The 67930-nt window shown below is 50.9% G+C and overlaps 5 protein-coding genes across 10 annotated transcripts; 4 read left to right on the top strand and 1 right to left on the bottom strand.

Moving 5' to 3' along the window:
• Positions 1-14369: 14369 nt before the first annotated feature.
• Sp6 (Sp6 transcription factor) lies at positions 14370-20024 on the top strand. The gene is made up of 2 exons (XM_034506992.2): positions 14370-14607; positions 16718-20024. Exon 2 carries the CDS (start codon positions 16775-16777, stop codon positions 17906-17908), a length of 1134 nt encoding a protein of 377 aa, XP_034362883.1. The 5' UTR covers positions 14370-14607; positions 16718-16774; the 3' UTR covers positions 17909-20024.
• A 5255-nt stretch (positions 20025-25279) lies between these two features.
• On the top strand, positions 25280-29231 carry Scrn2 (secernin 2). 3 transcript variants are annotated; one of them, XM_034506995.2, is made up of 8 exons: positions 25280-25437; positions 25794-25967; positions 26276-26457; positions 27363-27562; positions 28026-28241; positions 28336-28501; positions 28583-28763; positions 28945-29231. In XM_034506995.2, the coding sequence occupies exons 2-8, from the start codon at positions 25794-25796 to the stop codon at positions 29101-29103; spliced, it is 1278 nt and encodes a 425-aa protein (XP_034362886.1). In that variant the 5' UTR covers positions 25280-25437; the 3' UTR covers positions 29104-29231. The 3 variants fall into 3 exon arrangements, with proteins under 3 accessions (XP_034362886.1, XP_034362887.1, XP_076792005.1); XM_076935890.1 differs by lacking the exon at positions 25280-25437 and adding an exon at positions 25504-25709; XM_034506996.2 differs by lacking the exons at positions 28336-28501; positions 28583-28763; positions 28945-29231 and having other exon boundaries at positions 27363-27614; positions 28026-28164.
• Positions 29232-29810: 579 nt separating this feature from the next.
• Lrrc46 (leucine rich repeat containing 46) lies at positions 29811-35597 on the bottom strand. Its single transcript, XM_034506994.2, has 8 exons — positions 35215-35597; positions 35025-35130; positions 33187-33295; positions 31653-31699; positions 31307-31416; positions 31076-31145; positions 30689-30834; positions 29811-30236 (listed from the first exon to the last, which is right to left on the bottom strand). Exons 1-8 carry the CDS (start codon positions 35234-35236, stop codon positions 29875-29877), a joined length of 972 nt encoding a protein of 323 aa, XP_034362885.1. The 5' UTR covers positions 35237-35597; the 3' UTR covers positions 29811-29874.
• A 2-nt stretch (positions 35598-35599) lies between these two features.
• Mrpl10 (mitochondrial ribosomal protein L10) lies at positions 35600-43224 on the top strand. Of its 2 annotated transcripts, XM_034506997.2 has the most exons (5): positions 35600-35726; positions 38749-38918; positions 41052-41216; positions 41450-41594; positions 42341-43224. In XM_034506997.2, the coding sequence occupies exons 1-5, from the start codon at positions 35675-35677 to the stop codon at positions 42595-42597; spliced, it is 789 nt and encodes a 262-aa protein (XP_034362888.1). In that variant the 5' UTR covers positions 35600-35674; the 3' UTR covers positions 42598-43224. The 2 variants fall into 2 exon arrangements, with proteins under 2 accessions (XP_034362888.1, XP_076792006.1); XM_076935891.1 differs by lacking the exon at positions 38749-38918 and having other exon boundaries at positions 35640-35726.
• A 1821-nt stretch (positions 43225-45045) lies between these two features.
• Positions 45046-63294, top strand: Osbpl7 (oxysterol binding protein like 7). Of its 3 annotated transcripts, XM_076935888.1 has the most exons (24): positions 45132-45224; positions 45845-45958; positions 46491-46641; positions 46748-46873; positions 47031-47084; positions 48565-48678; positions 49012-49107; positions 49211-49328; positions 49938-50041; positions 50251-50343; positions 50427-50559; positions 50647-50741; positions 50922-51017; positions 52370-52507; positions 52965-53058; positions 53894-54141; positions 54311-54448; positions 60028-60091; positions 60216-60294; positions 61338-61482; positions 61613-61757; positions 61842-61968; positions 62085-62207; positions 62337-62599. In XM_076935888.1, the coding sequence occupies exons 3-24, from the start codon at positions 46567-46569 to the stop codon at positions 62443-62445; spliced, it is 2514 nt and encodes an 837-aa protein (XP_076792003.1). In that variant the 5' UTR covers positions 45132-45224; positions 45845-45958; positions 46491-46566; the 3' UTR covers positions 62446-62599. The 3 variants fall into 3 exon arrangements, 2 of the variants coding, with proteins under 2 accessions (XP_034362881.2, XP_076792003.1); XM_034506990.2 differs by lacking the exon at positions 45845-45958 and having other exon boundaries at positions 45046-45224; positions 62337-63294; XR_013111060.1 differs by lacking the exons at positions 45845-45958; positions 62337-62599 and having other exon boundaries at positions 45055-45224; positions 61825-61968.
• Positions 63295-67930: the final 4636 nt, after the last annotated feature.

Raw genomic sequence — 67930 nt, 5'->3', positions numbered from 1 at the left:
TAGAGAGCTCACTGTTGGCCCCTTCCCAGCAAACATCTGCTAATTCTCTCCTGGGGGATGGCAGAGACCAGTCTTGCTTAGGTGAGCCAGCTATTCTCTATGGATGGTCTGCCTCTTCCCCCACCCCAGTCAGAGACTCCCCAAGGGCAGAAACTTTGACATTTCCCTCCGATGCCCAGGATGCCCACGGGACCATGGCATGTGATCAGTGAGCAGAGACTCAAGGCACTCAACAGAGGATGACAAAGGGTGGGGTGAGAGATGTGTCCCCTGAGTTCTGCCCTTGGGGATCAGAGTAGAGAAGATGAGCTGTAAGAGTTTCCTGGGGTGGGGAAGAACAGAAAGAGGAGCCAGTGGGAGATTCATCAGAGAAGCAGAGCAGAGCCAAGGCCTGGAGAGGTGACACTCCCCCTTGCAAGGGCAGATGGTTAGAAATGGAGGGAGCCTGGACCACTGGGCTTCACTTTCTGGACCCCTGCTTTCCTAGCAGCAGGGTTTGGATTTATTGACACGCAAGCCATGCAGAGTCATGAGCATGCCAGCAGAACTCCCCAGGCATCCTCCAGTCTCAGCCTGGAAGAGAACCCATTGGGCTCTAATCCTTTCATTAATTACTTTGCTGAGTGATATTTGGCATGATCCTCCATTTCTCCTGTTTCTGTCCCCACGTCTCCACACTGTGAACAGGTGCCTGAGGTAGAAGGATGGACCAGAGGACCACCTGGAATCCCATCCATCCATCTGCTGTTGGTGGTCAGGTCCAGAGGTGCCTTCTTGGACCTTTGCCTTGGTCAGTGGAGGAGGAGGAGAAGGGGGGAAACACTGTGACTTTAGTATGACTCCTGAGTGAAGGCCACACCCTTCTCCTACCTCCATGCAGGGGCTTCCCAACATCCCCTCTCATACCCAGCCTGCTTCCCAGATTTCTCCACATCCGCCCGCACATCTTCAGCCCTGTACAGTAGCAGGAGAAACTCTCAGAGGGAAAGAGGAGCCCAGTGCTCCTGAGGAGCAATAATTTGTTTTATGACAGAAAAGGAAATTGTCTTCAGTTTCACAAGAGCGAAACGAATTCGTTTGAAGTAGTCTGCCCTGAGGCAGGCAGGAGAAGGTTTCTCTCTGGAGCTTGCTTTCCTTCTCCTTCTCTCCCCCTCTCTCCCCTTCTAATTACTGCAGCTTCCAAGCTGTTGGCATGAATGGATGCCAGGCTGTCAGATGCCAACTGCCCTGGGATCTCGCCTCTTGGGTGTGGATGAGGGGATGGAGCCACAGGAACAAGGTGGGGTGGCTCTCGGTTCAGCCTCTGCCGTGCCTGAAGCCCTACCTGGCACCATCAGGAAGGCAGAGGGAGGCAGCATGCCAGGGCCAGGATAGCAGCTTGCTCCAGGGTTTTGGGGGACGCTAGTGTTTTAACACCTTGAAGGAGCTTCCCTATGTAGCCTACCCACAGCAAATGGTTGGTCTCCTTCCTCATCCTCTGAGGCAGCAATCCCAAACTTAAGTCCCTGGGAGCCTCTGGGCAAGAGACTGGGTCACGGACACTGACTGGTTTCAAGGATGGGACTTGGATCAAACTCAGTTGATAGAGTGGTTGTTTAGCAAGTGTGAAATCTTGCATTAGAGCCCAGCACTGCATAAAACTGGATATGGTGGTCATGCTTATAGCCCCAGCATTTGGGAAGTGAAAGAGGATCAGAAGTTCAAAGCTAACTTTAGCTATTTATAAAACTCAAGGAAGCCTGGGCTACATGAGATCCTGTCTCAGTTTTTTTTTTTTGTTTTGTTTTTTTTTTGTTTTTTTTTTATGTATGTATGTATGTTTGTTTGTTTGATTATTTGTTCATTTGTTTTTGTTTTTAATAAAAAAAGAAGAGCCAGACTTGATAACTCAGACACTCAGCATAATAATAATTCTGGCACTCAGGAGGCAGAGACAGACAGATCTTCCGAAAGTTCTTTGGTTTACATAATGAGTTACAGGACAGCCAGAGCTATATAAAGAGACTATATCAAAACACCAAAAGAAGAAGGAGGGAGAGGAGGAAGAGGAAGAAAAAAGAAGAAAAGGAAGGAAGGAAAGAAGGAAGACTCGAATATGCATTTGTGGGGCTGGTGATGCAGCTCAGTGCTCACTGGTAGCATACTTGCCTAGTATATGCAAGGCCCTGGGTTCAGTCCTTAGAATTGAAAAAAAAATAGTTTGGAGGTAGGAAGGGTGGTGAGGACCCACTCATGGAACATCTGTGCACTAAGTAAGAGATCCAGAGCAGCCAGGCAGTGACAGTGCACACCTCTGATCCCAGCACTTGGGAGGCAGAGGCGGGCAGATCTCTGAGTTTGAGGCCAACCTGGTCTATAATGTGAGTTCTAGGACAGCCAGATATATACAGAGAAACCCTGTCTCAAAAAAATAAAGGAAAGAAAGAAAGAAAGAAAGAAAGAAAGAAAGAAAGAAAGAAAGAAAAGAAGGAAGGAAGGAAAGGCAGACAGAGCTGTCTGGGCATGGTAGCACAGGCCTTTAATCTAGTACTCAAGAGACAGAGGCTGACAGATCTAAGTTCAAGATCAACCTGGTCTACCTAAAGAGAGTCAGGCTAGTCAGGGTTGAGTAAAAAAGAAAAAAAAAATGAAGTAAGAAGTCCAAAGGCTAGAGAGATGGCTTAGTGTTTAAGAGCACTGGCTCTTCTTCCAAACGACCTGGATTCCATTCCTAGAACCCACATGGTAGCTTGTAACCCTCCAGTCTTGCTACTAAGTATTTTAACTCCAATCCTAAGGGATCTAATGTCCTCTCCTGGCCTTCTTGGCCATCACACAGACTAGCATGAGAGTAAAACCCACAAACACATGAAATTTACAAGAGGAAGAAGGTGGAGGAGAAGGAGAAAAGGAGAAGGAGAAGGAAGTCGGCTGGGACTCAGTGTCAGAGCATCCTTCTAGCAGGTATATTGTGTACCAAGCCTGATGTTTAATCTCCAGTATCTCTCTCTCTTACACACACACGTACACACACGTACACACACACTCACACACACAGTGGGTATACATCTATAATCTCAACACTCAGAAGGTCTAGGTGCTGAGTTCCAGGGCAGCCTGGAGGTGTGTAGAACTGTCTCAAAACTAAATAAATTGATTAAAAATAAAAAGGTTCAATGGCCCAGAAAATTAAGAGGACCCTCTTCTGCCTAGCCTTCCTCTTAGAGAGTGCAGCCCCTGTTTGGAGTCCGGTGAGCAGAGCCATGAGCAGATGCTGCCTGTGTACAATTTACCTCCTTCAGAACTTGTTTGCTGACCACAGGGAAGGGGCTGTGCCCAGCGCATGCCTGGAACAGAGAGCATTTAATAAGATTTGTGGTATGAATGACTAAATGTCCTTCTGAATCAGAAGGGATACCATGACTGATGGGAGAAAAGAATCACTTGTTTAACCCCTTCCTGGTGTGTCTCCCATACCCTGTCTCTACCCTCGGTGGTTCTCCAGGCACAGTCTGGCTACAAGGTGTGCAGGGCAGATTAATGTGGCAGAGCGGGGGCAGGTACCAGGCTCCAAGACTGCCAACCTGGCACCATGGCTTGGCTCAGAGCACCTTCTAAAACAACAAACCTGTGTCTCTAATTCAGCACTTCCTGTCTGTCCTGATAGCATCACCCCTCATTGGAGCCCCAGGTCCAGGGGTTGAGCAGAACTCTGAAGCTCTGGGGACTGAGAGATAAGGGTGTTCTCTGCAAAAGGTTTCTAGCTGCATTGAGGTAAAGGCTGATGCTTCAGGAAAAACGATGAGGGGCCTGAGTTTCTCTGACACTGCCCCAAAGGAAATTCCTAGATGGTTTTTAGTTGTTCTAGGTCCCTAGATTCACAGCTTTTCCTGTAACTTTTTTTTTTTTTTTTTTTTTTTTTTTTTTTTTTTTTTTTGTGACTCAGTTTTCTGGAGACTGAAGAATACGACTGACTCTGGATAGGAACCATCAAGGCTCCATTTCCTATTACGTCTGGGAGGTTCTTCAGTTTGTCTAACTTCAGAATGTTTTAGTAGTTTTTGAGGAATGGCTTGTACTTTGGGGGTACTTTATGGCCCAATTCTCATCTGGCTCCAATTCCTGACTCAATTCTGTAGCTTAAGTTTCTATACTGAGGACCCATTGAAAGAGCTCTGAGACGGTGTGAATGTGTCCACCGTGGCAGACATTAAGATGGCTGCCCCGTGGGTGGTAGGACCCGGGCAGATTCCAGACAGGCCCCCACCCCGGCCAGAGGGGCAGCCTGTGCCACCCCCAGAGCTCCAGGTAATAACCTAGGGGCCACGCCAGGCTCGCCAGCACCTGAGCCACCGGCAGCAGATAATGACGGGGGAGCTGGGCAGGCAGAGCCAACCCCTCAATCAGGAAGCAGATTAAAAAGGGGAGGAATCTCCCAGACAGACCACAACAATGAGGCCGGCCCCTTTGCAGGGCACTGCCCGCTCTCCCCTCCCTGGCCCACTCTGCTTGCCAGCTCCTGATACCCAACTCTCCTTTAATTGATTGTGCTTGGGATCCATCTCAGGGGTCTCTGAGTGAACCCTGGATGCAGGTTGGCTCTGCCTTGCTGGTTAGGACTTCTTATGAAGTGTTGGGACTGTCTTGGGATTGGGTACAACATAGGGTGTGACTGTGGTGTATTAACTGGAAGCAAAGCCCCTACGGGTGGCTGTCACAAAAAGATTCAGAGAAAGCCCACAACCTCTGACTCGGCGGTCCCTGGTGCTCTATAAAGGGAGCCGTTCAGTTCAAACCAGCTCACAGCTATTACGTATGAACCCAGTATCAGTCACCGAGAAGCTAGCAAGATCCAAATGCTAGCAGAGAAAACTCCTGTCACTCAGTTAGCTCAACTTCTGTCAGGTCAGCCATCAGACAGCTCTGGATTTTTGGCTGAGAGCCTAGGAAAAGGCTTCACAGAAGCGGGGTACAGGGATGTGGAAAGACACAGGAATGGGGGACACACACAATGACATGAGTTTCAAAGCCCCTATGCAGGCTCACCCAACAGAGCCCTAATGAAAAACAGGGAAGCAAATTTCATCTAAGGGACACTGTAGGGTGCAGAAGCTTATAGTCAATGGGCCATGCGCTCCTGTGGCTGAACAGTGGAGAGGCAGAAGGAATATGGTTAGAAAATAGCCTGAGGGCAGATGAGGAAATGGCACTTAAATCCTAGGCCAAAGAGTAAATTTCTCTTGTCGTTAATAGGGAGATAGTGACTGTTTCGAGCTTCATCATGACATGATCAAGATTTGTCCCCCATTAGGAGAAGAATTTTGACTTATTCAGAAAGGGAAATGATTTGACATCTTGGCTGCTACCCAGCCAGCCCTTTGTCCCAGATCTTACTAACTCAGCTTTGGCTGTAATAAGACTAACATGGAGGGTTTCAGCCTCCAACGCTCAACCAACCAGGTCTGTCCTTGGTAGCCTCTGGGTCCTTCCGCCTTTGTCATGTGATGTTAGCCCACTAAGGGAGACCAGGGAAGCCATGTGTCCACTCTCATAATAGATCATCTGGTTTCAGAACCCACGCTGTGTCCCAGACTTCTTTAACGCCCCACCCCCCAACCTGCCTTCTCTAACTGAGGGGCTTTTGGAAGCTTGGATTGCAGAGAGACCTTCTTTTCTCTCTTGGCCATGGCTTCTCTGCTTCCTTCACAAAGAAAGGTACTGGAAGGAGGCCTATGTGGTATGGAGAAATAGTTCTTGCCCCCAAGGAGCTGCAACCAGCAGGGACGATAAGGCAACCGCCTTATGGAAACAGAGCGGGAGGCAATTTAGCTAGGGAAATTCCAGGAGCAGGCCACTGATGTTTGGATAAGAGCAGATTCCTAGAGAAGCAGCTTGGAGCCTGGAGCTTGGAGGGTGGTGGGCTTTTCCCTGACAGGGATGGGTGGCAGGGATTACACAGACAGAGCCACAAAGCTAAGGTCGGGTGTGTTGGAGAACAGCAATGGATCCAGCCAGCTAGGGCTATTGGGTTTTTATTGGAACCTGAGGAAGCCAAGACTGCAGAGGTTTTAAGGCCAGATATTAGAGTCTGTGGTGTCACAGCACAGGAGAGAGCACTGGATGGGTTAGTTAGAGCAGCATTTTAGGATGATGAGTCTGTTTCTTTGGTTTGATTTGGTTTGGTTTGCAAGACAGCTTAGGTAGTGGACACAGAGGCTGCAGAAAACCCATAGGAGGAGTTGAGTGCTTCATCAGATCGACTGTTCTGTCCCCAGCATGGAGAAATGAGAGACAGAGAGACAGACAGAGACACAGAGAGACAGATAGACAGAGGCAGAGAGATCCCACAAGAGACCCCAGAAACTCATCCAGTAACTAAGCTTCCTCAGGCAGCAAATTGGCATTTCCCTAGAATTTCCCCCAGGACAGTGTTTGGTTCTTCTTAATATATTCATTTAACAAATAATTAAGAGATAGGAAATACCAGGCACTGTTAGCTTTCTTCACCTTTAGTCATCTGAGACTAAGAAAGAGGACAAAGGCTTTCCACCCACACACACCTGGGGGACTTCAGACATACTCCACTGCCCCCCCCCCCCCCGCTAACCTAGTATTTCCCCCTTTGGGGCAGGCATGTGGAGGAATCTCAGAGACATGCAGGCAGGAGAGAGGTCTGGGGGCTGGAGACAGTCAGCCAGAGAATGGGAAAGGTCCCACTGAATGCAGGGAGAACCTGGGATTGCAGGTCATGGGGGCTGGGGAATAAGGAGAGAGCTGAGATGAGTTGGAGATAGGCCTCTGGGGCTGATGATGGGGTGGAGGGAGGGAGAGAGGGAGGGACAAATTAGAGAGCTGGAGAAGGAAGCAGAGTCTTAGCAGGTGGGGTGGAGGGAGGGGGACAGGAGGCAAGCTCAGGGGAAATGGGCCCAGGCTCTGGAGACAAGAGTCTGGGTGTCTGAGCTGCCTGGGAGCCAGCTGGAAGGTGTAGGCAGCGGAACATCAAACTTGAGATAGAGGGTTGGCTCCAGGAGCTAGCTGGGGCTGGCTTTAGTGTGAGCTGAAAGCCAGCTCCAGGGACCCAAATCTACCATTAGCCCTGCTGGTCTTCAGCTTCCTCCAGCTCCTTCTGCAGGTCCTCCCTTAAGATCGAAAGGGGGCTGAGGGTGAGGGCTGACTCCAGAGTATTAATGAAGTATTAATAATGCCGTACTGTTTAGCTCTGAGCCCCATCCTTCCTCAAGCCCGTTGATGGTGGGGAAAGCACATTGTTGGGAGAGGAGAAGTGGAAAGGGAGGAGGGTCTCCTGACCATCAGGGTCCTGGCTGGGTTTATTACTCTCCTCCCCACTAGACTCTTCACACCTCTGCTCCTGTTCTGCTGGCCCTGAGGGAAGATGTGCTGGCCCTGCAGGTCCAGGTCCAGAGCTGTAATCCTTATGCCTCTCAAATCCCCCCAGCCCCAGCTTCTCCCATCTTCTGGACAGGACCTGCTACCTAAGCATATGGAACCGATTGAAAGAATTTGTATGCTCACCTTATAATTTATGCAAATCAACTCTGTAATTAACTATAATTTGGAGGCATCCTTTGGTATTTCAGACATTTATCCATGAGGAAATGCCCTGGTGATAATACTCCTGTATTAACTTTATTTACTCCACCTGTGTGGTCTCCTGCACGCCTCCCCCCCATACTGGGATTTTCTAGGCTGGAAGGTGGGGAGGGACAGGGAAGCCCCTCCTTGGAGCCAACTTGTGTCTTGCCTCACAATCCCCTCTGTGCTGGCCCTGTCCTCTTAATTTTGCAGAGAACTGAAGGTGCAGCTTAGCCTCCCAGTTCCCCCATCACTTTATTCTTTCCTGCTTGATGGGTGGCTTTCTACCACCTCAGTTTTCTCATCTCTGAAATGGGGAGAAGAAGAACCTGCCGGGGCCTTTACTCAATAATTACTGAAAAGCTAATGAACAGACTGGGAATCCCCAGTCTGGAGATTGCTGGGAGGAGATGGAGGAGGAGTTAGGGTGAGGGTTCCCTGGCTCACTTCTGGGAGGGAAGTAGTATGCAAGCCTTGAGATACTGGGTTCAGTGTGTGTGTGTGTGTGTGTGTGTGTGTGTGTGTGTGTGTGTGTGTGTGCATGCGTGCAGAGGGCAGGGGGGTGCGTGCGCTGAAGTACCTGTCCTCAGTGTTTAGGGTCCCTGTGGTTGGGAATGGGACATGTCCTATGGTAAGGCCCCAGGTTGTTCTCCTATGTGGGTCAGAATGCCCAGTTCAGAGAGCTTCAGAAAGACAGCCTTCTGTTTAATCTCCTTTCTTCTTCCTGGTCTTGTGTCTCACTCTCTGCTCCAGGACATACTCCAGAAGGCCAATGGGACACCCTAAATTAGGCTCCTGTAAACAGGGGGTGGGAGCATCTGGATTCACCTCCAGGCCCTTGCTCTCTTGCCAGCCTCTGGTCTCTTCCTGGGAATCCAGGTGGCCACTGTTTGTAGAAGTCCATGGTGGGCTTCAACTCTACTCATAGACACTTGGTCCATCCCAAGCCACCCAGTCCCTGCTCAGTGAGAAAGAGAGGCTTCTCATTCGCTTGAGAATGAGGTACCAGACTCACAAAGTTTTACTTTGTTGGCTTCTTGGGGAGGGACGGTGTTTCCAAGTTGGGATTTGAACAAAACAGATATAAATCACTTTGGGGATGGCAGTAGTGAGAACAGGCTCCTGGAAGTAAGCAAGACCTGTTGGAGTAACCAGAACTCTAGTTAGGAGCTTTCAGGTAAAAGACTGGCTTGGAGCTGTGTGTGTGTGTGTGTGTGTGTGTGTGTGTGTGTGTGTGTGTGTGAATATGAGTTTGGGTGGACGTGTTTGTGTGTGAGTGTGAGTTTGGGTGGATGTGTGTGAGAGTATGGGTGTGAGTGTATGAGTGTGTGAATGTGAGTGTGTGTGTGCATATGTATTCACGTGTGAGTATATTCATTTGTGTGTGAGTGTGAGTTTGGGTGAATGTGTGTGTGTGTATGAGTATGTGAGTGTGTTTCTTTGTGTGTGAGTGTGAGTTTGGGGTGGATGTGTTTTTGTGTGAGAGTTTGGGTGGTTGTGTGTATGTGTGTGTGCGCGCGCATGCACACGTGTGTTTTGGGTCTTAAACAGTAGAACTTCTTTTCTTTCCCACCAAGTCCAAGTCAATGGAAGAAAAACCTCAAAAGCCCAGGGAGGCGGGGGGTGGGGTGGGAGGAGGAGGCTGGGATTCAGAGAGTTCCAGCCCCACCAATGCTCCCCCTTAGCAATGTGCCCAGTTCCTACATCCCATGAGAACCACTTGGTCCGTCTCCCACTGTTCACCCTGGACCCAGGAGATGGAAGTCCTGTGCAGCACTCTGCCCCCACCCCCAGCTGCCTCTTCCAGCTGAAAGCCTCCTTTCCTGGCAGCCCGGAGAGAGACTCAGCTCTCATCCACTACCACTCCCCCGTGAGAATCAGGCCACTACTTCCTGGATTATCCTAAAAGCTTCTGAGGCCGTGAGGACTTGGCAGCATCCTGCCTGTTCTCCCACCTCCCTCTCTGGCTCTGACTGTTGCCTCCTTTATAAAGCCCGCTTCTTCTGTTAGCCCACGTGTGTGCGTGCCCCTCACTGCTGCTGCTAGCCCCGGGCTCCATGGACTGGTAAGAGAGGCTATCCCCTGTCTAGCACAGGGACCTCTGCAAAGAAGACCAGGTCTCCACTCTAAAGAGAGCATAGAGAGGGGTCTGGAAAGCTTGATACTTTCTCAGTTTAAGAAGGGGGATAAAGGGAAGATGGGGGTTGGGGAAGGACCAAAAGGGTCTCTGGGAAGTCTTTGGAGTGGGTTGGGCTGAGATCTGGGCAAAATGTGGGGCAGGGATTCAAGACTGGGGACTTCAATTTGAGAGAAAGTATCAGTAAATATGAATAAACATATAGTGTGTATACACACACACACACACACAGAGCCATGAAAAACATCAGCAGAAATTATAAGGTAAGAACACTGTACCTATCTATACCACACAGGTGTACACACACACACACACACACACACACACACACACACACATACACAATGCTGTTCTAAAAGGGGCTCGTCCTTTAGATTGAAAACAGATGATTGCTAATAACATTTGGATTTATCAATAAATCAATACTCAGCCAAGTGCTTGGCCTTAGTAGATGCTCAATGTCTTTTAAAGAAATGAAGGCTAAATAAAACTGTCTGACCCCATATCTGGACTCTGCCTGGTTCTCCAGGAATCTGGGAGAGTCAGCAGTAAGAGAAGAAAGAGTTGGTGTCCAGGCTCACCAGGTTGAAGTTTGGGAGACACAAGTAGTAGGAAATGGTGAGGAACTAGGAACCCAGAAACTAAAAGATAGGGTCTAGCCTTCTCTGCCTCTCACTTGCTGGATGACTTTGAGCTACTTTATCTCCCTGTCGAAGGGCTTGGTTTTCCTATCAGTACTTCGATTAGATAATTTTTATTGTTAGAACAATTTTGTTGTTGTTGTTGTTTGAGACAGGATTTCATGTAGCCCAGGCTGGCCTTAAACTTACTATATAGCTGAGGATGACCTTAAGTTCCTGAGCCCCTGCCTCCACCTCCCCAGTGCTGGGATTCCAGTATTCATCACCACACCCAGTTTTATTTGGTGCTGGGGATTGAGCCCAGGGCTTCATACATGCTAAGCAGGTACCGTGTCAGCTGAGCCAGCTCTCCAGCCCCTCATAGTATACAGGCAACTTGAAGTCTGGAAAGAAACATGTGTGTGGAATGTGGTTTGTTCCAGAAATTCAAGGTAGATCAATTCACTCTGTCAGACAAAAGATGTCAGAACTTCAAATCAAGAGATCTGTTAAGAATGCTGTGCCTTTCACCTTGGGGACCTAGGGGAGCCACCCCAGGCCAATCACTTTTTGTCAGAGTAGCAGGTAGAACGTGGGCTTTGGAGTTGAACTTATCTGGACTCAGTTTCCTCCTGTGTCTCTTAACATGTCTGTAATCTTGGGCATTTAGCTTCTTTGATCCCTGGCTTCCTCATCTGTACAGTGGGAATGAGAGCGATAATTACTTCATTGCATGTCATGAGAATTAGAGGTATTTGTGGAGACTAAGTGCCCAGATGGAGTACACATAGTAGGTACTAAATAAATAAATGCTGCTCCTGATGAGCATTACCAGCCACGGAGGCTGCTATAGGCACAGCATGAGTCTCTTACAATAAGAGGTATTTGAGATGAGGCTGGCAGGTTAGAGGAGACAGAGAGACTTGGGAAAATCTAAGACTTTGAGAGAATGAAAGGAAGAAACAGAAGTGAGCCATGCCCTAAGCACACCTCTGTTCAATGTTGCGTCAGGATGAGAAGAGGGGTTAGGATGACCTTGGTAGTCAAGTCAATATTAGATCACCAGCTGTCCTTTGGTAGGAAAACATCCAGCAAATGGGAAATCAAATTGGAAGTCAGAGAATGAAGTCTAGGATGTCTGAGAGAAAGAGAGACAGGCAGGACAGGGAGGTGAAATGGCAAGTGGTATAGAAGCAACCTCCCTACAGGAATCTCATACCCATGAGCCACAAGCAGTGGCAGGGTCTTTGCTCCAGGATGGGGCAGTGTTAAGGTGAACCTGGGGTGGGGTTTCTGCCATCCTTCTCCCAGATGCTTTCCAAGAAAGGTTGAGCGGCATGGGGGAAATAAGGTAGTCTGACACCCGTAAATGGATGTGTGAATTTGAGATGACCTTAGACTGGCCCTTAGCACCAGCTTCACCTGTCTGGTCCTAAGAGCAGTAGGTCAGTGGTAGTGGTCCTTAACCCCCCTAATGCTGCGACCCTTTGATACAGTTCCTCATGCTGTGGTGATTCCCAACCATAAAATTATTACCCTGTTGCTTTACAACTGTGATTTTGCTACTGTTACGAATCGTAATATAAATATCTGATATGTGGGGTCGGGGATTTAGCTCAGTGGTAGAGCACTGAGTTCAGTCTTCAGCTATGACTTAAAAAAATCTGATATGCAAGATATCTGATACGTGACCCCCCCCCAGGGGTTGAGACCCACACACCAGTGGTTACAGTAGATGCAACAGACTACAGACAACTGGGAAGAGAGACTGGAGGACAGAGGGATCTGATTAGTGTTACTCCAGGAGCCATAGTTACCCAGGTCCGGCTCTGCTTCTGACATGATGAACCTCTAACTGGGGGCTGGAGGTAACTATGATCTGAGAACGCAAACCCTACTAGTCAGAATTTGGAGGCTGGGTGGACCAACCCTGTTGATAAAAAGTATGAATTTGGACACAAGGAGCCAAAGGGATTCTTAAGAATCTGTTATGTAATCCTAAAGGCAGGGAAGAGAGAACTCCTTGCGACTATCACTCTCTCCCTAATGTGTCTTCCATTTCCAGATGTCTATCCTTTACTCCCAGGTCAAGTGAAGAAGCTGAGGCACAGAATAATCTAATCCTCAAGGGGCCACCGTAGTAGATACAGCACGGGGTTCAGAACTTAACTTCTTGAATTTCTAGTCCAAAGGGCTTTGTGAATGTCCTTTACTCTGTACAGTAACAAATTTATTTTTAAAATGATTAAGGGTTTGTTCTGCTTTTAGCAGGGACCTCACAGAATTTGCTCTTTTAGGTACAATTTATCTAAACCCCAGGAAAGCCTCACAGTGTGTACCCAGTTTATCCAGGCAAAGGACTCCAGTTGTAGGAAACACAAAGCTGTCCAAATGTCAACAACACTGACCGACAGTAACGCATGTGCATACTCGGGGAAATCCATACACACACACACACACTGCTCAGAAGCCTCATGGACTCAGCTAAACTGTTTAAAGGTCCTACTTTGTTTCAAAGTGCGGCTCAAATGCGAACAGAGGGCAGGTAAACTATTCCGAGTAAAATGAGAACCTGTGATCCTAGAATTTGGGAAGTTGAGGCTGGAGGATCTCTGTATGTATGCCAGCCAACGTGAGCAACTGAGTCATGGGGGTGGGGGGGAGAAAAAGAGGGAGGGAGGAAGGGAGAGAGATAATGAGATTAAATCAGCCTAAATTCAGAACTCTCTCGGAAATTGACGGTAAAACGTGCATAGGGAAAGCTAACAGCGATAACAAACAACGAAAATCGCGTTGAAATCCCGTGTAAAAAAGGGTCAAGTCGGGCTGGAGAGATGGCTCAGCCGTTAAAGGCTAGGCTCATAACCAAAAATATAAGGTTCACGTCACCTCGCGAAGGTCAACGGCGGGCTGGAAGGAGGCGGGAAAGACTCGCGAGCTACTTCCAATCTGGCCATCAGGGCAGAGAGGGGGACTCTGGTACCCACCTGAGCTGGGGGTGGGGCAGTTCCTCAGGATTTCCACCAATTCGGTTCTTGAGAGTTTTGTTTCGGTGAGTGGCTTTGTGGCTGTGCTGAAAATGTACCAGAATATGGCTTTGCATGCGAGCGTTTATTTAAGCCATCCGAGACCTTTCTCTAAACTTATACTCATCTGAGACTAGGAAAGAGCCAGTGACAAAAAGCCTTGTTCAATCCGTTGCTGGAATGTTCTTTCCCAGGGCCATTCGGGTGGCCGAACCCTCCCTCCGATCCCAGTACGCGGTAGCGAGGGTGTCAGGCACAGGCTGAGCAACCCGGACCGGGAGGAAGGCGGCCGTTTTAGGAGGTGGACTTCTGTGGTACCCGGCTTGCCGGAAACTGAGGAAGACGTTGAGGGCACGGTGATCACCCAGAAAGGCTAGTGACGGGAGAGAGGGGAAGATCTCAGGAAACCATGAGGGGAAGGTTCAAAGCATGGTGGTGGTGAGGGGCCAGCGGTGTAGCCAAGATACCAGTCTCATGGCTTAGGCCTGGGGGTGGGCGGGACAAAAACTTAGTCTTCAAACCTGTTTCCTTTTTCCCCCACTCAATTCTAGAATTGCGGGACAAGGACGGGTGGGTCAAAGGCCCTGGTAGCCACGCGTGCCCTATGAAGGCTCGGTAGCTTCCCTAGGACTCTGTCCTTCGTCCCATCCAGGATCTGAACCGAGTCCCCCGCCTGGACCGGGCCAGCTCCGAGTTAGATTTCCATGGGATCGGACGGATCCCCGAACTCGGGGTGGGGTGGGGGTGGGGTGGGGGTGGGGTGGGGGTGGGGTGGGGGGAACTCCCAGCTCAAGCCCCTAACTCCAGAGTGGTGGGGACCTGGGAGGAGTGAGGAAGAGGGAGGTGGCCTGATTAGCCATCTTTCTTGTCTGCCCCCTCCTCGCGCGGGGCTGGGCTTCGCCTCCTGCCGAGCCAGCAAGGGTTAAAGGCGGCCGCAGGTGAGGTGGGCGGGGCCGCGGGTTGGGGGGAAAAAGGAGCGCAGGGGAGAGGATGAAGGCAGAGAGCACGGTGAGTCACGGGCGGAGCTGGCCTCGCTCGCTCGCTTACTCGCTCACCGGCTCCCGCCCGCCCTCCGCCCTCCCGCCGGCTCTCACTGCCTCCACCGTCGCGGATCGCTCAGTCCGGTCGCAGCCCCGGCTTGCCCTCGCCTCCCGTCCCACGCCGCTGAGAGCCGGCCAGCGCGCAGGGCTCATGAGCGCCCGTCTGTAGCGCGCCAGCCTTCGGTGCCCCAAGTCCTTAGTGCAGCCGCCAGGTAGGAACCGGGGTCCGCGCGGTCACCCGCACGCGTTGCAGAAATCTGGGGTCGGGGAATCATGGGGGGGGGGGGGGGAAGGCGCTCGGAACACACCGCAGCCTGCTCTGGCTTCTTGGGGCGGCGGCGGGGGAGTCCTAGAGGATCCGAGGGGCTGGGAGCCCCGACGGAGGAAAAACCGGGAGGACGGGAGGGACTGGAGGGACCAAGGGAGTTTGGAAACTGGGGAAACTGGAGCAACTGGGACAACCGGAGGATTGAAACATTGAAAACCTTGTTTGAACAGAAGTCCTCGCCGCCTGGGTACCGGGGAAACGGGAGAGGCAGCGGATCCAATGGGACTTAAGGGCGTCTCTACCGTCTTTCTCCAACTGGGGAGCCGATGTGCTGGCTCTTCTTTCTTTTCGTGCAACCTTGATGGCAGCCCATTACGTGCTAGGCCTGGGCTCAGGCTCTCTGTCCAGAGAGGCCCCTCTGCAGCCTGGTCACCTTAGCCTTCCCATCCCCCAGACCCTGGGGCAGTTCCCAGGCGCCAAAAGCTCTTAGGGTCCCAGGCTTCACTGCTCCCGCCCCAACCACTTCGGGGCTGCCCCGCCTCGGCCTGAGGCTCCGTTCCTGCTGCTTCACCCTGTCCCTTTCTTGTGGTAAGGCAGCCAGAGCCTGAGTAGGCACCCGGGTCCTCCTCTTCCTTGCCTCTCCCAGACTGCCAATGCTACCTCCCTGGTCCCAGATTTGGAAGGCTGTAGGGTCAGCTGAGCCCTGCTCGGGGAAGGCCCTAAATCATTGGCCTTCTCCGCTCCAGCCTCCACACAGGCAAAGGTTCCAAGGCTCTAGGGAGAGATGGAGAGAAGACTGGGACCTTCGGGTCACAGATTTGTAGTAGAGAAAGGGGCAGAGGTTGTAAGGTTTTCTTTTCTTTCCTTTTCTTTTGAAACAGGTTCTTATTGCGTAGCCCACGCTGTGAAGTCTTCTGTCTCAGGCTCCTGAGAACTGGAAATAGTTATGACTCGGTTCCCACCACGCTTAGCAGTGTCCCCTCTTCGTTTTCTTTTATTTCCCTCTTCCTCCTTCCTCCCTTCTTCCTGCTCTCCTTCCTTCTTTTGCTATGTAGCCTAGACTGGCCTGGAACTCTGCATTCTTCTGCTTCAACTTCCTGAGTGGCTAGATTAAAGGCTCGCATCACCACACCCAGGCCAGATTCTTAGGTTTCTGCTGGGCCTTGGGTTTCTAATGTTTTAAGAAAGAGACCTGATTCACAGAGGGACAGAAGAGTGTGTTTGTTGATTGAATGGTTAGATGAACATTTTATTCTAGTCACCGATCCAAATTAGGCTTTCTTTAAATGAGAGCAGGCTCGGGACAGTAGCTTGCAACACATGACTGGACATTAGAGGCGTCTATACGTTTTATTCCGTGCTTGCCCTTGAGTTCTAGGATAAGGGATACCCAGCTCCTTCAAGCTCTAGTGCTGTTTCCCTTAGGGAGCTGCCGTCAGATTTTCTTGAGTGTCTAACAATCATCTCTGGGTGATCCTTTTCTGTGGTAATCCCACCTCTCCCAGCTCCCAGCTTCATATGGAGGGAAGGGAGGTAGGTGAGGGAGTGGGTCAACCAAGGTAGTCAGGGAGCCGGGGAGTGTGCAGCGAGGTTAAACGCTTTTCCACATCGTGTAACCGCTGTAAGCCGGACTGAGACTAGCTTTAGCAAAAGAGCTCAGAACTTATTCTGGGCTTTCTGAAGAGCAAACCACCTCAGTCAGAAGCAGACATATCCTATCCTACCCCATCTGTGTCCTCAGTATAGGTTGGTAGCAATTCTGCAGGGGGAAATGCCCAGACGTCTGTGCGGAGATGGGACCAGCCCAACCCCGGGATAATCTGAGTCTTATTAAGGGCGGGGTCACTTAGAGGAAAGGCCATCTTGTGCCCTGACCTGGACTTTCACGTTCATTTCTTCCTACCATTCCCAAGGTCTGATTTGTTGCCTTCATCCAGAGGCACGCCCCTTTTCCTGATAGGGGCTCTGAAGGAGCACTTTGCTGGGAAGGGATCTGAGTCAGAAGGGGAAGAAAGCTGGTTACCTTCCTTACATCTCATTCTCACCTCTTCCAGGTCCCACCTGAGGTACCCTTGACCGTCCCTGCCCTCATCCCACCCCGGATCCCGGCAATGCTAACCGCTGTCTGTGGCTCTCTGGGCAGCCAGCACACCGACGCGCCTCACGCATCACCGCCGCGCCTCGACCTGCAGCCTCTCCAGACATACCAGGGTCACACGAGCCCGGAGGCCGGGGACTACCCCTCCCCGCTGCAGCCTGGGGAGCTGCAGAGCCTCCCGCTGGGCCCGGAGGTAGACTTCTCACAGGGCTATGAGTTGCCTGGGGCCTCCTCGCGGGTAACCTGCGAGGACCTGGAAAGTGACAGTCCCTTGGCACCGGGACCCTTTTCCAAGCTCCTGCAGCCGGACATGTCACACCACTACGAATCGTGGTTCCGGCCGACTCATCCAGGCACGGAGGATGGTTCCTGGTGGGACCTTCATCCCGGCACCAGCTGGATGGACCTCCCGCATACTCAGGGAGCGCTGACTTCACCTGGCCACCCGGGAGCGCTTCAGCCTACTTTGGGAGGATACGTCGGAGACCACCAGCTCTGTGCTCCGCCGCCCCACCCACACCCACACCACCTCCTCCCAGCCACTGGTGGGCAGCACCTCCTGGGGCCACCCGACGGGGCTAAGGCCTTGGAAGCGGCGGCACCAGAGTCCCAAGGGCTGGATTCCAGTCTGGATGCTGCAGCCCGACCCAAAGGCTCCCGGCGATCTGTGCCCCGCAGCTCAGGGCAGACCGTGTGTCGCTGCCCCAACTGCCTGGAGGCGGAGCGACTCGGGGCTCCGTGCGGGCCCGATGGGGGCAAGAAGAAGCATTTGCACAATTGCCACATTCCAGGCTGCGGCAAGGCGTACGCTAAGACATCGCATCTGAAGGCGCACCTTCGGTGGCACAGCGGCGACCGACCCTTCGTGTGCAACTGGCTTTTCTGCGGCAAGCGCTTCACGCGCTCCGACGAGCTGCAGCGCCACCTTCAGACCCACACGGGGACCAAGAAGTTCCCCTGTGCGGTCTGCAGCCGAGTCTTCATGCGCAGCGACCACCTGGCCAAGCACATGAAAACCCACGAAGGCGCCAAAGAGGAGGCGGCGGCGGCCGCGGCCCAGGGCGAGGGCAAGACGGGTGGCGTAGTGGAGTCGCCCGGGGGCAAAGGCAAACGTGAGGCCGAAGGCAGCTCGGCGTCCTCCAACTGAGCCCCATGGATGTCGCATCCCTGCCGTTCTTTATAGGGGGGGCGGCCTGAGTAAGAGGGAAGATGGTTATTTATTGGTGGTGAGGGAACAGGGAAAGGGGCGCTAGGGTTTTTTAGTCTCGGGGTCTGCATGGGAGGCTGCTTGAATATTTAGGCTGCCAGGAGCTGAACACGCCCCTAGCTTCTTCTCTTTCTCACTATTTCACCCTCCACTGAGTTGCTGAAGAGTAGGGGGATGGAGCGCCCCTACCATGTGGAGGGGTTCGGACGGTAGAGATGGCATGTCCCAGGAGCTGAGGAAAATCGAGATTGGGTCGGGGCGTTGGGATAGCTGTCTAGACACGTCAGCTCCTGGGAACCCGGACATAAAAGCACCTCGGAGCCGCCCTTCAGCCTAGGTCTCTTTTATTTCCCCCCACCCCACCCCCCACCTTCAAGTGCTGCTCCCTTTAAACTTTCCGGAGAGAAAGCAGAGATGAGGTGGAGGGGGGAGCCTGAGGTGGTTCCCCCTAAGGAGCTGTCTACCTAGCTTGGAAGGTTATTACCGTAGAAAGAACTCCTTTCCGTGAACTTCTAAACTCTTCCAGATTCGGTTTGGTAGAGCCGGGAAGAACAACTCAGCTCTGCAGCCAGAGCTGTAAGCTGAAGATCAGAGCTGGATGGTGTAGAGGGATCCAGCAGGAAGAACTAACCCCTTCTTTCAACTCCAATTCAATCCTTAACTCTTAGACCTTTTAAAAGAAATCAAACTCAGCAGTTCACATCCCCGCTCCCATTACCCTAGGGAGTTTTCTGAAGTCAGCCGCCAGCATCAGCTCTAGAGTTGACATAAACACCCCCCACCCCTCGCCCAGGTCCCCATCCCTTGCTTTCCCTTTGGGGATGGAAGGGAGAGGGGTTGTCTTAGCAGAGGGATTACAGTGGAAGACCCTGCCTGGACTTCCCATCCCTCTCTTTCTTAGCTTGACCCTTCCCGTGCTCCCTCCATTGCTATAGAGTCCTCCCCAGCAGAAAATCTCCTTCCATGTGAAGAAGGGTTGTCCCCACTGGAAGGGATTCTGGGGAGCTGTCTCTCTGTCCCTTCTTTAGATTCTAGAGATACATTTGGGTTTTGATCATAGGGTGAGAGAGTAGACTTCTGCCTGGTAGATGGCAGGACCCTGGGGCTGGGGGCACTCTCAGGTTTGAGGTAGAGGCCTTGAGTCCCTCCGACCTCTCTCTCTTGCTCTCTTCTCTCTACCCAGAACCCTCTGCAGGGAATAGCTGTGTGTTGATTTTTTAAGTTATAAGCAAAGGGTATTTTATTTAATAATTAGGGGGTGAGTGTGTGTATGCCTGTGTTGTACCTGTATGTGTGCATGTGTGTGTTTCTCTACTGAGCCTGGGGTCTCCTGAGACCCCATCTTGTTCACCCTGTCCAAGGCCTGGGGCCTAGACCCACAGCATCTCTTCCTCCATGGGAGATGCTGGAGCCCAGTCCAAGGACTGGGAACTGAATGGGAAGTAGGGGCTGGGATCTGGGTAGGAATGTGTTTGTGTAGAAAGGCCTCCTCCTTAAAAGGGACAGGGTGACTCCCTGTGGGACTTAGGGGCCTGAGGTAGTTTAAGATTAAGGTTCTTTGTGTATTCTCCCTCTTTCCCCGCCTCCTGTTAACCTAGCCAGAGGTCCCTTTTCATACAAAGAGGGCTGAAGGCAAGAGCAAAGTTGACCATGCCTGCAGGTTGCCTGGCTAGGTGTAGAGGGGGAGAAAGGAGGGCACTGTGGGTGTGGGATGTTTTCTCCTCCACCCATCGAAACCAGCCACCCTCTCCCTGTGCTACCAAGACAGCCTTTTCCAATGACCATGCTTAGGGGAAGTCCTACACGGGGTATTGGGGGGCACATAGATGCTTCCCTTATAGAAGCCTTGAACCCTGAGGTGGGGCTCAGATAGGTTTTTGTCTGGCCTGCTCTTTATCAATCTAGGTTTCTCAGCGGCCTGTCCTTCCAGGCAGCCCCTCTAGAGGAAAATGTAGGATTTTTTTTTTTCTTTAACTGCTGTGAACCCACTTGGGGGTGAGGAGGAGGCAGAAACAGCCTGTGTTTTTTATGCAACAATAAAGTCATCAACCAACCACACTCTTGCTTTATTTGTCTTCCGGCTTGGCCTCCTGTTTTGACTCCATCCCTCTGCAGTGAGGGCTGGGTAGGGGGATGATCTGTGGACAAGCATCAATCACCTCTATTCAACTGGCTGGGTCAGAGCTCTGATCTGATGCTACCCTGGAGGGAATGGCTGCCTCTGGTTGATAGTCTATGGTGTTCATATGCAGAGATGAGAAGTTTCAAGATGTTTCCTTGCTTTACATGTAAAGTCCTGCCTACCCTAGGATCCCCTCCTTCCCAAGTTATAGCTGGCCTCTGGGCTCCCTCCCCGCCCCCCATGGGAGCATGCATGTCAGCTGTCCCTCTGGCTGTGAGGGAGGTGGGGGTGACTGACAGTGATTTCTTCACCCAGGATGATCCCTATCAGAGACAAGGCGATGAAAGGCAGCCAAGATATCTGATGGGCAGCTGCCCAGCTGGAAAGATTGAGGGAAAGGTTGCTACTACTATTCAAAGCGAGAAACCTGCCAGGGTTATGCAACCGCGGTGTGCACAGACGCAGACCTCACGGGACTCACTGTCTTCAGAGACTGGCAGTGCCCATCCATTGTTGGTACCTAATGTCAGTGAGAGAAAGTCTCATGACTCCAGAGGACCGGTGCGTGGAAGGTGACAGGGCGTTTGTTTCGTTTTCCTGTCTCTGTGGGATAAGGTTTGTCGCTGTGCTCTTCCACCAGCCCAACGGACCTTTAACGTGTTTTTCTTCGAATATATTGTTTTCTCATCTTGGGATTTCTGTCCCTTAATGACCCCTAACCCAATTTCTTCAGCCAAATCTGGCTCTCAGATTGGCCTGTCTCATCACCTGTCTGAGAAATTGTGGGGCCTTAGGGTTTTAAGGGAAACTTGGAAAGGGGCACAAGGATGATTTAGAGGCTGTGGAGGAAACCTAAACCGGTGGGGGTAGCAGTAGCGGGGGTGTGGAGGGGTAGGAGGTGGGGTGGGGAGCATGTTTCCATCTGTAGCTGGATTTAACAGTTCTGAGCCTTGTTTACCTGTGACCTCCTGCCTGAGGCTTTCCTGCAGGGTGCCTCTTTTGTCTTCCTGGTTTTGGGGGAATTAGACCCCAGAAACCTAGTGAGTTCCCTTCCTTTCCCCATATCTGCCTCCAGGGACAGGAGGGCAGCTGTAGGGCCGGCTGGGCTTGTCTGGGCAGGGCCAGGGCCCTCCCTCCTCCCCTTGCAACTCCTCCAGCTGACCTGCATTCTTAGCAGGGGCCTTTGGTGGGGCTCTGATGCATGCTTGATCCTCTGAAATGCTGCCTGGCTGGCCTGGGCCTCTGAAAGAACTCAGGGTCACCTCTGACCCCTCAGAAGTGGTACTCCAGCAGGATCGTATTGTACAGGAGAGGCTGGGAGGGAAATCATCATGTTTGGATTGACCCTCTGGACGACTTCTCTGAGTCCTCTCCTAACCAGAGAAGCAAAGTAGGATGCCTCTAGGGCGAGTGAATGAAGTCAAAAGTGGAAACTTGACGGATAGCAGCCTGGGGTTGCAGCCACCGCCTCCTTCGGCTCCGCCTGCTCTTCCGGCTGCCTCTTTCCTCGGCCTGTCCCGCCCCCCAGCGGACATCTGAGGAAGTGCAGAAGAGGAACCTGCTTTCCCTGTAAGGCGCCTCGAGTGTTCAGTTGAGGTTTGAGGTGGGATGACAGCCAATGGCACCTTGCACCCCTCCTCCAAAACGCACCGAAGCAGCTCTTACGTGTCCATTAATCCTATACTGCCTTTTTATGAGCATACTAGCAATGTAGGTTTTAAAAGAATCTTAAAAACAAAATTCACCAAAGAACCATTAGAACTAATCAAATAAGTCACAGAACACAGTCAACAGGAAACAATAAGAAATATTTCTTTAAAAAATTTTAATGTGTTCGAATGTTTTTGCCTGCATGTATGTGTATGTACACCACGGGTGTGCAGTGTCCTTAGAGACTAGAAGAGGGCATCAATACCCTGGAACTGGAGCTACAGGTGACTGTGGTGTCTGAAGATTAGGAAGAACGTCAGCTCCATCCTGATTTTAATTCCAAAGGTGCAATCCCAGTGAGGTAGAGTGGGCATCCACAAGCCAGGAGCCATGTGAATCGTTTAAGTTACTTAGCTGTGTTGTTTATTTTATTTTTCTAAAGATTTCTTTTTATTTAGTAATATGTGTACAAGGAATATGCACACTTGGCTGCAGGTGCCCACTGAGGCCAGAAGAGGGCGTGGATCCCCTGGAGCTGGAGTTATAGGACAATGTGAACTACCTGGTCTAGGAGCTGGGAACCCAACGCTGGTCCTCTCTGCAAGAGCGAGTGCTCTTAATTAATGCACTGCCTCTCTTGAGAAAGATTTCTAGCCAGGCAGTGGTGGTAAATACCTTTAGTCCTAGCACTTGGGAGACAGGCAGAGACACTCAGATCTCTGAGTTCCAAGCCAATCTGGTCTACAGAGCGAGTTCAGGACATCCAGGGCTTCATAAAGAAACTGTGTCTTGAAAAACAGAGAGAGAGAAAGAGAGAGAGATGTCTATATACTAACATCAAAATATTCAAAAAGGAAAAACCAGAAAGCAACAACTTTTACAATACCCAGCCCCCACACCCCCCCCCCAAAAAAAAAGTTCTAAGGAATCAGAGAGGGAAAATCTGTACATGAAAAGTCACGTTTATTTTGGCTCAGAGATGCCTGCCCAGGCTGGCATTGAACTCCCTATGTAACCAAAGATGCTTGAGAGCTTCTGATCCTTCTGCCTCCTGGAATTACAGGTGTTCTCCACCACATTCAGTTTATGTGATGCCTAGGTTTGAATCCAGCACTCACGAATGTTAGGGAAGCACCCCCACCACCGAGCTCCATCCTCAGCCCAGATACTGAGAAACCGATTAAAGAAGTGGGAGAATGTGCAAGCGTGTGCACAAGTGCACATGCACGCACACATACACATACTCACGCACATGGATGGACACATACACAAACACACACATGCTTCTGTGTTTATACATTGCAACAATTAAGATGGTGCCGGTATCACAGACTCCATGGAAACCCTAGAAGTAATTCCTAAGGGTCATGTACATGTGTGAGACGCATGTTCTTCAGTGTTGACTACAGAGATGATTCATAAAGGAAAAACGAATTGAAAACCAAAAACATATGAAGTCCGAATCCAGCTCCACACCACTGTATGGCCCTCTGAGCCCAAATTTTTCCTTTCAGATCTCCTTCTTACTGTATGTAGAAGGTAGAAGTATCATGTTTTTTTTTTTTACAACTAGAATATTCTAAATCTCTTTTCAAAGTTATCTTTCTATACTATTAAGTACCTAGTGGGCAGAACCGAACTTGGGTTTTTGGAGACCAGCGGGTTTTGTGTACGTCTCTTTGTGACATGAGGATACACGGGGGCCAGGGAGATGGCTCAGTCAGTAGGAATCCAAACTATACAGTACCTGCCAAACAAGCTTGAAGGCCTGAGTTCTATGTCCAGCACATGAATTATAACCCTAGCATTTCGGAGGTGGAGACAGGAGACTCTCTGAGCTTGCCGCCCAGCCAGTGAAGGAGAATCAACAAGATTCAGCCTTCGTCAGGCAGTGGTGGCGCACACCTTTAGTCCCAGCACTTGGGAGGCAGAGGCAGCGGATTTCTGAGTTCGAGGCCAGCCTGGTCTACAGAGTGAGTTCCAGGACAGCCAGGGCTACACAGAGAAACCCTGCCTCGAAAAACAACAACAACAACAAAAGATTCAGCCTTCATCAGAGGCCCTGTCTCAAAGAATAAGATGGAGAGCAACTGAGGAAGACACCCAGTGTTGACCTCTAGTCTGTACAAACGTGCACCTACACAGTCATGTGCACTTGCACACATGTATACACACAGATAATCTCCCAAAGCCAAAGTTGTAAAATATGTTAAACAAGAACAACTAACAAGATGGGCAGCTCATAAGATATGGCATCTAAGGTTGAAAATTAAAAAGGGAGCAGAAGGCTGGTTCAGCATTTAAGAGTGAATATTGATCTTACAGAACACCTGAGTTTGATTCCCACCATCCATGCCAGGTGACAATCACCTGTGACTCCAGCTTTGGGGGATAGATCACCCTCTTCTGGCTTCTGTGGGTACATGTACCCCCCTTACACGTAACCCACACACTCATGTTTACAAAATTTAAAAACTTACTTTATGTGTATTTTTTGTTTGTTTTGTTTTTCTAGACAGGGTTTCTCTGTGTAGCCCTGGCTGTCCTGGAACTCACTCTGTAGACCAGGCTAGCCTTGAACTCAGAAATCCCTCTGCCTCTGCCTCCCAAGTGCTGGGATTAAAGGCGTGCGCCACCACCGCCAGGCCTTATTTTATGTGTATTGATGATGTTTTGCTGGCATGTGTGCCTGAGCACCACATATGTGCCTGGTGTCCATGGAGGCCAGAGAGAGCATCAGATTCCCTGAAACTGGAATTACAAACAGCTGTGAGCCACTGTCCAAGTGCTGGGAATAGAACCCATGCCCTCCTTAAGAGCAGTTAGTGCTTTTAATAGGCCAACTATCTCTCTAGCCTCTAAAAACAAATATTAAAAAAATTAGGAGGCTGGGCAGTGGTGGCGCACGCCTTTAGTCCCAGCACTTGGAAGGCAGAGGCAGTCAGATTTCTGAGTTCGAGGCCAGCCTGGTCTACAGAGTGAGTTCCAGGACAGCCAGGACTATACAGAAAAACCCTGTCTCGAAAAAACAAACAAAAATTAGTAAAATAAAGGCAGGTGGTGGCACACGCCTTTAATCCCAGCACTTGGGAGGCAGAGTCAGGCGGATCTCTGTGAGTTGGAGGCTAGCCTGGTCTACAGAGAAAGTTTCAGGTCAGCCAGAGCTACACAGAGAAACCCTGTCTTGAAAACAAAACTAAACAAACAATCAAAACAGTAAAATAAACAATGCTGTAACTTAAGGTATCTCTATGCTTCCTTCTTGTGTGTCTGCTCAGTTTTCTTGGGATTGTGTCTTTGAAATTCAAGTCAGGAAGCAGGTAGCAAAAGTTTTTCCTTAATCTCCAGAACCCCCAGAAGTGTTGGCTACTTTATGAATTCCTTTTTTTCGCTCGGGTTTCTTTTCTCGTTCAGCTTCACCTCCTATTAATGACTCTATCTGATAAGCCTGAAGGGAAACCCTAGGACACTTAAAAGCAGGATTTGAAAGGCCTCTCTGCTCTATGAAGTGGTGCTAGCTCGCGCGCACCCTCGTGGAGGACGGTGGCATTGCAGGTGTTCTGTGCTGGCCCCGCCCCCGGGGACAAAGGCCTTCCAGGTCACGCACCAGAGAACCTGGGTCCAGAGGAACAGATCTGACTTGAAGAGGAGGAAGTGGCGCCTGGAACCCAGTCTGAGGGTCTTGGAGGCAGAGAGGGTGAGAGACGGAGGCACTGAGGACTTGGAAAGGGTTGGACGGAAGAGGAGCGTGAATGTGGGCATGCGCAGGAGCGTGGGATTCTTGGAGCCAGCATTTTAGTGCTTGAAACAACCCTTACAGCCTGCCTGGAAGGGCTAGGACTCCAAAGCGGACGCTCTTAACTTGCAGAATTTGGTCTGTCTCCTGACTCCAAGCCAAGTGCACTGTTAGTGCACACCACGCTTTGAGTGTGCAGCAGGCATTTGACCCTGTCTTCTCAGAGTGCACATGTGAGGAGGGAGTGTCCTAGGCCCTATTGGTGGCCAAGATTGTGGAGACGTAGGAGGAACGTGAACATCCCTTCTTCTTCGCAGATGTCGTCGTCGAGCCCCGATGCCCCTTGTTCCTGCGACTGCTTTGTCTCTGTGGCCCCGGCCTCAGCCATCCCGGCTGTAATCTTTGCAAAAAACTCGGACCGGCCCCGAGATGAGGTGCAGGAGGTGGTGTTTATACCAGCAGGCACTCACATCCCTGGGAGCCCGCTTCAGGTGGGTTAGGACTTAGAAGGAGCTGCAAAGTTTAGACATTATTCTAAGTCCTTCCTTTTCTTGCTCCGGGGTGGAAGCAGATGAAGTGGAAGGAGCATGGACTTCAAGTCCACCAGCCTGGACCCTTGAGCCGAGTTAGCTTCTGTTAACTCAGTTTACTCATGTGTGACCTGAGAATAAGGCCTTTCTCGGGGCCATTTAAAGTGGCTGACAAAGCGTCCGGGCAATGTAACTTCTGGATCTTTTTTTTTTTTTTTTTTTTTTTTTTTTTTCAGTGAACTCTTCCTCTCTCTCTTCTTTATCTCCAGTGCACCTACATCGAGGTGGAACAGGTGTGGAAGACACATGCTGTGATTCTGAGCCGCCCTTCTTGGCTGTGGGGGGCTGAGATGGGAGCCAACGAGCTTGGTGTCTGCATTGGCAATGAAGCAGTGTGGACCAAAGAGCCTGTAGGGGAGGGGGAAGCCCTGCTGGGTATGGATCTACTCAGGTACAGACACGCCTGCTTGCTCTTCAGCGCCCCAGTCCTTCCCACCCAACGCTGGAGTCTGTTGGGTTTGTCTCTTTTGGCCTTGCCCTTGAGGTCTTCCTAAGGAGGCTACAGTCATATCTTCACAGTCTGATAAAGAACCTCCCTTGGCCTAGAGTGCTTTTTTTTTTCCAGTACTTTTTTTGTCTGTTTTGTTTTGAGACAGGGTTTCTCTGTGTAGCCTTGGCTGTCCAGGAACTTGCTCTGTAGACCAGGCTGAACTCACAGAGATCCTCCTGCCTGTGTGCCATCACACACACACACACACACACACACACACACACACACACACACTCAGTACTATTTTTGTTAACTGAAACATTCCATAGTTCTGGTTTATAAAAACTGATAAATGTGGGGCAGCTCCGCCTGAGGAGAACTTCAGGCTCTTCTTTCTTGGAGAGAGTGTTCCAGACCTTTCCATGGAATTCTCAGGTCAAAACTTGGCAACCATATGGCTTATTATTGTTTTTTTCATGTTTGTTTTTGTTTTATGTTTTGAGACAGGACCTCATTGCATAACCCTGACTGTCTTAGAATTTACTGTGTAGACCAGGCTGGCCTCAAACTCACAGAGATCTGCCTGCCTCTGGAGTGCTGGGGTTAAAGGTGTATACCACTACTCCGGCTGATATTTTTCATTTTGCTTTGGTATTTTTGTCTATTTGTCTTAAGAAAAGAGATCATGAAGTATGTAGCTGAGTCTAGAGACGAACTTCTGACCTTCCTGCCTCCACCCCTTTGGTGGAATCACAGGCCTGGCCTGTGTGTCTGTTGAGTTCCGTCGTTGCTGCTGGGTTTGCTGCGTTACATGGCTTCTCATCAAACCTGTGTGGATCACTTCTGTGCTCTGACTTTTTTATTAGGCTGGCTCTGGAACGGAGCAGTACTGCCCAGGAGGCTGTGCATGTGATTGCGGGTCTGCTGGACCGCTATGGGCAGGGAGGCAGCTGCCGGGAGGACCCTGAGCCGCTCTGCTATCACAACACCTTTTTACTGGCTGATCGGACAGAGGCGTGGGTGCTGGAGACAGCTGGGAGGCTGTGGGCTGCTCAGCGGATCCAGGGTAGGAGTCTAGCGTAGAGCCTGCCTCCAAGAGGGAACCTAGACCTCCCCAGGTACTGCCCTCCATTTCTGGACGCTACCATTTTTGCTCTCCCTGAAAGCCTTGGGCAGTGGGAGAGCCGGCGGGTCATGGAGGGCTAGGGAGGGACACCCTCGGGATTAGAAATGTACGTACTTAGGAACCTTCTCCTTCACCTGGCCAAATGTTCCCGTGCTTCAGCCTGCCCCTTCCTCTGGGAAGCCTTCTTGGATCTCCCTGTGTGGTTAGGAGGTCATATGCAAGGAGCTAACGCTTTGCTGTCACTTCTGTCTCTATGATTTAGTTCTGATTGCTTTGCCAGTCTCCTCATTACCACAGGCCCCTTGAGGGCGGGTTGTACTTATTGAAACTGTCATCTAAGTACTTCACCCTCGCACATAGTGGGTGCCCCATAATAGATAAACAAGTTCCTCTTCTTACACAGGAGGTGCCCGAAACATCTCCAACCAGCTGAGCATCGGTACAGACATCTCAGCAGAACACCCAGAGCTCCGCAGCCATGCCGAGGCTCAGGGTTGGTGGACTGGGCAGGGTGTCTTTGACTTTGCGGAGGTCTTCTCCCTGACCCAGCAGCCTGTGCGCATGGAGGCTGCCAAGGCCCGCTTCCGGGCAGGGTGTGAGATGCTGCAGCGGCAACAAGGTCTGTGAGTGGTGGGCCGGGGGCCACGGCACCCCAGCTGGGTCTATCTCACACCTGTTCGTTCGCTGAGCCCTCCCCACTTCCTCCCCCGCAGGGAACATCACAGCAGAGGTGATGATGGACATCCTGAGGAACAAGGAGAGTGGCATCTGCATGGACTCCGGAGGCTTCCGCACCACAGCCAGTATGGTGTCAGTCCTGCCCCAGGATCCCACGAAGCCCTGTGTCCACTTTCTCACTGGCACACCAGACCCGTCCAGGTGAGGGGCGAAGAGGACTCGGCAGGGATATGACAGCTCGTGTCCCCTGTTACTTCAGTCCTTCAACCTGTGTCTTATTAGGTCGGTATTCAAGCCTTTCATCTTTGAAGTGGGGGTGTCCCAGTCCCCCCAGGTGCTGTCCCCCACCTTTGGAGCCCAGGACCCTGTTCGGATCCTCCCCAGATTCCAGACTCAGGTGGACCGTCAACACTCACTCTATCGTGGACACCAGGCAGCCCTGAGGCTGATGGAGGAGGAGCAGGTAACCCTGGGGACTGTGCTGAGGGTAGATAGGAAATACCTTTTGGATATTCTGGAACCAGAAAGTGCCTGGGACTGGCGGAGGCTGTAGACCTGGGAAGAGGTGGGACCTTCAGCTGGTCTTGGGTTTCTCCTGCCTGGGGGAGAGGGTCCACATTCTTCACCTCAGACTTTCCCCACAGGAGCAGGCACAACAGCTCCGTAAAAAGCAGCAGAGTCTGGAGCAGGAAGGCCTGGAAGCTCTCAAAGGACTGCTTACTGGTGAACGGACTCCACCTCCCCAGGGGCTGGGCAGCCTCTTCCAGGCCTTTGTGGAGAGAGAGCAGCAGGCCTATGCTTAAGCCTGCAGGAGCTCTGGGGCCAGCTGCCCTGAGCTGTCTGTGGTGGGTGCCACAGGGGTCAATCACAGCCATCCATTCACCCCGATCAGCCAGGTTCTGAGTGGCTTAATAAATGTTTTATTTCCTTATTCAGTGAACTGGATCTCAGTCTATTGAGAAGAGCTGAGCCAGGGCAAAGGGCAGCTCCCAGCAGGCTGGTTGCTAAACCTGTGGTGCCGAGCCATAAGCCCCAGTGATGGGTGTGATGGGACATGACTGTGTGTGGTGGGGTGGGGGTGGGTTTTTTTTTTTTTTTCATGAAGGCCCTTTATTTGGTAGCTGGCTACTATTTGGGGACAATCAGGATCCCAAGGTTTAGTCCTTAGCTTGGATGACATGGTGGCATGTCTTTAAAATAATTACTCAGGAGGCAAGTTGTTATCGGTGAGTTTCAGGCTAGCCTGGTCTACATAGTGAGTTCCAGGCCAGCCAGGGCTACACAGTGAGGCGCTATCTTTAAAAACCCACAAAGCTATCTCACCATGAGACAGCAGCCTCTGTCAGGTGCTCCTGCTTCTTACCCACTTGAGGACCAGCAAGCCATCTGGGGACCCAGACAGATGCCAGCCCTTTTGGTCATCCCTAAAAGGTTGAGCTTCTTTGAGGGACTGCCCTTTTGCCTTCTGGTTTTGATGCCTTGACTTGCTCGTGTAAATAAAAAGCAGTCGAAGCCCAGAGACACTTTATTGGGGGCAGGGTCTGAGGAGGAGGTGCACGCAGAGAGGCTGTGCATTACTTTGTGCTCTTTTTGCTTGTGGTTTTTGTCTTGCTGGGGGCCGCAGCCAGAGAGGTCTTGGAGGTCGTAGCTGCCAGAGCCCCCTTCCTTGCCTGGACAGAGCTTTTCTGGTTCCTGGGAACCTGTTTCTTGGTAGAAGAAGCAATCTGGGTTGAGGTGGCTTTAGGGGCTGACTCCTTCCCAGGCTGTTGTTCAGTGACAGCAGGGCTGCAGTCCCCAGCCATGGGCACGACAGGCAGCAGGGGCAGGTCTGTGAGGACAGGCTGTGTCTCCATCCTTGACAAGTGCTCTGTCAGGACTGCCTGCTGCCTGCGTTCCTGATGCTGATGCATTTCCTGCTCCAAGTCCTTGAAGAATCCTGAGGGAGGAGAGGCATAGTCCTGGGCTCAGCAGAAGGGCCTTGGGCTCAGGGATATCCCTGATAAACTTCTTGCCATTCCCAGTAACAGGCGTATGGAGCTGGGACTGGAAGGGATGAGTCCCGGCATCCCCTAGTTAGACCCTGCCCTGATTCCGGTCAGAAGTGCGTCACTAGTACTCACTCACTTTATCGTGGAGAGCAGGTGACCCTGAGGCTGATGGAAAGTGAACGTGTCACCCCAGGGACCATGTGCCATGCTGGGAGGGTGACACAAATTCCACCCTCCTGAGTGCCACTCTGGAAACATGAAGGGCCTGGAGTGGAGGTGACTGCAGAGCTGCAGAGAGATCACTCCACAGAACTAGCTGCCTAGGACAGTGTCAGTGAGCTCCCCCAGTCTCCTGGGGCAGGGTGTGCCTGGGGAGACTGCAAGCTGTGGAAATTGTCACCTCGCTCTGCACAGAAGGGGCCAGTGAGCTCTGGAAACTCCTCTTCCTCATCTGAGGACTTATCCTCCTCGTCTGAGGTCCACCGCTCCAGAATAGGCTGCTTGTCCAGGTCCAAGAGCAGTGGCAGGGCTCCTATCACCATCCTCCTGTAAGGCAGAAGCCACCCATGAGGGCATCTCTGGTGTGATGTGCGCTTTAGTGCCCAAACGTGGATGGGAATGACTTTAGGAGATAGGCCTGGGGTCAGCCTCAAAGAGCAATAGGCTGGCTCCTGCTGGAAGGTGACAGACTCAGTCTAGGGGCAGAGGGCACGATGGCTGCCAGGCTGAAAGTGTCTGCCTAGAGCACAGGTGACACTCACTCAGCTCACCTTCAGTCCCTCCTCACCTGTAGCCATCCTGGTTGGTGCAGGGATTTCCACACAGGTTGAGAATGAGAAGGCTCTGGGGGAGCTCGTCTGTACAGCAGAAAGAATGGAGAGTCTCATGCCTGCTCTGTACCCACCCCCATGAGAGACAAGCATCGAGGACTAGAGCAAAAATCACAAGGAGCTTGGGGCCAAGAGGAGGGAGGACGCCACAAAGGACACATTCATGAACCAGGGCCCGGTGCCCCTACCTAGCTTCAGTGTTTCTATGAGGTTCTCAGAAAGGTCCAGAAACTGGAGGTACTGGAGGTCAAGGAGGTTTTCCACATGCCTGATTTGGTTTCCTGCCAGAGATAGGAAGCTGCAAGGGAGGAGAGAGGGACAGAGACAAGGCTGAGCTACAGACTGCTGGAGGAGGAGGAGGGAGAAAGAGGAGGGCACCAGGTACTAGGCTCCCTGTGTAGGCAGCTGGCTGACAAGTGGGGACTTAAAGCCGTGTAGGGTAAGAGAAGCAGAGCCAGGGTTAGAGAGCCCCAAGCCAGTTTCTCGCCACCCGCCACCCACTCCTTCCTCCTTCCCTGCCTTGGTGCCACATACCGAAGGGAGGTAATGCATGCCAAGTTCTCAATGCGCTGGATCTTATTCTGCAGGAGGAAACCAGGGTGGGGAAACCAAGTTAAGGCAGCTGGGTGGAAAGTCTATGGAAGGGGATGAAGGTCCAAGACCATGTCTACGCTCAGCTACAGCCATTACACTTGGAGAATGGCCACTCAACCTGACTGAGTAGCTGGATATCATTTCCTTGGAGAGAGATGATTTGTTTTCTTTGGTCAACGGTTAATATGTTAACTTGAGGCTAGTTGAATGAGGTGGTCAAAGAGGGACTGGAGACTCAAGAGGAAACTAAGGGGCCACTTAGGGAAATGGAAAAGGCCTCCTTGGAGGTCTGCAAACCCAGAAGGAACAATGATTGTGTACTAATTGATTCACAAGACATTTTTTAGGGGAAGTTTAAGGGCTCTGGCTATATTCATCCTAGGAAAGGCTAGAGATCACCCAACCCCCACTGCATAGCCTCCAAAAGAGCTAAAGGACCTGGGGTGTAGCAAAATGGTAACTGGGTACTTGTTTAAACATTTTTAATGGGTGTGTGTGTGTGTGTGTGTGTGTGTGTGTGTGTGTATGTGTGTGTATGTGTGTGTTTCCAGAGTGCATCTGTGTGGAGGTCAGAAAACAAACAAACTGATAGTTCTCTCCTACTATGTGGGCCCTGGGATTGAACTCAACTCATCAGGCTTGGCAGCAAGCCCTTTTATGTGCTGAGCCATCTTGCCAGCCCTTTGTTTGTTTGTTTGTTTGTTTGTTTGTTTATAGACATAGTCACTTAATTTGGCCTTGGTTGGTCTGGAAATTGTAGAGCAGGCTGGCCTCCAACTCAGAGACTTGCCTACCTCTGCTTCCCAAGTGATGGGACCAAAAGCATGCACCACCAAACTTGGATCTGTATTTATTTTAAGACAGAGTTTCGTGTGGCAGACTGGAACTTTCTATGTAACCTAGGTAGCCCCAATCTTGTGAGTCGTCTGCTTCAACCTCAGTGCTCCAGTACTGGGGTCACAGGCATGTGCCACCAACCCAGTGGAAATAAGCTTGAGCCGGAGAGGACCTTCTCCAGTCTAGAAGGTCTGGAATCCAGACCAAGAGAAGTGCCTGATCATAGCGACTCTAGAGCATGTTCAGAAGCTCCTGGTAAGGCGGGGTAGGAAATCAGTCTTTTTGCTTGTTTGTTTTGCTTTGTCTTTTTGAGGCAAGGTTTCTCTGTGTAGCCCTGACTGTCCTAGAACTCACTCTGTAAAACGAGCTGGCCTCAAACTCACAGAGATCCACCTGAGTCTGCCTCCCAAGTGCTGGAATTAAAAGTGTATGCCACCACTACCCAACCAGAAAACAGAGTTTCAAATCAGGAGAATTCCTGATTCATTGGGGAATGTTCTCCGGGCCAAAACACCAGAAATGCACACAAAGATAAGTTGGTCAGCTGCTTTCAGATTCCACAGACTCGGTTCACAGCAGGGAGAGGATAGGAAGCGAGGGGGCGGGGCGGGGCGGGGCGGGGCGGGGCGGGGCTTACCGATTGCAGGTAGAGGCTGTGAAGGTTCCGGAGGCGCTCTAAATTCCCGATACAGGTAATCCCTTCCCCATCCAGGCGGACAGTCTCCAGTTCATCCAGAGTGTGAAACCTGGAGAGAGTAAGCAGGGTTCACACCTGTGGCCCTCAGGAGACATGGGAGGGAGGGAGGAAACAGGGAAGAAGAGGAAGGGGGCTGAGTAGCTTTGAGATGTCAAGGACAGCTTCCTGACACTAGTCTAAGTCATGAGACTGGCTGGTCTCCAGTGGTGGCACTGAGACAACAAAGCACAAGCTGACAGGGGCCCTCTGAATAACTGGTAGATAGCTGTTCATGCTTCCTGGAGATTCAGAACAAAAGAAGCTTTCCTTGGATGGTGGAGGCAAGGCTGGAGTGAGAATAGATGCAAAAATACTCTCCTGTCTCCTGGCAGGACCTTTCTCTCTTTTGAATGATCCTGGAAGGAAAATCATGTGTTCTATCCTTACACTCATTATTTCCAAATTTACTGAGTGTCCTCTAGACAAATGACGTAGGTCCTTGCCCATCATTATTAGGGAAACCAGCGAGATGTCTATGACAAGTAGACACCAGAGGCAGGTACAAGAAATAAAAGTGGGTACATAAGCTGTGTACCAGCTCCACACTGGGGGGCTGCAGGAGCTTCCTAGAGGAGGCGACCAATGTAGAGGCAATGAGAGCGGAAAGGGGAAGAGGACAAGGCTTTTCAAGCAGAATAAACAGTGCACGCATGTGCTGATCCAGCCTGTCTTGAACTTGCATGTGCCTGTGAATCCCTTAGGTACTGGAAGATGGGGTTTTCCAATTCAGTACGTTTGAGACAGGTATCCTTTTTTTCTTTCTCGTAAAGGCAAAGAGCTTCCTGTAGCCCTGGGTGACCTCAAACTTTCTATGTAGCTGAGGAGGATGACCTTGAACTTCAGTTCTTCCTGCCACCACCTCTTGAGTGCCAGGATTACACCACAGCCAGTTTTACGTGGTTCTTTGCAATGTATCAAGTGAGCTATATCCCCAGTGGAAATTCCTCATTTCTAACAAGCCAAGCTCAAGTGATGTCAAGCTGCTCTGACTAACAAGGGCTGGAGATGATGGCTCAGCAGTTAAGAGCACTGGCTGCTCTTTCAAAGTACCTGAGTTCCCAGCAACCACATGGTGGCTCATAACAACTATCTTTAATGGGATCTGGTGCCCTTTTCTGGCATGAAGGCCAGAATGCATTGTATACATAATAAATTCAAAAAAAAAAACATGGGGGTGCTGGAGAGATGGCTCAGTGGTTAAGAGCACTGGCTGAGGTCCCGGGTTCAATTCCCAGCAACCACATGGTGGCTCACAGAATATCTGTAATGGAAATCTGACGCCTTCTGGTGTGTCTGAAAACGGCTACAGTGTACTTGTATGCCTAAAATAAATCTTTAAAGAAAAATCATAATTGCACATTTGTAGAATGTGGCTGTAAATAAGGTTGGTTTATGCTATTTGGATTTTATTCTAGCTGTAATAGGTTGTTGAAGAACTTTCTACCAGGGAGTAATTGGATTTATCATTCACAACAATCAGTGGGGCAACAACAGTGTGGGGTGGCCAGACTGGGAACTGGGCGGAGAATTTGGGGGTTTGCTAAGAGGTAGTGATCTTCAAGGCAGCTGAGGATGTATGAAAAAAAATCTTCAAGAAGTAAAAACCAACTGGAAAGTAATACTGATTGGTGCGTGGAGTAACTAAAGAGACAAACATGCGTTATAAAGTCAGTATAGCTCATCAACCTGAACTTCAGTGTTTCCGTTTTCTATTACCCCTTTCCTTCCCGTCCACTCACTTCTTTTCTGACAGGTTTTCATCTTCAGGGAAGGCCAAGTTCCGCTTGGTGATAAGGGCTTCAGTGATGTGGACACCTTGGTCGGTTCTCCGGGCAGCATTTTTAGCTGGGGAAAGATGAGCCTTTTGTCACCTGTGTTCATTGTTTGGAGACCCGACCTTATTGTTGTTCAACTATTCTGTCAACTCACCTTCCTGCTCGTCTCCTGGCATGATCTAAAATAAACAGCGGCTGCTTGAGGCAGATAGGTGGACGAAGACAAGCAGAGCAGCTTAGACGGTTGCGATGGTTGAACCCAGGTTGGAAGACTGAGGAGACAAGGACAGGGGGTTCGGAGACTTGTTGGGGGTGAGGTGGAAGATAGGAGTAAAATGGGAACGAAGGATCTGGAGATACAGGTGTGTGGCGTGGCTTTACTGGCCTTAAACTGAAAGGACCAGAAGGATAAGAAAGAACCGTTCCTTTAAGTCTCGCGTCGTTGCTAGGAGACTGGACGCCAGGGCGGGCCCCACCGGCCTCACTCTACGCATGCGAATAGCGGCCTTATCCGGCGGCACGCCCACTGTTTCCGGCTCTGTGTTTTCACTGCTGCCCCACAATCCTTAGCTACTTCCGTCTCTGCGCAGCCCTCATGGGAACTTCCTGTGGCGATGGCTGCGGCGGTGGCCGGAGTACTTCGAGGAGGTCTCCCGCCCCGGGCGGGTAAGGAGTGGCCCAGGGCCTCACTGCACACAGGCTCCCCTCCCTCCTTTCCTTCTGACCTTTCCTGTGATCTCTGATCGTCGACAACTCTCGGAGACTCTGCCACTAGCAGGATCTCTGATTTGACTGGGTCCAGTTAACCTGCCTGTGACATCTTCCACAACCCACCCACCCCCGAACCCCCAAAAGAACTGGGAATCACAGCAACGCTGTCACCCAAACTGTTTATTCCTACACCCCAGGACCCCGCTTTGGATTTTTCTAACCCTTTGCTCAGTTCTTGCCCCTGACCCCGGAGAGTCCTTGCCAGAAATCCTATGTATTCCTTCTTAAAGTTTTAGCCCAAACACAGACTCATGTCTTCTCTCAACTAAAGCAGGTTCCTCCGTATTATCTTTTGCTCGTATCTATTCAGTTAGTTTTGCCTGTGCGCTCGTCTCATCTGTTAAACTTCACAGAGAACAGCAGTGTATCCATCTCAGCTAGTAAATGGCATGGTGTCTGGCGTTAGGAGGCATGCATTAGGCATTTGATGAGCAGATTTGGTTTTTTAAGATTTATTTTATGTGTAGGAGTACAAGGTGGTACAGATACACCAGAAGAAGGCATCTGATCCCATTACAGATAGTTGTGAGCCACCATGTGGTTGCTGGGAATTGAACTCGGGACCTCTGGAAGAGCAGTTCAGTGCTTTTAGCTGCTGAGCCATCACTCCAGACCCAGGAGGAAGGCATTATTAACCCCTGTTTACAGATAAGTGCACTGAAGTTTGGGCCAGTTAAGTGACTGGGCAAGAATAACATTAATAAGTTACAGAGTGGGGCCTAAAATTCAGTTCTATCTCGTTCCAAAGGCACTTATAACAGGCTTTGTGGCCCTTAACCATAAAACCTTTCACCCTGGCAATCCTCTATATTCCCTGGAGCCTTCTATCCAATCCTTTCCCTGTGAAACTACACTGTTGGTCTTTATGTTAGGAATGAGAGAGTCACGTTGGCTCAGAGCTTTGGGTTATTTCCTTGGTTGCTGAGGGGGCCTTCCAAGCTTTTCCTGTCACCAAGATTGTGCCATTGGGCACAAAAAGGTCAGAGAGCAGCTTACACGCCTCTTCTCCACCATAGGAGGGTTCCCAGGGTTGTGTTCAGACCATGAGTTTTGGTGGTAAGTACATTTGTTGTACTGGATGAGTCCTCTCCCAGGCCCTTAATTTTGCATTTTGAGTCAGGGTCTCACATGACTGAGGTTGATCTTGAACTCGGGTTACAGGAGTTGGGAGAGTTGCAAGGATGTTGTAATGTGTTTTTACCCTCTTCTTGCTTCAAGTCATCGGAGCCTCAGAGCCATGGGATGGATTCATCATTATCACGGGAAGGGTTTGTTAAAATACAACTTGCTGGACCCCACTACTGAGTTTCAGATTTCATAGGTCTAGGGCAGGCAGAACAGTGCGTGCATATCCCAGGCGGAGCTGATGCTGGTGGCCTGATGGAGGTGCTCGTGCTTCAAGAACTGCCGCTTAGATCAAGGACTGACATTTAAAGTAGGGCTGGCCATGGTGGTGTTTTCGTCTTTCTTTCCTTTGCTCCATTTCTCCTGCTTACCCAAGGGATGGAACCTTGGGCTGGGCAGGTAGACCAGTTCTGTACCTCTTAGTTGCAGTCTTAGCCCGGATGACTGTTTTATGACTAAAGTTTTCCTGGAGCACGGTCTCATTGCTTTACATATTGTTTGCGGCTGCACTGGTTTCTGGCTGGTTGGCTGGTTTCTGTACATCTTACTTGTCTCGGGACCTGGTCTCACTGTGTTCCAAGCCCAAGAGTGAAGATGTGCATCCCGTGCCCAGCTTGGTTCTTCATTTTAAAGAGCACTATCCCACAGTGTAGCACTGGCTGCTGTGGAACTCAGTATGTAGGCTAGTCTGGCCTTACACTCGGGGCCATCCTCCTGCCTCTGTTTCTGAGTAGTAAGTTATATGTATGTTCCACCATACCTAGGCTATTATTAATTTATTTTATGTGTTTTGATTGCATGTAAAATGTATACTACATTTCTGCCTGGTCCTGCAGGTGTCAGAAGAGGGCTTAGCTCCTCTGGAACTGGAATGCCAAGTGGTTTGGAGTGCTAAGTTTGGGTGCTAAGAAGTGAACCCAGGTGGTTTGGAGTGCTAAGTTTGGGTGCTAAGAAGTGAACCCAGGTTCTCTGTCAGAGCAAACAGTGCTCTTAACCACAGAGCCACTCACCATCCCCAACCACTTTTAGCAGAGTTGGGTGACAGACTTTATGAACCCCCAAACTTAAAATATTTATTATTTGGCCATTTAAGGAAAGGTTTTTCTCCAATCCTCTTCTCAAATGCTTCATTTGTTTATTAATTTAGGCTTCTTTTTTTCTTTTTGAGGTGGTCTTGTACCCTGGACTGGTGTCTTACTAATGGCAATTCTGCTTAGCCTCCTAAGTGAATTACAGTGTGCACACTGTTCCTGGTTCTCCATTTCCTTTTTTAAAATTTTTAAAATTTAAAAATTCCTATTCTTAAAATACTTTATCTTGTAAAAAAAAAAATATTGTCTTTTAAAATTCTAGGGCTGAACATGGGTGGACCCGTAGAGGGCTGAATCTGTAGTCTGCTTGGTAGAGTCCTTGCCAGTGTACACAGAGCCCTGCATTTACCCCAACAGGCTTAAAGCAGGCATAGTGACGCACACCCGCAGCCCTAGAGGCAGCACACAGGTGGAGTGGGCAGTGAGTTCAAGGCGGCCTGGGCTGTATGAGACCCTGTCTAAAGATAAACAAAAAGCAGCAGTAAACAAAAACCTAGAGAAAAGAGTGTCTTAAGGTAGGAAGCCTCTTCACCCACTAAAAGAAGAGAAGTTTCTTCTGCCATTTCTAGCTCTGGGAACCATGCTTTTCTCTGGAGGTGGGGGTGTTTTTTTTTTTTTTTTTTTTTTTTTTTTTTTTGTCGGTTGAAGACAAGCAAGGTCCTCCAAGGGGCTGCATCTTATGTTGCCATCTCCCCTTGTAGCTTGGCTGCCCGCCCTCCAGACTGTGCGCCATGGCTCCAAGGCTGTGACACGCCACTGGCGAGTCATGCACTTTCAGCGGCAGAAACTAATGGCTATAACTGAGTATATTCCTCCCAAACCTGCCATCGACCCGAGATGCCTCCCACCTCCTCCCAAGCCCCCCAAGGAGGTAAGGCGGCTCAGTGCGCACTACTTGGTGGTGGGCTGGTGAAGCTGGGCTCAGAGCCCTGCGGCTACTCAAATCAACAATTCACTTTCCCACTTCCAGCCCAAGGTTCAGAGAGAGGGAGAGAGTATGGTGTGTGTGTGTGTGTGTGTGTGTGCACACTTGCCACTGTTCATGGTGGAACACAGAGGACAACTTTCAGGACTCAGTTCTCTCTTAACACCTTGTAAAGTCTCTGCATGATCCACACTGGCCCACAGATGTGGGAAGACGTCCTGGGGGTGGATGTCAGATTGTCAGGCTCACACAGCAGGCACGTTTACTCTGAGCCTCTCACCCGTCCCAGATCCTTTCTAGTAAAATACACACTTGGCTCTGCATTGACATCGTGCTCTGCGTTTTCTGTAGTTTTTACTTGTCTCCACGAAAAGAATCTGGAAGCTTTACAAGTCTGTGGGTGGAATTTCACGCCTGCCTTTTTTTGTTTTTTGAGACAGGGAGTTAGGACCCTGCTCTTCTCAATTCTTGAGTTAAAGTGATCACACCGTAGCCTCCTGGATGCTGAGATTACAGGTGTGAGCTACCACACTCTGCCCTTTCCTGTTTTAAAGGTGCTGAAGCTTCCACATTTTCCCTGAGGGATGGATGATAGAAGTTTCTGTCTTCTGAAAGGAACAGGAAGAAGCTGGGTGTGATGTCACAAGCCTGTAATGTTAGCATTTAGGGGATGGAAGCTGGGGGATCAGTTGTTCAGGGTCATCCTTGGCTATATCAGGAGTTCAAGGCCGGTTTGCACTATATGACAAGCTGGGTTTTTTTTTTTTTTTTTTTTTTTTTTTTTTTTTTTTTTTGGTTTTTCCATACAAGGTTTCTCTGTGTAGCCCTAGCTGTCCTGCTGTCCTGGAACTCACTCTGTAGACCAGGCTGGCCTTGAACTCAGAAATCCACCGGCCTCTGCCTCCCAAGTGCTGGGATTGAAGGTGTGCGCCACCACTACCTGGCTTCACAAGCTGTTTTAAAAAACAAACAAAAAACTGGGCGGAACAGCGCATACCTACTATTCTAGCACTCAGAAGGCTGAAGCAAGAAGATGCTTATGAGTTGCAGGCTAGCCTTGTCTACATAATTAGTTCCAGGTCATCTAGGACTATATATAAGGAGACCCTGTCTCAAAAAAAAAAAAGCAAAACAAAAAACAACAACAACAAAAACAAGGGCCTGGAGAAATGGCTCAGCAGTTAGTTGTTCTTCCAGAGGACTCAGGTTGGATCCTAAACACCCACATACCAGCTCATAACTGTCTGTAATGCCCTCTTCTGGCCTTCTAGGGCACTGCATACATAGGATGCACACAGGCATGCCATCAAATACTCATACACGTGATACATTTTTTAAAAAAGAAAAAAGAAAATGGAGTCCTCAGCTGGAGAGGTGAAGGCGCTTACTGCTAAACCTGGGTTCTGGGGACCGAGGCATCACCTCCAGGTTTGATGACAAGTGCCTTTGCCCACTGAGCCACCTTCCAGTCTCCCGTCTTATACTTTAAATTGGTAAAATAATTCACCGTTGGCACAGTGTGAGATTGATAATTGAAGTAACTTTGTATGTGTGGTACTGGGCATTGAACCACATACTGGACAAGTGGCCTGCTGCCAAGTCTATCCTGACCTTTTATTTTAACTTGTATCTTAAGAGAGACTTTTGTTCAGTTTCAAAATTCGGCCTGTTTTTTTTTTTTTTTTTTTTTAAACTCTGTAGCTCAAGCAAGCCTTGAACTTTTGATTTTCCTGCATCAGCCTCCTGAGTAGCTAGAATTAATTTTACAGGCTTGTATTACTACAGCCCGTAGTGAAATAACTTTTGTTAAATATGGTAACACAGGCTGCCTGACAAGGTGTCTGGAGAATGGCTGGTGCTCTTGTGTTTGCAGTTTCTGTTCTGAAACCTGCAGTTCTCTAGGGAGGTGGAACAGTGGTGTGGGGGTGTTCCACGCTGTAGGAATCAGGTCCAGCTCCCCGACCCCATCTCCAGTTTGTTACACATTCTGAGCATCACTGACCACCACAGTGCCTGTGTGAGGAAACGGGGGATACCAGATCACTTTCGTATCTCCTCAGCCATTCCTTCTTGCTGCAGGAGTCAGGCCTCATCCGGCTCCTACGTCAAGATATAGTAGCAGCTTTTCGGGACAACCGAATGATAGCTGTTTGTCAGAACGTGGCCTTGAGTGCAGAGGACAAGCTTCTCCTGAGGCACCGGCTACGGAAACACAATATCTTCATAAAAGTCTTCCCCAGCCAGGTAGGGCGGCCCTGGCTCGGGCTTGTCTTCCCTCATGCCTGCTGAATGGGCCTCCCACGGGGTGCTTCCAACGTCTGTCCTAGGCAGCCTAGACAAGCTGCTCTACAGCCTAAACTGTGGCTGGGGGCTCAGGAGATCCTTGGGTTGCACTCTACTTGGTACGGCCTGTGACTAAGTCATGTGGCTTTCCCCTCCTCTTGTCCCCCATTAATCATTCTTCTCTGTAATCCCAGGTCCTAAAGCCTTTTCTAGAAGATTCCAAATACCAAAACCTGCTACCCCTTTTTGTTGGCCACAATCTGCTGCTGGTCAGTGCAGAGCCCAAGGTCAAGGAGATGGTGCGAATCTTAAAGAGTGTTCCTTTCCTGCCGCTGCTGGGTGAGCGGGCTGGCCTGCCAGGGAGAGCTGGGCTGGGGCAGGGGTGGTGCGGAGCCCGGTACATAGGCCTGAGGCAGCATGTTTGTTGGGGACCGACTGTGCCACTCAATACCTGTGCTGTGGTGCTGGAAGTGGATTGCATGCCCCCCAATGGTAAATAAAAATGATAAGAAACAAGTATCTCAGATGACAGGGCTGCGGTACAGAGCCGTGAGCAGTGTGTCGGGGTTCACTCTGTAGAGAAGACCACCTGTGACCCCAGAAAATTGAGACTTCTAGGAACCTGTATTTTATACCCCCAGCACACACTTGATGATTTTCTTAACCCACTGTTTCATTGCTAACCACACAGAGCGTGCAGTGTGCCATCCTCCTGGTTTGTAAGTGTACAGTGAGCCGTGTCAGCAGCCACAGCCACAGTGCTGTGCAGGCCGCACCTCCATCCACCGTCAGCTGTGCGTCTGTGTTATGTAGATGGCAGCTCCATTCCTTTCCTCCTTCCCTTCCCGTGTCTTCAGAGACGATTGTGAGCCTCTCATGTTAGGGACCATGAGACTCTGGTGGATGTTTGTGTGTGTGTTCAAGGACAGAGAGGGGATGCACTCCCAACAGTGGGCTGAGGCACAAGTGTGACCCTGAATTTAAGTCCAAGTTGGGGGAGAAGGCACTGGGGAGCAGATTCTTGGGTTCAGATGATGTTTCTTAAGGGCATTTGCAGGGAGCTCACTGACCCTCTGCTCTTTCAGGTGGCTGCATCGATGACACCATTGTCAGCAGGCAGGGATTCGTAGACTATGCCAAGCTGCCCAGTCTGGACCAGCTACAGGGGGAGCTGGTGGGAGGGCTTACTCACCTCACGGCCCAGACCAGCTACCTGCTTCAGCACCAGCCTGTCCAGCTGACTTCCCTGTTGGATCAGTATGTCAAACAGCAGCACGAGGGAGATTGTGCTACGTCAGCCAATGGGAAGCCACATCCTCCTGACCCTGCTCCAGACTCCTAGCCGGCCTGTTTGACCCAGCTCTGCCCATAAACGCTCTGTCCCTGTTGTCTGGCAGAGATCTAAAAGAATTTGGAGTGGGGAGTGTCCTTGTGTGACTTGGCTCTTGTTCACAATGACCTCCTTGGGGACAGGCCTCTTGATGATACAGAGAAATTCCATTCCAGAGCGAGGCTGCCCATTGTCCTCGGTTTCACTGATCGCTGTCTTTAGTTGTTCCAACTAGGGACCCGATAGGCACAGTCTCCTTTGGTTCTCTTGGCAAAAGGCAGAGGATAGAGACTGTCTTGCCCGCCTCGTCGCCCACTCTCCTTGCTCTGTTTTCCTAGCCCACCGTCTCTGTTGCTCATGTCATGGTGGACCCATTAGGAAGACTTGTGAATGGCACCTGCTGAGTCTGGTGCCAAGCACTGTACCAAGCACGGATGCCAGCACCTGTAGTCCTCATCATTCAGGAAACGACAGAGTTCTGGATAAGGCCTCCAATTCTCAAAGTAGAATTTCTTCATAAAGTTACCCACGAGTGGGTCTTGGTGGGCTCAGACATTCATGTTCCACCCTCCGGGTGTGCTGGGCTGTGGAAAGAATAGGGAAACTGCTTCATGATAAAAATAAAATACATTTTATCAACTCTGTTTTTAAGATTTATTTTATGTGTAAAACTGTGCCTATGGGGCTGGAGAGATGGCTCAGTGGTTAAGATCACTGGCTGCTCTTCCATAGGACCCAGGTTCAAATCCCAGCAACCACATGGTGGCTCACAACCATCTGTAATGGAATCTGATGCCCTCTTCTGGTGTGTCTGAAGACAGCTACAGTGTACTCATATACATAAAATAAATCTGGAAAAAAAAAAACCCAAAAACCTGTGCCTACATTTATATCTGTGCACCATGTATGTGCCTGGTGTCCACAAAGGTCTGAAGAGGGCATTGGTCTGGAACTAGAGTTCCTGGTGGTGGTGAGCCACCATGTGGATGGGAGATTGAACCTGAGTCCTCTGGGAGAGCGATGTTTACAGCTGAGTCTCCAGCCCTGAACACTTGATCTTACAAAGTTGTTCTCTGGGATGTTACATGTCCTCTAAATTCTCACTTTCCTTCCTTAAGAACCATCTTTCCTAGTCGCCTGTCCTTACAGATACTTCGCCTTACATGCTTTTCTTCTGAAGACTAGGGGAACTAGAGTTAGCATTTAATATGGGCTCTGGCTCAGGGTTGTGGCAGGAGGCCCTCCCTGAGTCTTGGGGAGCAGCACTTCTAGCCTGTGGCCTGTCCTTGTCCTTGATCCTGAGTGGATCAGGGTTGAATGTAGAGTGACTCCTTAGCGGTCCTTACCGGATTTGGAGCACTGCCATGGCGTCTTTAGTCCTGAACAGTTGAAGATCTGCAGCAACTATCCTCTGGCCTGGGCCATGACCAACTTCCCACAGTCCACCCCCCCGCCCCCCCAACCCTCTGCAGATGCTCAGGGTCACTCAATCATTTAAAAAGGCCCTTGAGGCTCTGGATGTCAGAGTAGCTGCTGGTGCCACTTTGTGGCTCTGCCTCCAGAGGCCTGCCTGCTGTTCCCCAGGGCACCCCTCCCTCCTGGGAGGCTAGATCCATTCTGAGGTTTTGAAGGGAGCCCAGACAGCAGATAGCTCCGTGATGTGTACGACTTTGAAGTCTGAAAAGGTGGAGCGGGTGACTGGCCCACATCATCTCTGAGGCCACAGGAGAGCCTTCCATCATAGCCAAATCCTGCCAGTGCTGCCATTTCTCAGGCACCAAATCTGTGCTCATCCATTTGAATGAATTGTAGGTCTTAAGAGGCAATTCTTAATTACTTCAGCAACTGAACTTAGTGGAGTAAAGGTGTTCGAGGGTCAGGGGAGGGGCCCCCAAATTGGCTTTCTTTTATAACTGCCAGCCCATGACTATATAGCCGTTCCCACCTATCTGCATCTCTGCTCCTAGAGACTGCCTGCACTCATACTTCCTGATTGCCATGGACCGATCTGCTAGGGCATTGCCATTGCTCTCACTGAGCCTCTGTGGGGCTTCAGCTGTCCCTCCTGCCTGCTGACTGTGCTCCTGGCACAGATTGTCATGTCCCAGAGTATGTGGGGGTGGGGTGGGAGGGTGTTTCTGTTCCTTCCCAGTCAACCTGATATCTTTGCTGGTCCAAAATGTGCCATCTATTTCAGGTGTAATTGAGAGGCAGGGTGAATAAGGAAATGCTCTGAGTGTTCACTGGGGTCAAGGCCATGTTAGTCTGGATAAATCCTTCGCCTCCAATGGCTTGAAGCCAGCAGTTGTCTAGTCCGCTGAAGCATGTGGAACTATGCCCAGTGGGGACTGTGCCCCTCATTTCCAAGTCATTCGGTACCACTCCGTCCTTAGTCCTCCCGAGAGCAGGGGGGCAGAGCTGAGCGGCAGCCCGGAGCTTGGCGGGAGGAGGCAACGGGGGAGGGGCAGGTGGGGAGATCCGGCTGGAGGGGAGGCTCAGACGTCTCCTTCCTTCCTGGTTCCTGCAGTAGCTGCTGCCACTGCTCAGCTCTGTGAAAAGGTAGCCGGTGACTCGGAGACAGCGTCTCAGAGGCACATCAGCGAACAGACCAAGAAGCACTGGCGTCCATGGATTCTGGGGTAAGGGGGCCTTGCTGACACTATCTGACATTCCCGGGAGGGCTTCCTCTCCTCTGGAGCTGGTGGGTCTACTCCTCTGGTTAAGGCGCTGAGAATGGAGGTGGTTGGGGCGGGGGAGGGGGCCGCACTCACCTGGCTCGCTCGACCTCTCCTTCCTACTGGTAGACACCTCCCACCTCTGCCGGGAGCCAGCAGCAAATGGCCAGGGTCCTAGCAGCCAGGACAAGGGCATAGAAATACCCCAGCACCGGAAGAGTTTTGAAACTTTAAATGGCTAAATGCAGGAGTTTCCCCTTGGGCCGGTCTCTTATGCTGTGACCTCCTGGCCACATTTACACTGTCACTTCCTTGCCCCTTCTGGGCCTCAACTCCTCAGGTGCTTGCTAGCTGCATGAAGCTCTGAGCTGCTTCCCCAGACACAGGGCAACATCATCTCTCCAGTCCCCTCCCCCTTCACACACACACACACACACACACACACACACACCCCACCTCATGCATTATTGATCTCCTGGCGGAGCCAGGATGGCCAGAGCCGGTGCCAAGGGCGCCTGTGGGCACTGCTGCAGGACCTGGGTGGACTACGACATGTTCTTGGCCACCTCTTCTCCCACCCACAGTGTCTCAGCCGGCCAGTGTCCTGCTCCTTCTGGGTGGGAGGTGCTTCTCAGGAAAACAGAGGACTAACATGGTAGCAAGGGGCTGGTGAGGCTTTGCAGGGAAGAGAGTCCAAGGTAGGTATCCTCAGACATGTCTGGTGAGAAGAGGCGTGGGAAAATAGGACTGTGTCAGGCCTCAGTTTCCCCATGCAGAAAATGGGAGCATGAGAATTGGCAGCAATAGGGGGCCAATTAGTAGAAGTTTGAGGGTAGGTTTGCAGAGCAGCTATGGCAGAGGGGTGGCAAAGCCACAGATATAGGCAAAGAGATCCTGGAGGAAGAGGCAGCTGAGCTGAGGAGCTCTGCCCACCTAGTCTCTGAGCCCCTCCATCTTTTCTTGGACCCTCTTCTTTCTTCACTCCCCAGCCTCACAAACACGTTTCCTGGATACCTGGGGTGTATGTCCAAGGCATAGGCACACATTGGGTGCAGTGGCCACAGTGGGGATTGGATTGGGTGTTGCTGCCCAGGCCCAGGGGTAGTCAGGGCATACTGGGGTGTGGGGATGGCATGTGAGTGGGAGATGTGTGTTTTAGTGTGGGAGGGACCAGCGGTGGGACACATGGCAGTATGGTGGTACTTATGGGTTTCTCTCTCTTGCTTCAAGGGTTCCCCCAAGACAAGGTGACATTCTCCCCATCCCACCCTGCTCTGCTGTCCTCATCAGGAGTGACTTCTTCCTCATGGACTTCCAGGAAAGGGACACTCCCTCCCTGGCTGAGAGTACTCAGTCTTCAAAGCCCAGCAGTACCCAGCAGGTCTGAGTCTAAGAGCAGTGGAGGGTGGGCTGAGCTTGGGTCCTTGGGGGGTGGACTGAGGTAGTGGGCTCACCAGCTGCTGTTCTCCATCTACCCTGGACTTCAGGCCTCCGAGCTGTGGGAGGTGGTGGAGGAGCCCCGGGGCAGGCTAGGAACAGACGACATCATGCCTGAGAGACAGGAAGGACACCTGCTCAAGAAGAGGAAGTGGCCTCTTAAGGGCTGGCACAAGGTAGGGTGGCAGGGGATGGGAGGAGCTACATGCAGGAGGCTGCTGGACAGCCCTGGTATTCCTGTGTGGAAAGGAGAAGAAAAATGTATGTGTTTGTTCTCTCCCTACACTCCACCCCTCATTGTCCGGGCTGCCTGGTTCTGTCCCTCCGGGACAGAGGTACTTCGTGCTCGATGATGGAATCCTCCACTATGCCACGACTCGACAAGATGTGAGTCAGATTCTGGTCTTGGGGTGTGGGGGAGCCTGCCCCAGGATGTTCTGAGCAGTGGAGGGAGTCTTGGGTTAGCCAAAGCAGGGTATGAGTCTCACTCGGTTCCACCTTTCAGCAACCTCAGTCAAGTTACAGTTGGCTTTCTGCATCCTTAGGCTCCATATCTGCAGATTCAACAATTCACACACACACACATCACACACACATCACACATACCACACACACACCAGACACAACACACACACACACAACACACACACACACACCACACCATACACACACATACACACACACCACATACACACAATGCCGTGCACACATACACACATACCACACACCACACACACAACCATACCACACCCACCACCACACCCACCACCACACCCACCACCACACACACACATACACACACAACACATACAACACACACACAACCACACCACACACACACACATACCACACCACACACACCACACACACACACCACACCACACACACATACACATACGCCACACACACATATCCACACACACACCACACACCACACACACACCACACACAATGCCACACACACACATACACACATACCACACACAACACACACACAACCACAACCACACCACACACACACACATACACACACAACACACACACAACCATACCACACACACACCACACACACATACCACACACCACACACACACATACCACACACCACACACCACACACACACACACATACACACACATACCACACACCACACACACCACACACACACACACACACCACATTTTCAAAATACATCTGTACTAAACACATACAGGTTTTCTCTTCTTGTTATGATTCCCTAAGCACTAGAACGGCCAATCCCATAGTGTGCCCGCCGCTTGCCATTAGGTATTAGAAATCATCTAGAAATGCTTAAAGGACACACAGAGATTGTATATATAGGTTCTGTGTAGAAACTCTACCTTTTACAATTAGAAATGAGCAGGTTTGCATTTGGTTTTCTCTGTGGCTCCTAGAACCCAAAACACCACGAGACAACTGCTTCCCTGAGACTCACCCTCCTTCCTGCTGACACGGGGTGGGGGGCTCAGCCACCTGTGGAACTATCTGAATGATGCCCATTGCAAACCAAGTACCCAAGAAACAGGAGCTTTGTCACCTTAGACCTTGTCCTCCTCTTGTGCTGGGAACAAGAAACAAAGCTGGACTCTCAGGTTCCTTTCAGGAGCAGGGGATCCTTCTTCCACCATGTAAATGCCTAGGGGCGGTGGTATTTTTGTGACCTCTCAGACCTGGATGAAGTTGGACAGAGCGTAATGTTCTGTACATGAGATTACAAACAAGCCCTTTTATATATGACTTGAGGTGCTTGACCCTTGAGACTGGAGTAGCCTCAAGGAGATGGTGACTCTGTGCTCCAGAGATCCTTAAGTTATTCCCCTGTGCCCCTACCAACCCTCCACTCCAGATCACCAAGGGGAAGGTCCATGGCTCCATTGATGTCCGGCTATCCGTCATGTCCATCAACAAAAAGGCTCAGCGCATTGACCTCGACACAGAAGACAACATTTACCACTTAAAGGTGACATTCCCGAGAACAGTGTTGTGGACACTGGCCTGGCAGAGGTGGCCAAGGCAGAAGCATAGGAGCTGAGGGGTCTTCTTAGAGTTTGACAAGAAGGAAGTTTCTATTGTGTGAAACAGCCAGGAGCCGGCCCACTCCGATGGTTGTCTGTTAACAGATACAGAACTAAGAGCTCTGATGCTTGGAATGTCATACTCTCTGACTGCGATAGGGTTTTGTACAAACTGGATGCTCTAGGGAAATTCCCTGCTTGCTTGGAGATCGGAGACTTGATATTTTGCTCCTGGGAATCAACCCCTCCCTTCTTATCTCCCTCCATCACTTCTTCAGATCAAATCTCAGGACCTGTTCCATAGCTGGGTGGCTCAGCTGCGAGCCCACCGCTTGGCCCAGCGATTGGACATGCCCAGTGCCACTCATCGGAAGGTAAGATGGGCCCTGGAGTGATAAGAAGATCAGGTGGAGGCTTTCGGAAACTGAGATCTAGAGAGCTGGGAATCTTTCTTAACCCTTGACTTACTCCCCACAGGCTCCTGGTACCCAGATACTAACAGCAGGCAGTGCCTCAGCCTTACCTGGGGTTGGACCTCGAGAGAAAGTATCATCCTGGCTGAGGGACAGTGATGGCCTAGACCGATGTTCTCATGGTGAGGGGGCCTGGCCCAGGGCCTCCGTGGGTAGGACCCATGTTCTCAGAGCTGTGCAGTAACAACAAGAAGGGAGAATGTTAACTCCACCACTTCTTCCTTCTGCCAGGGAGACCCCCCTCTGCCTCCAAGATGATCAAACCCTCTTGGTCAAATCTTGGCCCCAAGGAGCTTCAACTTAGAGAAGATAGCAGGCGGTGCCTTAGGCACGCAGCAGGCAACACAGTAAAATTTCTGAATAGCAACAGGGAAACGTTTTGCCCTAGAAATGTATTTCTGCAGTAAGAGACTGAGATAGTGACCCAGAGAGGGTAGTGTGTATAAATAAGGAGATAGAGTAAGGCACTCGGCCTGTACACAGGCAGAATAGGTGAGGGGCAGAGTGCAGACAGGGTGGGGATAGACCACTGGCCTCCCAGAAAATCAGAAGCAGCTACATCAGAGAACTGGAAGTGCTTGCGGTCCTGAGACAGACAAGCACAGTGACAGTGTCAAAGTCTTTCTGGCTGCCAGTGATGTCTCTGGATAGAAAGAAACTGAGGGATGTGGGGGGACTGGGAACTTTGGTACCTCTTGGAGATCAATGTCCTCTCCTTCCTTCTCCCCCAGCGCTCTCAGAATGTCAGGGTAAGCTGCAGGAATTACACAGACTCCTTCAGAGCCTGGAGTCCCTACACCGAATCCCCTCTGCCCCTGTGATTCCCACACACCAGGTAAGGGTCAGGGGAGGGGGCAGGGACTGCTCAGGGCCCCTCATCCCCATCACTTCGTGGGACGGGCCTGCCTGCCTCATATCTACCCAGCAGTCTCTGGACCGTTTCTCTGCTCCTTTTGCTTGGGTTACTGCCAGCATGCTGCACTCTATGCCTGGGTGATCTGTGCTCTCCAACTCTGTGACTGAAATCACTCTTCAACTTGCCAGGCCTCAGTGACGACTGAGAGACCCAAGAAAGGAAAACGGACCAGCCGCATGTGGTGCACACAGGGCTTTGCCAAGGATGACACCATTGGACGGGTGAGGAGGGGTGCGAGCCCCAAGTTTCAGGGATGCAATGCCCTGGAGGAGGCCGCCCCTTCACTCTTCGTGTTCACTGTCAGGTTGGCCGTCTCCATGGCTCTGTTCCAAACCTGTCTCGTTACCTGGAATCTCGAGACACTTCTGGGCCCCGTGGCCTGCCACCTCCAGACTATGCCCATCTGCAGCGCAGTTTCTGGGCTCTGGCCCAGAAGGGTGAGTACAGGCTGGGTGGTGGCTAGGAATGGGGTCAAGAGGTCTAGAGGGGAAACACAGTTTGACCGTCTGGCCTGCCCCCGGCAGTGCACAACTCCCTCAGCAGTGTCCTGGTTGCCCTCACCACAGAACGGGACCGACTGAGAGAACTGCACCAGGGCTCGGAGCTGTCAAGGATAGCGGTGAGACTCAGGGACATAATAGCTGATCAGAAAGAGGGGCCGAGACTGAGGACTGAGGGCCCCGTGGGCAAAATCTGTGCCAGGGCTCAGGGGTTGACAGAGGCTGTCCCTGAGTTGGTATGGGTGGTAGGTGGGGAGGATTTCCCATTCCCATACCCAGTCCCTCGCCCTCTGCCTCAGGTTTCTGAGGCCCCGGAAGGTCAGAGACGCCTCCACTCACTCTCCATCTCCTCAGACACCACGGCAGACTCCTTCAGTTCCCTGAACCCGGAGGAGGTGAGGATCTAGGGTGGACAATGGTGTCCTCCCTGTGCTTTTCCTCCCAGGTGTGAGGTCCAGGGGCAGGGGACAGGATTAGGGTTTAAATTTTTTTATCTTTTTTTGGGGGGGGAGGTTGGGGGGTTTTGTGTTTTAAAGTCTAGAAATAGGTGAAAGGATTGGGGGTGGGGGATCCCACTTTCCTTTCTCTCACGTAATACCGAAGTTCCCTTGACTGATCCTGCAGATGGCTTATGCATCATACTTTGATTTGGTTTACTTTGGTTTGGCTTGGTTTGGTTTGGTTCGGTTCTAGTAATGAGGTGTGAACCCAGGGCTTTGCCCATGCTAGGCAAAAAGTCTACCTCTGAGCCACAGGTCTGGCTTCTGAGAACTTTTGCTTTTACTTCAGAGCCCACGAGACATTGGTTCTTACCCTTTAGCAGACCTGTCCAACCTTTGACATTACAATTCACACCCAAGACCAGCATGATCCACCCCTGTAGTCCCAGCACTTGGGAGGCAGAGGAAGATGTATCTCTGTGAATCTGAGGCCAGCCTGGTCTGCAGAGTGAGTTCTAGAACAGCCAGGGCTGAACAGAGAAACCCTGACTTGAAGAAACAAACAAACAAACTAAATGTATAATCAAGTTAATAACAACAAAGAAAGTTGGAAACAATGTTTTATGGAAGTTTATGGTTTGCAGTAGCTTGCCTTCATTTGTGTACAGCTCGTGGGCCACAGGCTGGACATATCTGCATCACAAAACTAAAACCCAAAGAATCTAATGAATGGGCTCATGGTCCCTCAGCCAGGCTTGATTAGAGTCTGAATGTGGTGATTGCATGCCAGCTTTGTATCCTGAGCCTCAGTCTTCTAATCTGCAAGGTGGACACAGCTGCACCTGTCCATGGGGTGCAGGTCCAGACTGAGTGGGCCAGCAAGGGGGAAGGGTGGAGCCAGGCTCTGTTGGCTCAGTGCCTCTTCTAAGTCCAAGTTTTTTTCTCTCCTTTAAGCTCTCTTTTCTGCTACTTCTTTTTTTTTTTAAAACTATTTATTTATTTATTTATTTATTATATGTAAGTACACTGTCGCTGTCTTCAGACATCCCATAAGAGGGCATCAGATCTCATTACAGACAGATGATTGTGAGCCACCATGTGGTTGCTGGGATTTGAACTCATGACCTCCGGAAGAGCAGTCAGTGCTCTTAACCATTGAGCCATCTCACCAGCCCTCTTCTGCTACTTCTGCTTGGCGGTGTGTGTGTGTGTGTGTGTGTGTGTGTGTGTGTGTGTGTGGCAGTCCCCTCTCCAGGAACTGTCACTCCAGTGGCCTCTGAAGTCTCATACCCATCTGGCTCCCACAGCAAGAAGCTTTGTACATGAAAGGCCGAGAGCTGACCCCCCAGCTGTCCCAGAGCAGTGTGCTGTCTCTTGCCGACTCCCACACCGAGTTCTTTGATGCCTGTGAGGTGCTCCTCTCTGCCAGTTCTTCCGAGAATGAGGTGAGGGAGGGAGCTGGCAGCAGGAGAGAAGGAATTTGGGCAGGATGGGGGTGGGGCTTGGAGATTCCTGGGTCCTTGCTCACCACCTTAGCAGCCATCTCTGAGAGTGCACCCTGCTCTGTTAAATCTGTGTGACTCCAGAAACCTCGTCTCCTTGTTGGATGTGCCTCACCTGTCTGCTCTCTGAAGTTACCTTCCCATGACCCCCTTTCAGCTTTCATGGTCCTTTGACCCAGACTCTGGATCTCAGCACCAACAACTTCTCTTTCCTCTGTGTCTCAAGTTCCCAAGCTCTTTCTACAAGTTGGTACCAGCAGTGACAGGACGTTATCTTAGGTCTAAAATCCCTCCTGCCCCGTCATCTCTCTTCCCACCAAAGGACTAGCACATCACATTCTTACCAGGTCCTGGGCATTGCCAGTCTGTCTACCCCTGCCTACCAATTCTTCCCACCCAGGGTTCTGAGGAGGAAGAGTCGTGTGCTAGCGAGATCACCACCAGCCTGTCTGAGGAGGTGCTGGACATCAGGGGAACTGACCACTATCAGAAAGGTACCAATTGGATGAGGGCCATGAGATGGGGGAAACCTGGGTATGCATGTGGAGAAGCTGTTTATTCATGACCTAGATCATGAAGACTCAGTCTGTTATGTCTGGTGGGCTATTGGCTTTGGGTACTCACTCTAGAATTAACCTTGGAACCGTGAATTGGGAGATATTGGGAGGAGGCACTTCCTGGGGTGGGGTGGACCAGGCTTGGGAATTGTGCTGGCCTTCGTTGTTAGGCTTAGTAGGGTGTGGCGGGGAGACCTGTGGGTTCACCTGAGCACATTAGCAGAGTAGCTTTGGACTTGACATTGCACTAAAAATGGCTGAGAACAGGGAGTGTGTTTTCGTAGAGCATTGCCTCCTAGGCACAAAGCCCTGGGTTCAGACCCCAGCACTGCATAAATTGAGAGTGGTGCAGACGCCTGTAACTCCAGCACTTGGGAGGTGGAGGCAGAAGGATCAGATCAAGGTTAATCTCAGCTCCACAGTGAGATGGAACTCAAGGGGACCCTGTCCCTTCAAAATACTGGGAGGATAGTGGATGATCTGGACCCTAGCATCTGTTCTGTTCATCAGGGGACAGAGTCAAGGATGGGACTCAGGCCCAGCTTCTGTGCACTTGTGTACAGCAGTGGAACTGTCCTGTCTAGGTGGTTCTTAGCCCTGCTGCCCATGCAAATCCCCAGGATACAAGCAGTCAGATACCCCAGTCACCTCCCATAACGGGCAACGCTGGGATGCCTCAGGAGGTTAGGAGGCAGCCCTGTGCAGTGAGTGGGCCTGGCATGTCTGGAACACCAGTATCCAGAGGGAGACTAAAATGTCTGCATTGGCCCAGGGGCATGTGTTCCAGGGATTGCTGTGGGGCCCCCTCGCCGCCGCTGCCTGCCAGCTGCCAGTGGGCCTGGGACAGACGTGAGCCTGTGGAATATTCTCCGCAACAACATCGGCAAAGACCTGTCCAAGGTGTCAATGCCGGTGCAGCTCAACGAGCCGCTCAACACTCTGCAGAGGCTCTGCGAGGAGCTGGAGTATAGCAGCCTCCTGGACCAGGCCAGCCGCATGGCTGACCCCTGCGAGCGCATGGTACCCACTCAGGGCCACCTGTTCCTCCCCCGGTTCTGTCTGTCTTTCTGTCATCCCAGGTCCCCGCTGGGTGGGTCCCCGATGCTGGAGCACTACATCAAAACCCCAGACTTTGCTGCTGTCCCCATCCCCCGGCTTCTTTACACCTGTGGCACTCGGCTTCCCACAGGTGTACATCGCAGCCTTTGCTGTCTCCGCCTACTCTTCCACATACCACAGGGCAGGATGCAAGCCCTTCAACCCGGTCCTGGGAGAGACCTACGAGTGCGAGCGGCCTGACCGGGGTTTCCGTTTTATCAGCGAGCAGGTGTGAGCCCAGAGGTGGGAGGACTGTTTCCAGGACTGGGCCAGGGGAAGACCTGGGCTGTGGGGACCAGAAGGTGGGTCAGTGGAGCCAATGCATGGAGAAGAACAGGAAGAAGCGGCCCCTGGTCAGGGGCATGCTAATGGAGGAGAGCTCTGTCCTTCTCAGGGGAGGCACAGTGAAGCCGAAGTCAGGAGGTCCTAAAAGCCACACCCCAGGGTGTGCTGTGGGCGGCAGCACCACTAGCTAGATCTTGAAGGTGGATTGGAGAAAGCCTGGGTAAGGAGCTGAAGTCTGGTTTGTTTCATATATGTGTCAGCCAAGGAGGATCAAGTTCAGCAGAGTTAGAGACGGGGTTGAAGTCAGGGCAGGCTAAACCCTGTGCTTTGTAGGTGAAGGTGAGGTGCATTCTGGGATTTTATTTGCTTCTAAATCTGAAGACAGTGGGAGGCGTGGGGGACTCGGGCACGCTCACAGTGGCAATCTCTGAAGAACAGTCAGGCACTGGGGTGCAACAGTTGGCAGAGGCCATTATCAGATCATTAAAGTCATCTGCCTGAGGGCTGAGGACGTCCTGCACTTAGCCCCTGGCACGCTGAATTCAGGTCTCAGCAGCCAGGTATATGGAGAGGGGCCTGGGAAGTGACCGACCCTTTGCCGGGGCACCACGGCCCATGGTGTGAAGGGTTCAGCTCCGGGGAGCTGCCAGCCTGTGTGGGCAGGAGACTGACCAAGTATAGAGAGGCCTCTTACAGTACTGGTGGGCTGAGGGAGAAAGTTGGGCGGTCCAGTCTTTCTAGTTAAGGAGACTCTGTGCATAAGTGCAGGTGCCACCTAGCAAGACAGAAGGTAGAAGGCAAGAAAGGCGCTATACCATGTTACCCACTGGGTGGGACTTCCTCAGAGAAATGTCATGTTGGCTTTGAGGCCTGCAGACCTGGGCCTGGGAAGAGGTGACAAATCAGTGGGTTCCAGCTTAGAAGGTGGGAAAATCAGGACCCCCTGGGGAGTGTGTCACCCAGGAGGGGCAGTGGCCTATGGGACAAGGGGCTGTCTTTTTGAGTGGAGGACAGAAAGGACAGGGCAGAGATGAAGTCATAGAGAGAGTAGCAGGTGCATCCAGCTTGCAGCCACTGGCTGACTGCATCCGTGGACAACTGCAGCCCAACACATTTGTGATGACATCACATTGCCACATCAAAAGGTTGGACAAGGGTAGGTATGGTGGCACATGCCTTTAACCCTATTACTAGGGAGGTAAAGGGAGGAAGATCTCTGTGAGTTTGAGGCCAGTGGTCCCCACAGCGAATTCTAGGATAGCCAGGACTGTAGAGAGAGACCCTGCCTCAACCATTTCCCCCCCTCCAAAAAAGGTTGCCCAACCCTGACAAGAGTGAAAGGTTTTTTGTTTTGTTTTAAACTTTATTCTTCTCACATATATTACATTGAGACTTACAGTTTCCCCTCCCTCCTCTCCTTCTAGTCCTTCCCCCCACCTCTCCTTTCCCCAAGAAGAGTGAAAGTTAAAAAATAAGGATAAATCTAGAAAGGGCCAGTGTGATGGCTCAGCAGGTAAAGGGGCCTGCCCCTAAGCCTGATGACTTGAGTTCAATCCCCAGGACCTACATGGAAGAAAGAGAAAACCATCTCCTACAAACTGTCCTCTGACCTACACACACATGCTTTTGTGTACATGCACACGTAAGATGAACAGACATATATAGATATGTCTGTACATACATTAAGTTTTATGTGTGTGTGTGTGTGTGTGTTTTGCCGGCACGTGTCTGTACAGTACTTGCCTACCTGATTCTGCAGAGGACAAGAGGACAAGAGGACAAGGAATCATCAGATTCCTTGGAACTGGAGTAATAGATGTTTGTAAGCTGCCATGTGGATACTGGAAATTGAACTTGAATGTATTTGTTTATGTAGAAAGATCTCTGGAGAAGCAGTCAGTGCTTTTACGTGGCGTGCGATCTCTCCAGCAGCATAGTCATTTAATTTTTTAAAGTGTGTGTGTGTGTTTGTGTGTGTGTGTGTGTGTGTGTGTGAGAGAGAGAGAGAGAGAGAGAGAGAGAGAGAGAGAGAGAGAGAAAGAGAGAGAGAAAGAGAGAGAGAGAGGGAGATCATATGAGTGCAGTCCCCATGGAGGACAGAAGAGGGTTAGATTTGTTTGAAGCTGTAGTTACAAGATGTTCTGAAGAGGTTCCCAGAATATGTTATTTATTTATTTATTTATTTATGTATTTATTTATTTATTTATTTTTGGTTTCTCTGTGTAGCCCTGGCTGTCCTGGAAGTCACTCTGTAGACCAGACTGGCCTTGAACTCAGAAATCCTCCTGCCTTTGCCTCCAAAGTGCTGGGATTAAAGGCGTGTGCCACCACTGCCTGACCCAGAATATGCTCTTAACTGCTGATCCATCTTTCCACCCCTGAATGCATAAGTATATTTATATGTATGTGTGTATGTTTGTCTGTATACATATGCGTGCACACATACACACATATAATTTGAAACTAGGGATTAGAGAGATGGCTTAGGGGTGAAGAATACCCAGAGGACCCAGGTTTAGTACCTGGCACCATGATGTGGCTCACCACCGAGCGTAACTCCAGTTCTAGGAGATCCGATGCCCTCTTCTAATCTTTGCAGACACATGGTACATGTACATACATGTGGGCACTCACTTATTCACATAATTTGTTTTTAAAAGATTTATTTATTTTATGTATGTGAGTACACTGTCGTTGTCTTCAGACACACCAGAAGAGGGCATCAGATCTCATTACAGGTGGTTGTGAGCCACCATGTGGTTGCTGGGAATTGAACTCAGGACCTCTGGAAGAGCAGTCGGTACTCTTAACCACTGAGCCATCTCTCCAGCCCCACATAATTTTTTAAGGAAAAAAAAAATGAATTCAGAATTATAAAAAATGTAGACGGTTTTCAAGAAATGTTATTACAAGGAAAGAGAAGACAAGGGTGTGGTTGCCAGAGGGGATGTGAAAGGCTGAGACACATTAGTTTCTGTTGGTGGTGATTTGCTTTGTTTTTCCGAGGCAGGGTCTTACCATGTAACCCTGGCTAGCCTTGAACCTGCCTCTGCCTCCTGAGAACAGGGATTAAAGGTGTGTGCCAGCAAGAGAATGAAAATTTTACACAGCAGAATAAAGCGTACATCAGAAGCCTCCCGTTCTGACTCACGGGTAGACCACTGCAACTAGTGTCCTGCCAGAAATGATGGCCATGGGTGCCAGCAGAGACGTACACATCCAGAAAGGGAAGACTCACAGTGTGGTCATAGAATCTGTGCTCTTGCTGATGGCTCCCGTCACTCAGTATAAAGCCTTATTCATATGGCCGAGTGTGACAATAGTTCTGTCCCTTTATTACTGAATGTCCCTTTGTGTGGACACATGGCAATTTGCTCATTTTCTTTTTGATTGGCATTTGAATTGTTTCCTGTTTGGGAGACTATGAATAAAAGTGCTATGAGTGTTTCTGTGGGAAAATAAAGGGAAAGCTTGCTGCCTAGGATGGGAGAAACAGGAGAAGGGGCCATGCAGAGGGAAGGACTGCAGGGAAAGGTGTGAGGAGCCGAGGAGTAGTGGGGGGGGGGGGAGAGAGCCTGCTGCACAGTGGAGAGGAGCAGGGATGAGGCCGAGTGGATGGAGTTACCTTCTCCTGCTCTTGTTCTCCCTCCGACTGTAGGAGCAAAGGGCATAACGGGTGGCTTGGGTTTAGGGTCTTAGAAGATGGCTGAGCGCCCAGGGCCTAGATGGAACTGGGCCTTCCCTCTCTAGGTCTTGTGTCCACACAAGGTTGAAGGCAGGGATTGATGCACAGAGTGACTGTCCGGCCACGTTTTTTTCTTAACATTTATTTCTTTTTATTATATCTGTGTCTGTGTTTTGCCTACACATACACCTATGTGCCATGTTTATGGAGGCCAGAAGAGGGTGTCAGAGCTCCTGGAACTTGGAGTTACAAGCTGTTGTGAACCTCCATGTGGGTGCTGGGAACCAAAACTAGGTTCTCTAAAAGGGCAGACAGTGTTCTTAACTACTGAGACAACTCTCCAGTTCCCAAAATTTTATTTATTATTTTTATTTATGATGTATGTGTCTATGAGCATATGCCACGTGTGTGCAGGTAGCCACAAAGGCCAGAAGAGATTGCTAAATCCCTCGGAACTAGGGTTACAGACAGTTGTGAGCTGTCTGATATGGGTTCTGGGAACTGAATTAAGGTTCTCTGCAATGGCAATCAGTGCTTTTAACTGCTGAACCATCTCTTCAGCCTTTGCTTTTAAAAAAAGTTGATTATTTCATTTTATGATGTTTATATGTGTATATGGACATATGTTCCACATGCAGCACACATATGGAAGTCAGAGGGCATCTTGTGGAGTCTGTCCTCTCCTTCTACCACGTAGGTTCTAGAGATCAAACTCAGGTTATCAGGGTTGGTGACAAGCATGCTTTTTTTTGGTTGTTTTTAAGATTTATTTATATGTTAGTACACTGTTGCTGTCTTCAGACACACCAGAAGAGGGCATCAGATCCCATTACAGATGGTTGTGAGCCACCATGTGGTTGCTGGGAATTGAACTCAGGACCTCTGGAAGAGCAGTCAGTGCTCTTAACCGCTGAGCCATCTCTCCAGCCCCCCCTCCCCTCCACTGTGACAAGTGTGTTTACCCACCAAGCCATGCACTGGTACATCTGGCGAGTGAGGGGAGCGAGTGGCCAAGGATGCTAGGTGGGAGGGTAGCGGTGCTGGGTAGAAGGAAGGGAAGCCAGGATGCTGTCTGCAGGCCGGGAGAAAGCAGAATAGTAAGGAGAAAGTCTTGGCTGCAGCCAGAGTCAGGGAAAAACAGGGAACATGGAGACAGGGAGGTGAGGAGGTAGGAGCGCCCACTTTGGAGACAGGGAGGTGAGGAGGTAGGAGCGCCCACTTTGGAGACAGGGAGGTGAGGAGGTAGGAGCGCCCACTTTGGAGACAGGGAGGTGAGGAGGTAGGAGCGCCCACTTTGGAGACAGGGAGGTGAGGAGGTAGGAGCGCCCACTTTGGAGGTTGCAGACGTGGAGACAGGGAGGTGAGGCTGTAGGAGCGCCCACTTTGGAGGTTGCAGACGTGAAGCCGTTTCCAAGTGAGCGAGTAAAAGGCCAAAAGTTTTCAGGGTGTGGAGTACAGCCAACAGTGATCAGGCAGGAGGAGGCAGATGGAGAAGGAAGCGGGTCCTCGGGGCGGGCCGGGTTTCAGGGCATAGGCTGGAGGCCCTCTTTGGTGCATTGCAGGGAATGCCTGCCCAAAGCAGGACTGGTAAGGGCTCTATCGACAGGGCTGGCCAGGGTTAGCCAGCAAGGCAGATGAGCGAGGACAACACAGGGCCCCGTGGGGAGGAGAGAATGCGGACTTGGATGGGACAGGAGGTATCGGGAACAAAAGACTTGTAATTAACTGAGTCTCGTCACACTAAATCGGAGTCAGAGAAATTAGGGTGGAGGGAGGCATGTTCGGAAAAGACCCCAAGCTCCTTAAGAACAGTGTTAAGGATTTCTCTACTCATCAAGGTCTCCCATCATCCCCCGATCTCCGCGTGTCACGCAGAATCTGAGAACTTCATCTTTTGGCAAGGTGAGGGATGTGGGGCTGGATGACCATGAAGGTCAGGGATAGCAGGGTGGGGGTGGCTGGAACACTCTGGATCACTCTGGCCTTATCTCTGTTGCTCCCTGCCCCTCCCACCACTGAACTCCAGATATGAAATGGAAGAACAAGTTCTGGGGCAAATCCCTGGAGATTGTGCCTGTGGGGACAGTCAACGTCAGCCTGCCCAGGTGAGTACTCTGGATCCCAGTGGCCAGGCCTGCCTGTGGGCCTTCTCCTGGCTGCCCATTGGGCCAGTCCTGTGGAGGGGTAGAGGGGTCTAGTCTAGTCTAGCCCTGAGCTTCAGGAGGTTACAGCAGGCAACCTTTGTACAGGTGGCACCTGTATTTGCAACAGTTACTGTAAAAAAAAAAAAAAGAAAAGAAAAAAGTGAGATGGCTAAGAGCAGGGTGGGGGCAGGGCTTAACGAGGTCATCTGACTAAGTGTCTTTCACAACTTTTTGATCATGACTCACATTAAGAAATGCACTTGAGACTTCAAACCAGCATGTGTGCGAGGTACCACACACACACACACACACACACACACACACACACAGAAATCTAAATGAATCTTGGGACTAAATGGATCACAAACCAAGTTCAAAAACCCTCATTTTGACCAGCTGTGGTGGCTCACACCTTTAGTCCCAAGCACTTGGGAAGCAAAGGCAGGCAGATCTCTGAGTTCGAGGCTAGCCTGGTCTACAGAGTGAGTTCCAGGACAGCCAAGGCTACACAGAGAAACCCTGTCTTGAAAAAAGAAGAAAAGAAACAGGAAGCCCTCATCTCAGTCCATCATACAGATGGGCAGCTGAAGCTGAAGATGAAAGTAACCTTTTCCTAAGAGTGGCAGGGGCCAGGTGTGATGGTGCACACTGTCTTTAATCCCAGCATTTGGAAGGCTGAAGCAAGTGGCTATCTGTGGGTTCAAGGTAACCTGGGCTATGCAGCAAATTCCAAGGTCAGCTAGAGCTACCCAGTGGGAGTCTGGTGAACCAGACCAGAACCAGAGAGTAGTAGTGACTCTGGTATCTTATTTCCATGACTCGGGCACTCAGGGACTTTCTAATGGATGCAGACATGTTCACTGGTGTTCTGCAGGCACTAGGACCCTGGGACTCCTTCTTTCAGGCCCACGTGACTTGATACTGCAAGTTGGGAACACTTCCTTCAAAGCTTACTTGTTTCCCTGGGCTGGCTGACTGCTACCCTATGTGAATGTCTCTCTCAGGTTTGGGGACCACTTTGAGTGGAACAAGGTGACGTCCTGTATTCACAACATCCTGAGTGGCCAGCGCTGGATCGAGCATTATGGAGAAGTGCTTATCCGAAACACACAAGATAGCTCTTGCCACTGCAAAATCACCTTTTGCAAGGTAGGCAAGCTGCCCTGACCCCGCCCCTCCACCCTGACCACGCCCCTCCACCATGAGAGAGGCCTCTGATCCAGACACTTTGGGGAAGTGGGGAGAGCCTCTCACTCGGGCCCTGCCTTCTCCACCCTAGGCCAAGTACTGGAGTTCCAACATCCATGAGGTACAAGGTGTGGTGCTTAGCAGGAGTGGCCGCGTCCTCCACCGCCTCTTCGGGAAATGGCATGAGGGACTGTACCGAGGCCCCCCACCGGGTGGCCAGTGCATTTGGAAACCCAGTAAGTGGGGTGTTCAGGGAGAGCTGGGAAGGATGAGGATGGCTCTAACATAGTTCACCTGTCCCAGCTCCTTGCTTCCCCCAGATTCGATGCCCCCAGACCATGAGCGAAACTTTGGGTTCACTCAGTTTGCCCTGGAGCTGAATGAGCTGACGGCAGAGCTGAAGCGGACACTGCCTTCCACTGACACACGGCTACGGCCTGACCAGAGGTCAGTGCCTGGATGGCCTCCTTAAGGAGCTTCCTAAAATGGGGAAGGGGCAGAGACTTCATGTTTTGGGGATCCCTGAGACTAGCCTGTGCATTGACCGAGGCTTGGATCATCAGGTACCTGGAGGAGGGGAACATCCAGGCTGCTGAGGCCCAGAAGAGAAGAATAGAGCAGCTCCAGCGAGACCGGAGAAGGGTGATGGAAGAAAATAACATAGTCCACCAGGCGCGCTTCTTCAGGTACTTCAGCCCTACCTGCTCTGGGTCCCTCTGCAGCCTGGCTCCTCATGGCTCCCTTATGCATTGAGTAGGGTGACTGTGGGAGGCAGTACCAGGGACCCACCCCCTAATGGTGTGTTTTCTCCCCAGGCGACAGACAGACAGCAGTGGCAAGGAGTGGTGGGTGACCAACCATACATACTGGAGGCTGCGTGCTGAGCCAGGCTATGGGAACCTGGATGGAGCTGTGCTCTGGTAACCCTGGCCTCGGGGCAGGAGACTCTAGGTCCTCACTCCTGCCCCAACTCCTACTATGGACACATGGGTGAGGTCAGGCTCCCTCTCGTTGCCCTTGAGTGCAAAGGGGCAGCCTCGGCTCCAGCCCTTTCCCCCTCTGCTGGCCAGAGGGGTATCTCAGCACACTCCCGTTCCACCACTGAGGTGGAAGTGGAATCTGTGCTTTCACCGTTTTGTTTCCCCAAATCTGGCATGTCAGACCCTTCTCGCTCAGCCATTTTCCTCATCTGGGAGTGTTTGGGAGAGATGCCAGGTTCCCCAGATCTGCTCCCCATTTCAGTGCCTTCCTTGGACACAGAGGGCCCCTTGATGCTACCCAGACTTCCCCGTGCCCAGGGCGCTGGCTGTGCTGTAAGGTTGGAATGAGTGAAGGAGAAGAGACGCCCCCTTTCCCATCCTCTCTTCAGCATCTTCCCTGTGCCCTGACCCATCCCTTGTCCTGCATCGCCTTCTCCCAAACTGCAAAGCCCATGCAGCTTCCAGCTTCTCCATCGCTGCTCCACCGGTGGTCCCTTCAGGCTCAGCTCAGCAGAAGCCCCAAGAGGTGGGGAGCAGTCTGGGGTGCCTGGCCTCAGATTCACCCAGGAGGGAGTGAGCCAGTGTGAGTGTAAGTTTGTGTAGGAGTGTGTGTGTGTGTGTGTGTGTGTGTGTGTGTGTGTCCTGCTTGCCGGCAAGCAGGGATCCTAATGTAGCCGGGGCACCTCCACTGCTGCTGGTGTCTGTTCCTGTTGCTGCTTATTTTCTCAGTTTGCCTGAGTCAGGTGAATTGCTATTACATTCCAAGCTCCAATAAAGACTGTCCTAGACTTTGGCCTGTGACCACTCATTGAAAAATACAGGTTCTCAAGCTCTGGGGAAAGCTCATAGCCACTGCTATATATTGACTCATGTTGCTCCAAAAGGTCCATCTCCATAGGAGGGGGATGTAGCTCAGGGGTAGAGTGGGTGCCTAGCATGCAGAAAGTCAATCCTGGGTTTAGACGTGAGCACTGACCAAGGACCTGGGGGGCTGAGGGGGGGGTTAACAAAAGTTAACTTGTTTGGGCCAGGAAGATGGCTCAGGTGAGCTAGGTGTGGTGGCGCACGCCTTTGATCCCAGCACTTGAGAAGCAGAGATAGGCAGATCTCTGTGAGTTCGAGGCCAGCCTGGTCTATAGAGTGAGTTCCAGGACAGCCAGGGCTGTTTCACAGAGAAACCCTGTCTCAAAAACAAAACAAAAGATGTCTCAGGGGGTAAAGACACTTTGCCTGAGTCTGATCCCTGGAACCCATGTAAACCATGGAACAGACAGACAGACAGACAGACAGACAGACACACACACACACACACACACACACACACACACACACACACACACAATGTTTTTAGTTCCTGGAACTGTGGCCTTATTTGGAAGCAGGGACTTGGCAGATTCAACTGGTTCCTTGTGTGAACAAGAAAGTTGGCCACAGGGAAAAGCACTGTGGGAAATGGGTCAGCCGTTTGCTATGAGTGGTGGGCAAACTGACGGGAGGCCTCCACAGCCAGGAATGTCCAGCATGCCATAAACCGGCAGAGGCAGACAGTATCTCTGAGTCCCTGAGAAGGCGCTAGCCCTGCTGACTGACATCCCAGCTTTCAGGCCCCTGGCCTCCGCTGTAGCTTTTCCTTTGCCTGGTCTGTGTGTGCGTATTTGTGTATATGGGTGGGTCGGTGTGGGGGTGTGTGTACATGTGTATGTTTTCATGTGGAGGTCAGAGGACAACCTCAGGTATCTTTCCTCTGGAACCTTCTATCTTTTGTTTGAGATAGGGTCTTACTGGCCTGGAACATCTATAGGCTAGCTGGCCAGTGAGGTCCAAGACACTCCCTGTATCTATGGCGGCTTAATATGCTTGGCCCAGGGAGTGGCACTATTAGAAGGTATGGCCTTGTTGGAGGAAGTGTGTCACTGGGCTTGAGCTTTAAGACCCTTGTCCTAGCTGCCTGGAAGCTAGCCTTCTCCTGTTTGCCTTCAGAACAAGATGTAGAAGTCTCAACTCCTCCAGTGCCATGCCTGCCTGGATGCTTCCATCCTTCTTGCTATGATGATAGTGGACTGAACCTTTGAACCTGTAAGACAGCCCCAATTAAATGTTGTTTTTGTAAGAGTTGCCTTACGTTGTCTTTTCACAGCCGTGAAACCCTAAGTAAGGTAATCTCCATCTCATCCCCAGTGGGCTTATAGCATGAATTGTTCAGGAATACAAACGTGGGTCCTTGGCACTTTCAAGGCAAGCACTTTACTTATTAAGCCGTCTGTCTGCCTACCTGCCTGTTGGTCTGTCTCTGTCTTTCTCTCTGTTTGTGTGTCTCCAGTTGTCTTTTTTTGAGACAGAGTGTCTATGCTATACCCAGGATCCCTGAAACCCTATGTAGTCCAGGCTAGCCTTGAATTTGCAGTGTTCAGTAATCTTTTGTCTCAGCCTCTTGAACACTGACATTACCTGAGCCACCAATCCCAGCTCCTGGGTGATGTTTCAAATTAGCACCTTTCCTGCTTAAAATGTTCCACCACCTCCACCTCCTGGTGCCCAGAAGCACGAGCTGGGCTGAAGCAAAAAAACTGACAACTTCTGGTCATGGATCCTTCTCCTCTATCCCCTGTCTCAAGGAAGAGTGAACTCTGCATTTCCAGGGACTTTTGTTGGTGGCAGAGAATTTTGTTTTGTTCTGTCTATGTTCCACTGTTACCAAGGCTGACCTGAAACTCACTATGTAGCCCAGGCTAGTCTTGAACTCACAGTAGCCTTCCTACCTCAGCCTCCCAAGTACCAAGGCCACAAGCATGAGCCATTATGGCTGGAAGCACTATGGTTGCGACAGCAGTTACTAGCTTCGTTTCATCTCGTGCTTGTCAAGTTGGACAGTCTATGTTTTGTGTGTTTGGTCTGGTTTAGAATTATTTTTTTACGCATGTGAGTACACTGTCACTCTCTCTCTTCAGACACACCAGAAGAGGACATCAGATCCCATTACAGATGGTTGTGAGCCACCATGTCGTTGCTGGGAATTGAACTCAGGACCTCTGGAAGAGCAGTCAGTGCTCTTAACCACTGAGCCATCCCTCCAGCCCAGACAGTTTTGCTATGTGGCCTGGCCTTGAACTTGTGATCTTTCTGCCTCACATCTCCAGTTTATTTATGGAGACTATTAACATGAACACACTTGACCTAACACCATATGCCAGAAATAACTCCAACCCATCCCCCAGGCCAGCTGAAGCCTGCATACATCAGGACCTTTTTATAACACTCAGCACACCCCCCTGCCCCCACCTTCCCCTCGGAGCCGCAGAACACCAGTGCGACCAGCCTGTGTTCACCCTCCTCCACATAGTCAAGGAGCTGGGGTTTGAAACAGACCCACTTCCAATATTAAAGCCCCTGAGAGGTGGCGACCAAGCCTGTGGCTTCTGCATCTCATCTGTGTCCTCTCTCAGCTGAACACAGGTGCCACCTGGAGGGGTGCAGGTGGGGACAGGGCAGCAAGATGAGGTTATGGTCATCCTTACTGGTTCCATATGTCTGTTTGCTTCAGAAAAGCCCTTTTCTTTTCTTTTCTTTTCTTTTCTTTTCTTTTCTTTTCTTCCTTCCTTCCTTCCTTCCTTCCTTCCTTTCTTTTTCTCTTTCTTTCTTTCTTAATCGCCTTTGAAGACAGAGTGCTGCTGTATACCTTGGGATGAATTTTAGCTTGAAATCCTCTGGCCTGCCAAACCCTGACATGCACTGACACCCCGGAGTTTAGCTATTGAGGGCCTTCCCCAGCCCACTTTTTGGGACAGGGTTTTGTTAGATAGCCCAGGTTGGACTTGTACTCAAGGCTGTCCTACTGTCTCAGCCTCCCAAATTCCAGGGTAATAGGTGTATGGAATTCCACTGCCCCCATCCCTGACAGGCTCTGGTGGGTTGTTGCTGACATGATCAGGCCAGCCTGAGGAGAGTTGGTGGTCTGTCTCTGGATGGGGTCTGTGGAGAGTGTTCAGGGCCTATGGCAGCCTTTACTGCTCAATAGAAAGAAATGGTGGTCTCCACTCGCAGGCCCGTCAGTCTGGTCCTGATAGCACTATTGACTGCTGGGCCACAAGGCAGACTAAAGATCTGGCTTTGGCTGCAAAGCAGGGCCAGCTGGGGCAAAGGGGAGGAGTCTACAATCTCAGCTTGAAGCAAAGCTGTATGTTAAGCCAGGCCCCTTCCATGGTGGACAAGGGGGAAGAAAAGATAGGGCCTGACCAGGGAGGGCCTGACCAGGAAGGGCTGACCAGGGAGGGCTGACCAGGGAGGGCTGACTGGGGCAAAGTATGGGGTAGCAGGAGGAAGATAAGCCTGGTGGTGAGGTCACAGCCCTCTTACCCCAGATGCCTCGGATCTTCCAACCACAGCTCATTTTTAATTTTGTTACTGGAAAGATGATGGAGATACCTAAGTTGCATTTAGGACAAAGAAGGCCCCAAAATTATCCTAAGCAGAAGATTTGCTTCACGCGGGCAATTCCAAACAGGAGTCACCAAGCCATCGATCTGGTACTTACTAGATCCTTAATATGAAAGGTACTTCAAAATGAAGTATCTGTCTCTGGGAAGAAAGGAGGTGGGATGCACTATGGGAAGGAGAAGGTTGAGAGAATGGACTGGAAGGGTTGGGGCACTGCTGGAAGGAGAGAGAACACACACACACACACACACACACACACACACACACACACACACACACCCACGCACGCACACGCGCGCGCGCGCCAAAAAGCAATTCTCCAAGAATCCACAAGAGGGCGCTTGGCACTTTAGAAATGAACAATTTTGCCACACACCAAAGTATCCTAAGCATGTGACCGTTGGCACTGTTAAAAGAGTGCAGACGAAACTACATACAGCCCATCTCCTATGAATGCTCACTTAGACCACCTCTGCCCGTCATAACTCAGAGCACTCAAGAGTTAGGAAACCTCTTGCTCATGTAGACCTCAACCACACCTAGACGCTGGAATCAGATTACAGTGGAGGGTAGCTGGGCCTCTCACTACCAGGTAACAGGGCTCTGGGACAACCGAGCCAGGACCCTCCACTCCAGGAGCCACCAGAAGAGGACTTTTCCCTAAGTTATATGAACAACTCTCCTGAGCCCCACAACCTACACACCCTGGGATTGGAACCCTAAATTTAACCTTGTGCCTTAATTTTGGACTTCCTTTTGATAGGGCAGATAAAGCAGGATGTACAAAGGATGCTCCACGTCAACCAGGCTTTTATGTCACAAGCTCTTGCCTCAGCAACCTGAACAGGCTGTGCTTGGCCACTCATCCCAGTACACCAATCAAAGGGATGAAGAATGGGGGAGGGCATCCCAGTACACCAATCAAAGGGATGAAGAATGGGGGAGGGGCATCCCAGTACACCAATCAAAGGGATGAACAATGGGGGGAAGGGCAG

The sequence above is a fragment of the Arvicanthis niloticus genome, chromosome 6 (genome assembly GCF_011762505.2).
Source record: "Arvicanthis niloticus isolate mArvNil1 chromosome 6, mArvNil1.pat.X, whole genome shotgun sequence".
Classification (NCBI taxonomy): Eukaryota; Metazoa; Chordata; class Mammalia; order Rodentia; family Muridae; genus Arvicanthis; species Arvicanthis niloticus.
Note: the sequence above shows the minus strand (reverse complement) of the source record. Positions and strands in the feature narration are given on the sequence as shown.

Excerpts from the sequence above, each read along its gene's own strand:
- Mrpl10 (XM_034506997.2), top strand. The coding sequence starts at position 35,675 with ATGGCTGCGGCGGTGGCCGGAGTACTTCGAGGAGGTCTCCCGCCCCGG. Across the intron at positions 35,727-38,748 it reads AGGTCTCCCGCCCCGGGCGG|CTTGGCTGCCCGCCCTCCAG; the intron begins GTAAGGAGTGGC and ends CTCCCCTTGTAG. Across the intron at positions 41,217-41,449 it reads TAAAAGTCTTCCCCAGCCAG|GTCCTAAAGCCTTTTCTAGA; the intron begins GTAGGGCGGCCC and ends CTGTAATCCCAG.
- Lrrc46 (XM_034506994.2), bottom strand. The coding sequence starts at position 35,236 with ATGCCAGGAGACGAGCAGGAAG. Across the intron at positions 31,417-31,652 it reads GCATGCATTACCTCCCTTCG|CTTCCTATCTCTGGCAGGAA; the intron begins GTATGTGGCACC and ends CCTCCCTTGCAG. Across the intron at positions 30,835-31,075 it reads ACCAACCAGGATGGCTACAG|GAGGATGGTGATAGGAGCCC; the intron begins GTGAGGAGGGAC and ends TCTGCCTTACAG.
- Scrn2 (XM_034506995.2), top strand. The coding sequence starts at position 25,794 with ATGTCGTCGTCGAGCCCCGATGCCCCTTGTTCCTGCGACTGCTTTGTC. Across the intron at positions 25,968-26,275 it reads TCCCTGGGAGCCCGCTTCAG|TGCACCTACATCGAGGTGGA; the intron begins GTGGGTTAGGAC and ends CTTTATCTCCAG. Across the intron at positions 28,764-28,944 it reads GGCTGATGGAGGAGGAGCAG|GAGCAGGCACAACAGCTCCG; the intron begins GTAACCCTGGGG and ends CTTTCCCCACAG.
- Osbpl7 (XM_034506990.2), top strand. The coding sequence starts at position 46,567 with ATGGACTTCCAGGAAAGGGACACTCCCTCCCTGGCTGAGAGTACTCAG. Across the intron at positions 50,042-50,250 it reads CTGTGATTCCCACACACCAG|GCCTCAGTGACGACTGAGAG; the intron begins GTAAGGGTCAGG and ends TCAACTTGCCAG. Across the intron at positions 61,758-61,841 it reads CCAGTGCATTTGGAAACCCA|ATTCGATGCCCCCAGACCAT; the intron begins GTAAGTGGGGTG and ends TGCTTCCCCCAG.
- Sp6 (XM_034506992.2), top strand. The coding sequence starts at position 16,775 with ATGCTAACCGCTGTCTGTGGCTCTCTGGGCAGCCAGCACACCGACGCG.